This window comes from Lathyrus oleraceus, chromosome 7 (genome assembly GCF_024323335.1).
Source record: "Lathyrus oleraceus cultivar Zhongwan6 chromosome 7, CAAS_Psat_ZW6_1.0, whole genome shotgun sequence".
NCBI classification, from domain to species: domain Eukaryota; kingdom Viridiplantae; phylum Streptophyta; class Magnoliopsida; order Fabales; family Fabaceae; genus Lathyrus; species Lathyrus oleraceus.
The window spans coordinates 545,017,231-545,089,319 of NC_066585.1; the positions used below are offsets into that span (position 1 = coordinate 545,017,231).

At 34.4% G+C, this 72,089-nt stretch overlaps 6 protein-coding genes across 6 annotated transcripts; 5 read left to right on the forward strand and 1 right to left on the reverse strand.

Moving 5' to 3' along the window:
- Nucleotides 1–8,317: 8,317 nt before the first annotated feature.
- On the forward strand, nucleotides 8,318–10,541 carry LOC127105406 (phosphatidylcholine:diacylglycerol cholinephosphotransferase 1). Its single transcript, XM_051042590.1, has 3 exons — nucleotides 8,318–8,914; nucleotides 9,106–9,243; nucleotides 10,034–10,541. Exons 1-3 carry the CDS (start codon nucleotides 8,552–8,554, stop codon nucleotides 10,343–10,345), a joined length of 813 nt encoding a protein of 270 aa, XP_050898547.1. The 5' UTR covers nucleotides 8,318–8,551; the 3' UTR covers nucleotides 10,346–10,541.
- Nucleotides 10,542–19,932: 9,391 nt separating this feature from the next.
- Nucleotides 19,933–20,499, forward strand: LOC127104921 (secreted RxLR effector protein 161-like). Its single transcript, XM_051042060.1, has one exon. The coding sequence runs from the start codon at nucleotides 19,933–19,935 to the stop codon at nucleotides 20,497–20,499; it is 567 nt and encodes a 188-aa protein (XP_050898017.1).
- Nucleotides 20,500–21,595: 1,096 nt separating this feature from the next.
- On the forward strand, nucleotides 21,596–24,717 carry LOC127105407 (probable zinc metallopeptidase EGY3, chloroplastic). Its single transcript, XM_051042591.1, has 6 exons — nucleotides 21,596–22,234; nucleotides 22,312–22,509; nucleotides 22,594–22,818; nucleotides 23,028–23,266; nucleotides 23,828–23,982; nucleotides 24,277–24,717. The coding sequence occupies exons 1-6, from the start codon at nucleotides 21,704–21,706 to the stop codon at nucleotides 24,624–24,626; spliced, it is 1,698 nt and encodes a 565-aa protein (XP_050898548.1). The 5' UTR covers nucleotides 21,596–21,703; the 3' UTR covers nucleotides 24,627–24,717.
- Nucleotides 24,718–25,045: 328 nt separating this feature from the next.
- Nucleotides 25,046–27,146, reverse strand: LOC127105408 (protein POST-ILLUMINATION CHLOROPHYLL FLUORESCENCE INCREASE, chloroplastic). Its single transcript, XM_051042593.1, has 8 exons — nucleotides 26,934–27,146; nucleotides 26,704–26,827; nucleotides 26,326–26,410; nucleotides 26,170–26,248; nucleotides 25,967–26,080; nucleotides 25,726–25,838; nucleotides 25,380–25,490; nucleotides 25,046–25,282 (listed from the first exon to the last, which is right to left on the reverse strand). Exons 1-8 carry the CDS (start codon nucleotides 27,028–27,030, stop codon nucleotides 25,157–25,159), a joined length of 849 nt encoding a protein of 282 aa, XP_050898550.1. The 5' UTR covers nucleotides 27,031–27,146; the 3' UTR covers nucleotides 25,046–25,156.
- Nucleotides 27,147–31,754: 4,608 nt separating this feature from the next.
- On the forward strand, nucleotides 31,755–34,332 carry LOC127105409 (palmitoyl-monogalactosyldiacylglycerol delta-7 desaturase, chloroplastic). Its single transcript, XM_051042594.1, has 5 exons — nucleotides 31,755–32,570; nucleotides 32,914–33,054; nucleotides 33,268–33,408; nucleotides 33,521–33,627; nucleotides 33,864–34,332. Exons 1-5 carry the CDS (start codon nucleotides 31,998–32,000, stop codon nucleotides 34,078–34,080), a joined length of 1,179 nt encoding a protein of 392 aa, XP_050898551.1. The 5' UTR covers nucleotides 31,755–31,997; the 3' UTR covers nucleotides 34,081–34,332.
- A 34,003-nt stretch (nucleotides 34,333–68,335) lies between these two features.
- Nucleotides 68,336–69,184, forward strand: LOC127104923 (uncharacterized). The gene has a single exon (XM_051042061.1). It carries the CDS (start codon nucleotides 68,336–68,338, stop codon nucleotides 69,182–69,184), a length of 849 nt encoding a protein of 282 aa, XP_050898018.1.
- The last annotated feature ends 2,905 nt before the right edge of the window (nucleotides 69,185–72,089 follow it).

The following is a 72,089-nucleotide window of genomic DNA, read 5'->3' on the forward strand; positions in this document are numbered from 1 at the left end:
TGAACCTACTCACCATACCTACATTGTATGCTAAGTCAGGCCTTGTATGACAAATGTATCTAAGTGACCCAATAAGTCTTCTGTATTGGGTTGGGTCGACATCATCTTCATTTGAATCTTTTGACAGTTATAATCTAGGTTCAGCTGGAGTCGAAGTTGGGTTGCAATCTTGCATCTCAAATCTCTTGAGAATTTCGCCTGCATACCTTCTTTGATGCATCATCAAACCTCTACCACTCTTGTAGAATTCGATGCCAAGGAAATATGAAATGTCACCCAGATCTAAAATTTCGAATTCCTTGTTGAGATCACCTTTGAAGTCTTCGATCTCCTTCTTACAATTATCTGTTATCAACAGGTTATCGACATAGAGGCATAGTATAAGCAATTCACTTTTGCTTCTTCTTACATATACTCCATATTCACTTGTGCACTTCACAAATTCCTTCTCCCTTAGAAAGCCATTTGTCTTCTTGTTCCAAGCTCTTGGAGCTTGTTTTAGTCCGTACAGGGCTTTATGCAGCATGTACACCTTTCTTTCTTCGCCATGTTTCACAAATCTAATTGGTTGTGCAACATAAACTTCTTCTTATAAGGGGCTGTTAAGGAATGCACATTTCACATCCATCTGGCACATCTGTCAGTTGTTCATGTTTGTTAGACCAACAACCAACCTAATTCTTTTGATCCTAGCAACAGGTGCAAAAACTTCATTGAAGTCGATTCCTTCTTTCTGAAGAAATCCTTTCGCCACAAGTCTCGCCTTGTGTCGAGTCACTTATCCTTTGGGATTCAACTTCACTTTGTATACCCACTTCACATTGATTGCCTTCTTGTCCTGGGGGCAATTCGACAAGTGACCAAGTGTTGTTGACTTCGATTGACTTTAGCTCTTCGTCTATTGCTTTCATCCACTTCGAATTTTTCAATGCCTCAACTACATTGACAGGTTTGGCATCTGCGTAGAAAACATAATGTACCAGCTTACCTTCATCATTTACCATATTATCTGATGTAATCACACATTCTTGCAACCTTGTAGGCATATGTCTTGTTCTTTGAGGTCTGCTTGTGCTTGCTTCACCTCTGACTTCTTCCTGTCAAACTTCTCTTTCGACTTCACTAGTTGGTTCATCACAAAAGATTCTCACTGAATCTTTCTTGACATTCTTAGTCCAATCCCACTCCTTAAGCTAATTTATGATCACGTCCCTGCTGATCACAACTTGCTTATTCACTGGGTCGAACAACTTGTATCCTCCAGTCGAATGATATCCTATCAGGATCATCTGACTCGACTTGTCATCAAGTTTTCTTCTCAACTGATATGGCACATGTCTATGTGCTATAGATCCAAACACCCTTAAATGACTCAAGCTAGGCTTGACACTGGACCAACATTCTTCTGCGTGATTCCTTCTAGCTTCTTCGTCGGACATTTGTTCAGGATATATGTCGCAGTTGGCACAACTTTTCCCCATAATTTTGTGGGTAGATGCTTGCCTTTCAACATACTTCTAACCATATTCATAATGGTTCTATTCTTCCTTTCCGCGACTCCATTCTGCTGTGGAGTGTAGGGTGGCACCACCTTATGCACAATCCCTTCTTTCACACATAATGCATCGAAGTCTTTCGATACATATTCTCTATCATCATCAGTTCTCAAAATTTTGATCTTTCGACCGCCCTGTCTTTCGACCATAGATTTAAACTTGGCAAATACCTTGATCACTTCACTTTTCTTCTGGATCAGGTAAGACCACAGTTTTCGACTAAAATCATCTACGAACGTAACAAAGTATTTGTTACTTCTAATCGAATCCACCCGGAGAGGACCACGTACATCAGAGTATATGACTTTAAGAATTGCCTTCGACCTGCTTCCTGCATCCTTACTAAAGTTGTTCTTATGTTACTTTTCCTGCACACATTCTTCACACACTTCGTTTGGAATGTCAATTTCTGGTAATCCTGAAACCATATTTCTTCTCTTCGAATCACTGATGTCTTTGAAATTGAGATGACCAAGTCTATAATGCCATATTCATTCATCTCTGTTGGTTGTTGTTGCAAGGCACTTATGCTCCATCAGATTAAGCTAAATCTTGAAGGTTCTATTCTGAGACATTGGAGCCTTCAAGATCAACCTTCCATTTGAGTCGAGAACTCTCATCATCTTGTCTTCGATCGACACCTTGTAGTTCTTTTCGACTATCTGCCCTATGCTGAGCAAATTGATCTTCATGCCTGGTATGTATAACACATTTGAAATTACTGACATCTTCCCATTTTCCCCCCTAATCAGAACATCACCAGATACCTTTAGCGGCTAGAGTGTTGTCATTTGCAAATTTCACCATGTTCTTCATTGAGGGATTTATGTTGATAAACCAATCTTTCCTTCTAGACATGTGTTATGAGCATCCTGAGTCCAAGTACCATTGGTTCTTGAATCTCTCTTCTTCTCTTGTTGTAACCATCAACGTCGTCTATTTTTCTTCATGTTTCGCCAACTTTGCATAAGTTTCTTGATTCTTTTTCTTTTTTGGACAATCACTAGAATAGTGACCATACCTTTGGCAATTGTAATACTGAATGTGACTCTTGTCTGCCTTTTGACCACCACCTTTTCCTCTACCTGCAACACCACCTCTTTGGTTGCTTTGGTTCCAAGGTTTTCTCTGATTCAACCAGTTTCCTTCTTGCTGATTTTGACCAGTCGAATTGTTGTAACCTCCCATGCCTTTGTTGCCATTCCAGCTTCCTTTGCCTTTTCTTTCTTTTGTTGATTGAGCCTGCAAAGCCATATCACTCTTCGACTTTTTTGCAGCTCTTTCAGCCATTATTTGTTCATGAGATTCAAACGTCCCTTGATGCTCTTCCTTTGTCAATTTTGACAAATCTTTCGACTCTTCTATGACTACTACCACGTGGTCGAACTTTGGAGCCAACGACCTCAAGATCTTTCCAACAACAGATCTTGATGTCAACACTTCTCCACATATCTTGATTTGATTCAACAATTTCGTAACCTTGGTGAAGAAATCAGTTATGCTTTCACTGTCTTCCATCTGAAGCAATTCATACATTCTTTTGTGAGTTTGTAACCTCACCTCTGTCACCTTCTCTGCGCCTCCAAACGATTTCGTCAGAATTTCCCATGCTTCTTTCGCTGACTATGCATCACTAACATTTTCAAAGTTATCTGCATCAACACATTGATGGATTATAAAGAGAGCTTAATAATCTTTCTTCTTCAATTCTTTATGTGCAACCTTTCCTTGATCTATCGCGGCTTCTGCAAGCGCTGTTACTCCTTCCTTCACAAGATCCCAGAGATCTTGATAACAGAACACAATCTTTATCTGCTTGCACTAATTCTCATAATTATTGTTCTTGAGAATCGGAATATTTTCTTGAAAATGCCCATTTGGATGATTCGTAGCCATGGTGATTTTCTTCCCACGAATCGATTAAACTGGAGCTCTTGATACCAGATGTTGGAAATCCCCCAAAACCTATGGAGAATTTCAATCAATCTTGATGAACAAGATTGTTATCACCCACACAATAACAACGAAAAGAGAAGAACAATGAAGAAAGAAAGAAATCAAAGAAGGATGAATGAGAAGAGTAATAAAATTCTGCAGAGTTTCTCTCTGCCCACAAACTGTGGAAAACTTCTGATTCACTTTGCAACTGTAAAATACTGTGAATTACAAGTGTTGTGAATACTCTATTCACCTCTATTACAAAATAAGGATCACTCCCTCTATTTATAGATTTAGGTTAACTTGGACCTCAAGTCAAATCGCAAAACTATAAAAACCCCAAATAGTTAACACTATTAAAATAGACATAAGTCAAAATCCTGTGTGAAGCAACATGCTTTAACACTTCGACACTAACACAACTCAACACACTAGGTGATTGAACACTTCCTTACTCTGTCGAGCAACCTGCTTCGACACAAGGAATTACAATTCAATAATAAAGATCTCCATTAACAATACAAATTGACATTCCTGTTTACGAGAACAAATCGTAATTTTATTATAAGAAATATTGTCTTAACATGAATAAACTTTTATCCATAATTATAAAAAAAAAAAACAATAATAATTTTTGAACTATCATCATGAAAAAACTGTGATCCCAAGATTTCTCTAGTTATTATTATAGCAAACAGAAATGATATTTTGACACCCACAATTACACTACAAAGTATATATCATGATCAAATATAGTGGGGTCAGATTTTATTAATAATTTTTCTCTCTCTTACTTTTAGCTGTTACCATTTCTTCTTCATGCATCATTCTTTGACCTTTCTCTTTTACTTTTCACGGTTATCATTTCTTCTTCCTGCACCATTCTTTGACCCTTCTCCCACCATTCTTTTATTTGTATCTCAGACAATTAAATATCATTAACCAAATTCTTGCAATGCATTAATCAACTTTTTTTATATAATTTTTCTGTATTTTGATGTCTGAATCTATATTAACCAAACTTTAAACGCCATTAATCAACTTCTTACACTCATTTAATCAAGTTTTTTTACTCAATTTTATTATGTTTTAATGTCTAAACATATATTAACCAAACTTTAAACGAGATTAACCAACTTCTTACATTGTATTAACTAAATTTGTGTTATAATTTTTATGTATTTTGATGTTTGGATTTATATTAACCAAACTTTAAACATGATTAGCCAATTTCTTGCACTGTATTATTCAACTTTATTTTATCAATTTATATTTTTATAGTAATTATTTTCATAATTTAATTGAGTATGGTTAAAGATACAAATAGAATAATGGTGGGAGAAAATGTCAAATAATATAGAAAAAAGAAAGTGTGTAATAGTGAAAATTAAAAAGAGAGAAAAACTGAATAATAAAATTTGATCTCATATGGCCCCACAAAGATAAAAAAGATTTTATAAATATTTAACATATTTTATAATACAAAATGAAAATAAGATACGATGTTGTGTAATTTTATAGTGTCAAAATAGCAGTATAACAAACTAAGTCAATTATGAATTTTAATTGTTTAACTAATCATCACCCTAAATAAAATAAATACTCAACAAAACCTCTATGAGATATATCTTTCAATCGCATAATATTACTTACAGAATTCTTTCACATGATTTACACAAAAACTTACTCAATGTAGCTATCTAAAAAGAAACCCCAAAATAAAGTTCCAATATATGAGGATTGTACAAGAGATCTTAGAGACAGTCGAAGTTAGTTTGAAATTAAATTATAAAACTCCACCCACTTAGTAGTTGTGATCCATTAAAAGATTTTTGAGAGATGAACTTTATCATAAAAGAAGGGACTTAAAAAACATGTAGAAAAATAAATAATTTGAATGCTTCCTCATGAACTTCAAACTTAGATGATGCTTCTATTTATAGATGGGTTATATTCGCTTGTGTTGTTGGCTTCTTATCGGTCTAAAATAAATACACAATAAATGTGATGGAATTTTGAAGTCTCTTAAGATTTTTTAAAATACTACTACTTCTTAACAATAAAGTACCATAATTGCTTCAAAGCTTCGTGCCTTTGAAAATAATAATTTCATAAAGTATAAAACTTTAAGAATTACTCCCTCGATTCTTTATTATAGATATTTTTTATTTTTCACATGTATTAAAAATTGTAATAATTGTAATATAAAAAATAGAAATTATAATCTTTTTTTACAAAATTGTCATTCATTAATGATATTGAAAAGATAAATTAACATAATTGAAAAGAGAGAGAATAATAAATATTTAAAGGTATAAGAGGAAAAATAACATTAATGATCCATTGATATTATAAAACGACTTATATTGTGATACATAATATTTTTCAAAAGCGACTTATAATAAAAAACGAAGATAGTATTTTGTTGTTGTATTTGGAATAAAAGTATTTGATCTAAGATGATAAACACAAAGATGAGGAATTGGATTTGGTTGCAATCATAAATTCAATTCTACTTTATCTAAGACGATAAACACAAAGATGAGGGATTGGATTTCATCGCAATCACAAATTCTGTACATGGGGTCACATATTGTTAATTGTTTTGATTAAGATTGGACAATTATATATTTTTTTTAAATTGTAAAATAAATTTAAATATGTGTTTTCAATTGTCTGATCAAAATCAGACAATCACAACTATCATGATTGCGTGAAAAATGTAATAAGAAGTAATCCATTTTAAAAAACGAGAACATTCTTAAGACGTTAAAGAGTTCTTGAAAATTCGATTCCTTATAAATATTTGTAAGCTTCTTTTTCATACATGATATCTTGATGATGAGACTATTATAGAAGATTCAGTGACTAAAGCTCCTGACATTGTTCATAAGACATGTTCAAGATTAGATCTCGAATTGAATATTCGTAAGATTGAAATCTTTTGGCATTCGATGATAGTAAATTTTGTGAGGATTTATTCTTGTCGGGTATTGCGAAGCCGATGTTGGAGATGTAGTTGCTTGGAGGGGTTATTAGTCGAGATGACCACTTTATCAAGGGGTGTCCATGAAAAGAGCTTACATGACTATTAAGCTAATGAATCTTTTACCATAATTAAGAGATCCTCATAGTGAAATTCTTTTACTTGAATCCCGCATGGGTATTACCAAATTGGTTTTTGGCCTAAGAACATGTCAACCTAATCATATGGAGGAAGTCGATATTTGGTTTGATAAAGAGTTGTGAAGGGCGGTTGAAGACATCGTGGTTGGCGGAGGTCCTTTTTTCGGGGACCTTCAATGAAAAATGAGTTCTTTTTCCATTAGAGTTTGGGGATTGAGTTTGTACTCGATAGTAGAATTTTTTTCTCATATGCTTTTGTGCATTATAGGGTCCAATCTTGCTAGTAAAACCGCTAAGGTCAAAATCTGGAATCACAACATTAAAACCATCCAAAGCTCTATCGAAATGTGAGTCCATACAATATAGTCCAACCTCTTTATATATATATATATATATATATATATATATATATATATATATATATATATATATATATATATATATATATATATATATATATATATATATATATATATATATATATATATAAAGATGTTGGACTATATTGTATGGACTCACATTTCGATAGAGCTTTGGATGGTTTTAATGTTGTGATTCCAGATTTTGACCTTAGTGGTTTTACTAGCAAGGATACCATCCATCCTAAATCACAACATATTTTGGCGAGTGCCATTTTTAGTAAAACTCTTAAGGACATGTATGTAAAGTTTGATATGACAACAAGACATAAAACAGTTTTTAATTATTTGCAAGCTGCACATAGTCGGGATTTTCTCCTTGCTATTCCTATCGATGGGCTAAGCCAACATATGCCATCAGTGGAGTACCATACTATTATAAGATACCACCATATGATTTCTTTATTTCCTATTGATGAGATTTACCCTGTTTGTCGTAAGGCTTATTTGAATACATTTGGGAAACACATGATTCATTGTAAGAAGCTTTCTAGCTTCAAATATCAACATGATTTTGTTAGTGATGTCTTATTTGATATATTTTGACGGGCCGAAGTATCTGTGAAGAAATAGACGCTTGTGAATTTCTTGACCGACGCACATTAGATGAGATTGACACTTAGACCAACAAATATTCTGTGTATAAGTGAGTTGAAGGGAAACATACTTGTGTGGACTTACTGGAGTTTCCACATTGGTGGGACTGGGGATTGAAGATTTTATTGTGGGACAAGCATCTCTCAGAACTACTTCAAGTAAAGTGGTCAAACATGAGAAAACATGTTCCGACAATCAACCTACTTTCATATCTCATGCATATGATACTTTTGATTTCCTATCACTATAAGCGATTCATCTTTTAAAGAGACTTATAAATAACAATGTTGTATTTCATACGTCTATGAATATTTTTTAAGATGATTAATTTTACATTCCAAAAAGGAATAACGACGTAATTTGTCGTTCGTTTACCAATTTGTTATATTAATCTGAAACAAATTTATATTATTTATTTTAACGATTAAATACTTTTATGTATAGATTTTATTATATTATTCAGATTCAAATTTATATGTTATTTATTTCAAAGATTAAATACTTTCATTTCTAATATATAAGTTACTTAAATCTTATTTTTAGATATTTAAAGAGCCTAAAAAATATTCTTAAAACACACTTATCTCTCCTATCCATCAATTCTTCACTACCTAACCTCCGAATGCTTATAAGTAAGGCACATCACCGACCACAAAACTCAAAATGTCATTAAATCACCCACACATCTTCACCAATCACAATTTTTCCATTTTTGTATTTTATCCACCAAAAGATTATTTTTTTAATAAAAATTTCCTTTTCCCAAAAAATAAAAACGCACAGTTCAACATGAACATCATACAGTAATAACTTCGGAAACTCCGTCAATTACAACCTCAAATTTTCCGATCCATATAAATCCAATTCCCAACCACTCCATAATGTCATCCCCACTTTCATCATTCTCTAACTACCATGAACGGCGGCGCCACCTCTTACTCCGGTGACGTCTCCGCCGTTAAACGTAGACACAGCAGCCAAACCGTTCATTCTAACGGCGTTAACGCGACGGATTCAATGCCGAAGAATTCCTCTCTCTTTTCTCAAGCTTCGTTTCTGAAATGGACATTATCTGATGTTGTGCACGTGGCGACTCATCATTGGATGCCTTGTTTGTTTGCTTGTGGTCTTTTGTTCTTCATGGCCGTGGAGTACACGCTCCTTATGGTTCCTTCTTCGTCTCCACCGTTTGATTTGGGTTTCATCGCCACGCGCTCTCTTCATCGCGTTCTCGAGTCTTCGCCTGAGCTCAACAATGTTCTTGCCGCACTCAATACGGTTTGTCGTTTACTCAATCTCTAGATCTGAACGACAACATGCCTTTTGTCACTCTGTGTTTTTTTGTGTGGGTAATTGGGGAATGGATTTTGTTTGTTAGGAATGAAAATGGGTTTTTGTCAAAATTTGATTTTTTTTGTTTCTATTGGTTTTGTTTGAGTTAAAATTTGATGTTTGTTTTTGCATTGAAGGTGTTTGTGGCAATGCAAACGAGTTATATCTTATGGACTTGGTTGATTGAAGGACGTCCCAGAGCAACAATTTCAGCACTTTTCATGTTTACATGTCGTGGGATTTTGGGGTATTCCACCCAGCTACCATTGCCTCAGGTGATTCATTCATTTCATTGACATAGTTTCATTGTTTTGCATTAGTCATAAGAACAATGTTGAAAGTTAAATTTACCGATTCAAAAGAACAAACTGTATGTTTGGATTCACTTTAGTCAGAAATAGAAGTCATTCTAGACAATGAAATCCAATTATGATAAAAAATGGTGAAGCATAAGTGTCCAAGACATTGACCAACCCAAAACAACTAATTGTATGTTTGATTCCATTTTTGGAGGAGCTAAAAGTGATTCTGAAGGTTTAGAATTGATTTTGACATGTTTGATTCCTCTAAAGTTCTAACTTTTGAGTCTAAAATTTAATGATTAACTCACCTGAATATATCCGAAACATAAAACACCTTCCCTTCAATTCACTCAATAAATTTTCTTCTTCGCAGAATCAAACCGACACTAAGTGCATGATTAGTGTAGAAGTGAATCTATTTCTAGAAGTTTAAAATGTAAGAGATATACTTTTTTGTTTTTAGGATTGATGCTAAATTGAAGATGAGGTTTAGAACTTTTACCTCAAATGTGGTTTTTAACTTTAAGTTTTTTGTCCAAGTAAGCGCAGAACCTAACATACTAATCCTCTGTTTGTTTCCGCGTTTGCATTGTCTTGGACACACATATGATATGAAGCTACAATTTGAAGCTTCTGTTTTTTTTGTAAACATACATTAATTAATTGTATGAAGCTTAGAATGGCAAGACTAAATTGGTGATTAATTGTTATTTTGTTTTGTTGATACAGTTGTTAATAAAGTTTTTGTTTTGATGGTGCATAGGATTTTCTGGGTTCTGGTGTGGACTTTCCTGTCGGAAACGTATCGTTCTTCTTGTTTTTTTCGGGCCATGTGGCGGGTTCGATGATAGCTTCCTTAGACATGAGGAGGATGAAGAGGTGGGAGATGGCATGGACATTTGATTTGTTGAATGTTTTACAAGCTGTGAGGTTGCTTGGTACAAGAGGCCATTACACTATTGATTTGGCTGTTGGATTAGGTGCTGGCTATTTATTTGATTCTTTTGCTGGTAAGTATGTTGAAGATAGCAAGAAGAAAATAGCTAAACATAGTGGCAATGGCAATGGTGTATGAAATAGGCAAGTACTCAATGTGTGAAATTTGTAGTGAAAAGAGGAAGAGTTTGAATTGTAATTGTAAAGCAAATAACAAAAGAAAGAAGGGTTAGAGAGTGATGTTATTGTAATAGTGGTTGGTTTTGCTGTTGAATAATTAATGTGTAATTTCAATAATTGATTTCTTTCACTAGTGTATGATTAGGATTTGCTTACTCTCTCATTTTGTTATGAGATTTATGATTTCATTGAGTTTAGTTACTAGATTCACAAACCTTAAAATTTGGTTTCAAACCTAAAAAAATCTTATTGGTTGATTTTAAGAAATTTGACATTTGCATCCATATAATATTTTGCTATTTAAAATTTGCTCTTGACTTTTCAACATGTTGATCGGTCTACTATCCTTTTTCTACGATTTGACAACAATGATGTTGATGGGCTTGTTAGATGTCTTTTAGTGGGAAGATTAAGACTTTTTAACTTGGTTTACTATCTACTCCTAGCTAGTATCTTCTAAGCTCTTTAATTACTTTTTAATGAGGTATAAATAGTAGTACAACTTTTAATTTTGACATTTGGATCAATGACTTTTGATCGGTATCACTTTGTGCTTTTCTTTAGCCACTTGGTCCGAAATGAAATTTAGTTTTAATGTTCTTATTTACCAAAACACATATAATTTTTTTTATAAGACTCAATGGATTTTGTTTTGAGTCGGCAAGGGTTCCATAATAAAGTAATCTCACGTCTGATTGAAATTATGGACACTTCAATCAACTTTCATAACTAATCCCATAACTAATCCCACGGAAAGAGAAATGTATAATTTCAATTCATTTCCCAGGTTCATTTTACTCTTCACTTTTTTTATTATTGATTTACATGTTGAAGTGTCGGGGAGTTTGGAAAGGACATATTGTACTTATATATTAAATATTTGGGATCCAAGAGATATTGTTACTGTATATCCACTAAAAATTTTAAGGCAATGATGATACTAAATAAACGAACATGTGTTGCACAAACAATTATAGAATCGAATCGAATGATAAATAAATCAAATCGGACCAAAACATAAAATGAAAAATGCTAAAATCAAGTTAAAAATTTGTTATTAAAAAAATTCAACAAAAGTATAACGGTTCGAATTTTTAAGAAATATTCGCTCTGTCCAACAATAAGTGATCCAATTGACCATTTCACACGGATAAGAAAAATGTACTAAAAGAGAAATAATGATGTTTTTATCAAAGTATCAATTATCAAGTACTAAGAGTGTTGAAAGTTGATTAAAGGGTGGAATTGGAAAAAACGAATTAATTTGCATTCTAAATTGAAATGGGTCATTTATTTTGAGATTATTTTTATTCTAAATAGGTCACTCAGTGTGGGATAGAGGTAGTAGTTCGGTTTGAAAAAAATTATTCTAACGAGTTAGTAATAAGAGTCTATCAAAATCCTTTCTAACCGCTCTAGTAATAAGGGTCTGTCAAAATATTGTTTTCTATATGATGCAGGTCGCTCGATGTGGGATTACTTTACAATCACTTGTTTGAGATTAGTTCGCTCGATGTGGGATTACTTTACCATCACTTGTTTGGGATTACTTTACTTGGACGAACCTGATTCAACTTGACCTAATCTCCATGCTTGATGTTACCATCACATTTTTTTTATGTTTTTAATTTTGGGAATTTATTAATACACTCTATGTATTACTAGGGCACCACGTGAAAATATAAAAGTGCCTCCAGAATCTAGAGATGTGTCTCCAGACACACCCTAAGTCAATAGAAATCTGACTTAATTTGAAAAAATTACGGAGATGCATCTTCGTAAACATTACGGAGATGCATCTTCGTGGACGTTGCTTGTACATAACGCCCCAGAACCCTTACTCTCCTTCACTTGTTATATTTGGCACTGTCATTTTTTTGGACAAGAGTGCCACTTATGTGAATGTCTTACATCTATAATACTTCGAGGACTTTGAGCAGATACATGAGTACAACTGGGGGACCGCTTGTTTGGTATATTTGTACTCTAAGTTATCTGATGATTGTAGGTGGAAGACGAAGAAGGTGATCGACAACATCGCATTTTTGACGATAATATTTATTGGTCTTTTAGTGTTTGTGTGTCATTTCATTACATTTTAGCTTACAACTCCCTTACTAATGATTCATGTGTTCCAACACTTTTCAGGCTTGGATCCTCCAACACTTCCCACGCATCTCCGACTAGTCATTTGTACTGACCTATACTGAGGATATGTCACGTGCTTCTGCATTTGCCCCGCTCAAAGGGAACCTGGCGACAAAGCTATTTCAAATGTATCTTGATCTCTTGGTTGCAGATGATATGCACTTTAACACCTATGTTAATCACCGTGAGACGCGGCCATTTGACGACATAGTCTTATACTCATGATGGTTGGCTTGCGGTTCACGCTTAACATTTTCTTTTCTGCCTGAGCGTGTCATGCGACAGTTTGGCTACACCCAAACTATTCACATACACCATATTGTCTCTGTTCCTCCCGCTATGACACGTAGAGATATGAATGACATGTTTGATGATTATCTTAGTCATATGGTAACGAAGGAGACACAAAGTACCATAGTTGAGAGCGAATGAGCTACATAGACGTGTACATCATGTGGTTCTTCAGGGCGTCACATCCATATATGGTGCAAGTTGGTCCTGAAGATGCACCGAGGCCATCTCGTCAGAGATACTAGAGGATGAGCATGTTATGTTAGATCAAGCTCATGATATGTTGCCTTGATGTCACCATATTATGGAGATTGTGCAATCAGGTATTAACATTGGTATCTTTCCTTATGGTTCTAAGGTGAGGTAGGTCTTAGATGCCATTATGACAAAGGCACGAGAGACACATATATACCAGAGACAACGTTGGAGGATGGTGTAACATCCTACTTCTGACTCGACAAATAAGAAATTAAAAACAAATATATCAAAATTAATCAACAAGCACGACGCTACTCGTACAATAAAAAACTATTTCGAACCACATAATTTAAAAAGTTAAACCTTTTGATAAGCAACAAAATTACAAAAACACTTGACATAAAAGCTTTAACAATGATATTAGTTTGAAAAGTAGTTCAACATGAATTAAAATCGAAAGAAAGATACGCAACATAAACAAATAAAAAACAACATGTTCCCCTCGTGTTACATATCAGAGCGACTCCACTATAGATTCGAACGAAAAGTAACTAAATAGGCATAACACCATGCTCAAATATCAAGCTCCAACTCAGCTACCTGATTATCTATACTCCAGAGGAGCAAAGATGCAACAACATAAACAGAGGGTGAGAATACATTCAAAGAATAAACAGTGCATAAACAATAAGGATATATTCACATACTACAAAATCATTCACATATCTGAAATACACATCAACACCATGTATTCACATCTCACCCGCATCACAGTCAATCACAAAATGCACAATCATACAGAAGTATACATCATTATATAAACATCTCGTCATCATGTAATGCAATGCAAAAACTGACTCAACTCTTGTTCGTCTCAGTCCCCACTCTGAACCAGACTCACAACTCAACTCTATATTCATGTGGTACTGACTCAATAATCAGTTCTTCATACAAACCATGTTCCAATCAAATGCGAACCCCAGGCTCCAATCAACTGCGAACCTCGAGCTTCAATCAACTACGAGCTCGAAGCCCCCACTTTGAGCTTGGGAGAATCCATTAGTCCCCACTTTGAACTAGTGAACATGGATCTTTCACAACAATAATGACATAGGATGTATGACCTTAAACAATGCAATACACACCTTCTCTGACTATACATGATCACACAACAATAAAATGATGAATACAACCCCACTATGACTGTAAGCAATCACACAAAAACAATCACATATCAAAGATTACAACCCCACTCTGACCATAATCAATCATCGACAACATGTATAATAATTCACACAATTATTCATACATCCACACATTATTCAAAAAGGTCAATTCATTCTAAAATCAATTCACCTTTGAGTAAACAGAATAATTCACAAGGTTATCCATACATTCCAACAACACAACAATGAATACAACCCCACTCTGGCTGTAATTCATCGTGCACTCAACATAATACGAGTAGTTCTCACTCTTAACCACTCACCTCATCATTCACCAAAAGTGTTTACAATTATCACATAACTATACACACGATACATAATAATTATTCACACAATGATCATACATCTATATAGAAATTACCTCATAATGCACTACCATAAGATAATTCTGCGTGTTAGCTCTCCAACACTTTAAACCGCGTCTCCATTGGAGTCACGTAGCTCAAGTTATGGTCAAAACAACCATCGAAAAAAATCAATTGACACAAAGGACAAATCGATTGACACGGGGGACCAATAAGTTGTCCCAAACTCACTGACTTTATTTTTTTTTTTCAATTTTTGAAATGACCGATCAATTGCACTAAGGACACCAATCGATTGATGTCAGCCATTTTTCTATATTTTAAGCAAGACCAATAGATTGTTTACTATAACCAATAGATTGGTTCAATACAAATTTTAGTTTCTCATCACGTTTAAGTGAAAAGGAACCAATAGATTGTTTACTATAACCAATAGATTGCTTCAATACAAATTCTTGTTTTTCATGGTATTTCTCACATTCTTCATTTGTTATCTCTAACTCCTCAAATCAGTTCCAATTGTAACATTTAAAACACATCAAAATCATATTCTAATAGGACAAACACATCAAGTAATCACTAATCAACACAAATCTATCAACTTCGTCATGGGTTATTCAATCATGTCCATACCCTAATACACCCAATTTTAACCAATTTCATCATTGAATCAATTTCCTCATGAACATAAAACATCATAAAATCAGCAACACAATATCATAGCAATTCAAAACCTCAAAACAGAATTTGAACACATCATCTATCAGATTATCGTCAATCAAATAGAAAAAGGAAAACCCTAATGGAGGTTAAGGGAAACCTCTCAATCCTTTCATGTTTTAGGCACCCTTAATTGAACAATCTCCCACATTTACCTTGTAACTCCAGCAAAATAGCAAAAGCAAGCTCCAAATGTTTCTCCTTCCAAGCCCTAACTCTCCACTATTGTTTCTCTAAGCTCCTTGTTTTCACGTACTGACAAAAAATGTCCTCTAACCTAATTTCTCTAACGTTTAGAATATACATTATTCAAATTAATTCTCCTAATTGCAATTTTTGCCTAACTCAACACAAGTTTCTCTACACTAATCCCCTAACTTTCTAAAATCACAAAGTTGGTCCAATTCCTCATATTTTACCAATTTCTAATGATTTAATTAACTAATTACCATAAAACTAATTAAATTAACATAAAACACCACAAATGCCGACACCGGCCAAACATGTCATAACTCAAATAAATAAATTAAAAACTAAATAAATGACGAATAAAAACCAGGGTGTTACAGACGGGGGAAGAGGAGGCCGAGGAACCCAAGGAGATCTAGTCCGGCATACATAATAGTTGATAGTATTTGTAATTTGAATTTATGTTCGTTTTTTTGTACTTATTTCAACTTTATTGTATATTTCGACTTTATTGTGTATGTCATGATGACTTATTTTGACCCAGGATTTATATATGTCATTTTTTGCATACCGGTTGTATAGTTTATGCTCATCAAATAACATGGGTCTTAACATTTATATATTGTCATTTTCATTTGAGTAACCATAAAACTAACTTAGTTTGCACTATTTTGACTAGTTATCGAGATACATCTCCATAAACCCTAAACGAAGATGCATCTCCGTATCAATAAATGTTAAAAATGGGTCTTTCAGAGAGGGATGTATGAGGTGTATTTTGAAATATTTTAGAGATGCATCTCCGGATCAGTTGTAACGTTTTGACTTAAGAGAGAGATACGTCCGGAGATGCATCTCCAAAATCTGAGGAGCATTTTTTGTTTCTCATAAGATATTTTTCTATCCCATAGCAGGGGATAAGAAATCCCCTTAATTTTTAAGTGGATGGACATGATCCAATGTAATGAGAAGACTTGAATTGTAAAAATGTGATTGTGTTACTATTCATATGTGTTAATGCATTTATACAATATAAGTTTCTAACTAACAAGCAGTTAGTTAGTTACACCAACTAATTAGTTAGTTACACACTAACTAACTCTTACACCAAAAAAATTATTAAATTCTACATTGAATACTATTTTATCACAAAAAATTAAATCACGTGGACCATGTTATGATGTATAGCCCAAGTTATTAGATAGTTAGCTAGTTACTTAGCATGTAAGCAAATTGAAGTGCACGTAACTTACTTGTATGTAAACACGTTAGTGTAATCCAGTTTCATAATTAAATAATACAATTTCTTTCACTCACTCTCTTCTTCCTTCCTCACCCAAGTGCAGTAGCACTAACAAGGTGGTATCTAGAGCTTCTGATTCGATTTCTTGATCATAAATTCAAGAACTGCACATTGATGCTTGTGTTTTCTCATGTTGAATCGGCAAGAGAGGCATGTGATATTCTCATCAAGTATTATGAAGGTGGTGAGAAGGTTAAATGTAACAAGTTAAAGGCAGCGAGGGCAGTATGAATTACTGCAGATAAGAGAAGATGAAAAGATTGAAGGCTATGTCTCGAAGGGGTTGAATCTTGTCCATCTCATGAAAGGCTACGGTGAAACCCTAACTGATAAGATGATAGTTGAGAAAGTAATGAATATATTGACCTCTCACTTTGATCATGTTATTGTAGATATTCACGGATACAACAATCTTGAAACCCTAAAACTGGAAGATTTGGTTGGTTTGTTGGAAGCACGTGAGTTATAGATTTTCGAGAGGAAAGGGGTTCAAGATTCGATACAAGCACTGCAGGCGCAGACATGGAAGAAACATGGTAGTTGCAACAAATTCAAAGGAAAATGAGATAAGACTTGGAGAAAGAAATCTTGGGTAAAATCACAAAAGCATAAGGTCAGTGACAGGGCTTTTGAATCTTTCAAAAAAGGAAAAGGAATCTCATATGATAAAGACAAAGAAGAGGAAAACGGTGTGCATTGCTATAACTGTGAAAAGTGGGGTATTTTTGCCAAGAATTGTTGGTACAATAAAGACAAGGGAGCAACAAAAAGGTAAGGATGAATGAGTAAATCTTACACGTCAAGACTTAGATGATTCTGAAGATATGGTGGTTATGGATGCAGTTGCAGATGAGCATGTCGACTCCAAGATCTGGTTCCTCGACACATGGTGCTCAAATCACATGACTGGTAGAAAAGTGTGGTTAGTAGATTTCGACGAGTCGAAGAAGTGCAAGGTCAAACTTGCAGATAATAGCTCATTCCAAGTAGAAGGTATTGACAACATAGTTATTCAAAGGAGAAACGAAGCAAAAATCTATGATCAAAGATGTACTCTATGTACCTGTAGTAAAGTGCAATCTGCTAAGTGTTAGACACCTGATGGAAGAAGGTATCTTAGTAGTTATGAAATATGGAACTTTGGAACTATTAGCCACTCAGAATAATCTGGTCTTAAAATGTCATATGTCGAAGAATAGAACATTTAAGACCATGATCAATTCGACTAAGGTACAATGCCTAAAAACAGTGACCGACCACAAGAATAGTTGGTTATGGCATTTGAGGATTGTCCATTTGAACTTTAGGTCACTCAATCAACTGATTAACCAAGATATGGTAACTATTATACCAAGTCTTATGATATCCGACAAACTTGGTGAAGGTTGCTTATCAGGGAATTAATCCATAAAGTCTTTCGTTACGACTATTCAAATGAGATCCTCCTGCATACTAGAAGTAGTACATTTATATGTATGTGGCCCATTTGAGGATCATGTCGTTGATGGAAATAAGTATTTTGTCTTAATTTTTTTATGAGTATTTTCAAAAGCTTTGGATCTATGTGATAAGGCGCAAAGACAAACTATTTTAAATCTTTAAGAGATTCAAAATGCTTGTCAAAAACTAGAGTGAGAATAAGATCAAGGTTCTGTGAATAAATAGAGGTGGAGAATACACATCCAAGATATTTGAAGAGTTCTATGAACACCATGGAATTGATCACGAGGTAACTTCTCCTTACATGCCTCAACATAATGGAATAGCATAAAGAAGAAACCGAACCGTATTGGATATGAGGAGATGCATGCCGAAGAAAAAGAATATGTCGGAATCCTTATATGGTGAAGAAGTCACCACAACTGTTTATATTCTGAACAAGTGCCCTACCAAGAAATTGAAGAACAAGGTTCCTGAAGAAATATGGAGTGGAAAACGACCATCAGTGAGTCATCCGAAGGTGTTTGTATCTATTTGTTATAAACATGTTCCCGAAGTAAGGAGAAGAAAACTTAATGATAAAAGTGAACTAGTAGGATATCATAAGACTGAAGCATACAAGTTATTCAATCCAATGAATGATAAGACCGTACTGAGTCGATACATTGTGATTGATGAGAACTCTGATTGAAATTGGAATTTAGGTGATGCAATTAACAAGCCATTAATGAGATATGACATTGATGAAGAAAGTAGTGGGTACAAAAAAATTCAGTTATTGACATTCCAGTCATAGTCGAAGTTGAAGCAGACAATAGAGAGGGTGTGGCTAGCAGAAGCCAAAGACCTCAAAGAACCAAAGTTCTCTCAGCAAGGCTTCAAGAATGTGAGTGGTTGGTGATGATGAAGTCAGGCCAGATGGAGAATCGATTCATTTTGCTTAACTTGCAGGTGCTAAATCAATCAACTATTATGAGGCCTTAAAGAAGAAACTCTGGAAGGAAACTATGTTCGAAGATTTACAAGCGATTGAAAGAAACAATACATGGGATCTAGTTGAATTGCCAACACATAAAAAAGTTATCAAAGTAAAATGAGTGTTCAAGATGAAGCACAATCCTGATGGGTCGATTGTAAGACAAAAGGCAAGAGTACTAGCTCGAGGATTTCTTCAGAGAGCGGGACTCGACTAATCTGATGTATATGCATCAGTATGGAGACTTTCATACTGGTGGTTGCCTTGGCATGCAAGCAAGTCTAATCGATATATTACTTAGATATGAAATCATCAATTTTTAGTGGTATTCTAGATGAAGTTATGTATGTCAGACAACCTCCTGAATTTGTGATACAGGAGGAAGCGAGGAAACTGTACAAGTTGCACAAATACCTTTATGGTCTCAAACAGGCACCTAAGGCATGGAACAAGAAGATCGACTCATACTTAGTCGAATTGGGGTTCATCAAATGTAGGTCTGAGTATGATGTCTATGTATAGGTCATGTCACAAGATATAAACATCATCTGCTTATATGTCGATAACTTTCTAGTAAGTGGAAATAGCATGGAGAACTCGTCGAAGTTCAAGGAGATGATGAAGAGAGAATTTGAAATGTCAGATCGAGGAAACTTGTCGTATTTCTTAGGCATGGAATTTTAAATTACCAAACAAGGTATGATGTTGCATGAAAGGAAGTATGTAAAGTAAATACTCAAGAGATTCAGGATGGATGATTTGAATCCTGTATTATCACCTGTCAAACCTAATCTGAAATTAGAGAAACATGGAGAGGAGGAAAAAGTCGATGCCACTTTGTTCAAACTAATTGTAGGATCCCTGAGGTATCTGTGCAATAGCATACCTGATATACGTTTCTCAATCGGATTAGTAAGTAGATACATGGATGTACCAAAGGTGTTACACATGAAGGTTGCAAGAAGAATCCCGAGATACCTAGAAGGATCAATAAATTGTGGAATTTTGTTTCCACGAGATTATGAAAGCAAAGAAGTTGTGATTAATTGGTATTCATATACTGATTGGTGTGAAGATAAGGAAGATCGAAGAAGCACAAATGATTATTATTTTCAAGTATTTGGTGCCCTAACCTCATGGTGCTCGAGAAAGAAACTTGTGGTCGCATTATCATTGTGTGAGGCTGAATATATAACAGGATTCTATGCTTCTTGTAAAGAAATCTGGATCAGATCTGTGCTGGATGAGATGAGGGTCAAAGTGAAGAATTCTTTGGCGCCGCTGATCGATAACAAGTCAGTCATCAATCTTGCATAGAATACAATTATGCATGGAAGAAGTAAGCACATTGAAGCTAGATTTCACTTCCTAAGGGATGAAGTAAATCAAGGTGAACATGAAGGGAGATATTGCTCGAGTGAAGCACAATTGACCGATATTTTCACCAAAGGATTGAAGATCGACATACTCCTGACTTTGAGAAAGAAATTAGAAATAGTTCAGATCGATTATGATTAGCTTGTGTTTGAGAATTTGAATTATAATGAGTTATATTGTGATATATAACCCAAGTTATTAGGTAATTAATTAGTTACTTAACATGTAAGTTACTTTAAGCGCAAATAACTTACTTTTATATATACACATTAGTGTAATTCAATTTCATAATTCAATAACACAATTCCATTAACTCTCTCACTTTCTCGTTCCTTCCCCACCAAAGTGCATTCTCACTAACAAAGTATATTATTTTTTTATTCTAGTATCTTTAAAATTTTTATTTGATTTTGATACTTACAAATATTTTTATTCACTCTTTAATCATTTTTTTGTTTTGTTTTTTTGTTTTGTTTTGATAATATATGTAGTGAACATCAAATTCAACCTCAAAATCTAAAAGTACATAGAAGAGAAGCAAGCAAAAGATAACATTTGAGGAACATGAACCTTCCTTAAACTTTCCCAACCTTCTTGACTTAAACCATGCTCACTCCACAAATACTTCTTCAATTGAATTCATTATCATTCCGAAAATGACAACACTTTCACCATTTTCTTATAGTTACTCTCCCTTTAACATCATAAACTCCAAAACAATATCTTATTTTCTTCCTTTACACTCAAAAAAATAAAAAATTCTTAGTTTTAAAATCATGTTCAAACTTTCTCTTTTCTTCCGAAGAAAATCATATTTATCTATTACTCCACTATTAATATAATGAGTAGGAATAATTAGACCATTGATTATTATTTCTCATAATTCAAGATTAATATTTTGAATGATAGTTTTAATTATACCTTGCCATGATTCAAAACTATCACTATTATATTACTATATTGGAGTTTTAAGTGAACATCAACTTCAACTTAAAAATCAAACTATTATAGAAGAGAAGCTAAGAAAAAGACAAGTTTTGATGTACTTGAAGCTTCCTTAAACTTCTCCAACCTTCTTGACTTCAACCATGCACACTCCACAAATACTTCCTTCAATTCAATTCAATTCATCATCATTCCAAAAATGGCAACACTTTCTCCATTTTCTTACACCCCCTCTCCCTTCAACACCACCAACTTCAAACCAATCCTTTCACCACTTCATCTCTCTTCTTTTCTTTCTTCACACTCCAAAAAACTCAAAACCACTTCCTTCAAATTCAAATCATTCTCATCCCTTAAAGACGAAAACGAAACCAATTCATCACCCGTATCAGTTGCTCCTAACAAACAAGACAACATAGACAACAACAGCGATAATAATAACAACGATGATGTTGGAAGAGAAACAAACGAGGATGAGAAAGAACAACAGGAAATGGATTGGAAAACGGATCAAGAGTTTAAGAACTTTATGGGAAATCCATCAATTGAAGCAGCAATCAAGCTGGAGAAGAAGAGAACTGACAGAAAGTTAAAGGAGCTTGATGATGAAAGAACTAAGAATAATCCAATTGTTGGTGTTTTTAACAGCTTGGTTCGTCGTAATTTGGTTATGGAAAAAGAAAGGCTAGAAAAAGTTGAGGAAACTTTCAAAGCTCTTGATCTCAATAAGGTGAAGTTCATGCTAATCTGTACTCTTTGTTGTTGTTGAATTTGAATGGCACTGAAGGTGTTTGTTTGTTTGTGCAGTTGAAGAGTTGTTTTGGTTTTGACACATTTTTTGCCACGGATGTTCGAAGATTTGGCGACGGAGGGATTTTCATTGGGAATTTAAGGAGACCGATTGATGAAGTGATTCCCAAGTTAGAGAAGAAACTCTCTGATGCAGCAGGTAGAGAAGTTGTTTTATGGTTTATGGAAGAACAAAAAGATGACATTACCAAACAGGTATAATTTGCTATGAATTCGAAGAGATCTTGCTCACTTTATTACAATTAAGGCTTTGGTTAATTGTGGGATTTATACATTCAGGTTTGTATGGTTCAACCAAAAGCAGAAATGGATCTCCAATTTGAGTTAACTAATTTGAGCAATCCCTTTGGCTATCTAAGTTCAATTGCATTAGCAGTAACTACTTTTGGAACAGTTGCTTTGATGAGTGGTTTCTTCCTTAAACCTGATGCTACATTTGATGATTATCTTGCTAATGTTGTGCCTCTATTTGGTGGTTTCTTGTTTATTCTAGGAGTTTCTGAGGTAAGTTCTTTTCAAGTTTTCTACCAAACCCGAAAGTTTTATCTCAGATTATGAAACTGTTACACAGGCATGGACACAGACACACACATACATCACACTGATATTATAATAATTTGAAAAATGGTTGAAGTTGAATGTATCTACATGTGTCGGTATCTTCGTCTTTGAGGTTTAAATTGTCCTGTGGTTGTATTCTTTTCATTGTGCAGATAGCCGCCAGAGTAACTGCAGCTCGTTATGGTGTTAAACTCAGTCCTTCGTTCTTGGTGCCGTCAAATTGGACAGGTTGCTTAGGAGTGATGAATAACTATGAATCTCTTCTCCCAAACAAGAAAGCTCTTTTTGATATTCCTGTTGCGCGTACCGCTAGTGCATATTTGACTTCATTGGTGCTTGCTGTTGCTGCCTTTGTAGCTGATGGAAGCTTTAACGGTGGAGATAATGCATTGTGAGTTGTGTGTCTTGTATCTTTTTCTAAAGAACTTCTGCTTCTTAATTAGTACTTCTATAGTGAAAAAGAATCGAAAATGAAACTAAACTTGATAAGTTTGTAAATGAATTTTGTTTACCAAAACCATAATCTTTTGATAAGGAAATAGCTCGCCTCAAGCGATGATGCATATGCATTGTTTGGATAAACAACTTACTAAGTGCTTATAGACCACAATATTATAAGTTGTTTTCATAAACTATGCTGAATAGTTTATAGAAACAAGTTGAAAACAACTTATAGACATGTCATAAGATGTTTTTCTAAGCTCTCTCAAACAGTCTCATAAACTCAAATAAGTAAATCCAAGCAGCTTCTTGTTCACGAAATACATGGCTATGTATGAAGCGGGTCGATCCTATTTTTGCAGTATAGTATTGGCCATATGACTTCCATGCATTGCAGTCAAAATATAAAATGGCTAGCTTGCCTAATGAACATTGTTTCCTCATATCGACTATATAAGTAATATGCGGTAGCATTTCTGTTGATTATAACCTTCTACCATTTTATTTTCAGGTACATAAGGCCTCAATTTTTCTATAACAACCCTTTGCTTTCTTTTATTCAGTTAGTTATCGGGCCATACACGGACGACCTAGGAAATGTGTTGCCCTATGCTGTCGAAGGTGTTGGAGTTCCTGTTGATCCACTTGCTTTTGCCGGACTTTTAGGTGCGTATTTTGCTGTTTCTGTCTCGTCTTTTCTTTTTTAATAAGAATGACACAATATGCAAATCTAAATGTTTTGTAACCTAAGATATAAATTAGTAAATCTTGATACATCCAGTTTATTAAGTTGAACAGTTGAAATTTCTTTCTGATTTGTAAAAATCACATTGTGAGCCGACGACAGTTTAAATGAACTGATTGTAGTTACAATAGGTAAATTTTGTTCTATATTCTATTTACTAGTTGGAAAACATAGTTGTCGATATAATATCCGCGAACAATTTGATACTTGTGCAGGGATGGTGGTGACTTCTTTGAACTTGTTGCCATGTGGAAGACTCGAAGGAGGGCGAATCGCGCAAGCCATGTTCGGAAGAAGCACTGCCACATTGTTATCTTTTGGTACATCATTATTGCTTGGTATTGGTGGCCTAAGTGGAAGTGTTTTATGCTTGGCATGGGGATTGTTTGCAACTTTCTTTAGGGGAGGAGAAGAAATTCCTGCAAAAGATGAGATCACACCACTGGGGGAAAGTAGATATACTTGGGGCATTGTTCTTGGTCTAATCTGTTTTCTCACCCTTTTCCCTAATATTGGAGGAACTTTCTCCAATTCATTTCTAAGTGATCCATTTTTTAGGGGATGAAATGTAAATGTGTTGTATATTTGTAGATGTATGTAACTATATGTATATATTTTTACACTTTTTATAACTAGATAGAATTGTGTTCCTTGTACTATAACCTCAATGACATCCAACCATAATCACATAATTTCTAGGTACCGGTTCGCCGTACTTTTGCAAATTAGTTTTTTCATTGATGCGATGTCGGATTCTTCGAAACCAGCTTTAAATTGCATTTGGAGAGCTAATGTTTCATCTAGGCGTCTTCTTTTTAAAAGGCTTCAAACCAGAGACGAGTTAGGGAAGCGGGTTTCGGTCCCCAAGAATCCCATCAACACCTATTTATTGATTGTCCTATTGCTTTAGAGGTTTGGTTAGATATCTTAGATTGTATTGGCTTGCCTAGTTTTTTCCTTTCTTGATGGTGATATTTCGGATCATTGGTTTTGAAACACATTTTTACTAACTGCTAAGTGTGCAATTTACATTTTATATTATACAATATACTTTACAACAATATGCATGATGCAAGTGAGTTTTTGTAATGCTTGTTATTCCTCAGAGTCAGAATCCACTTCAATTGGACATGATCCATCATCTACATTGGCTAGTGGATCGTACATTGGCGAGGTAGGATCGATGCACCCCATAACAAGATTCAGATCACAGCGATCACCCTGCATAGATGTTTTCACTCATCGTTTAGAAAACTCGATTCGACATTTCGAATTCTGACTAGTAATAACTTCTAATGAAAAAAAGAGTAACGCTCACCCCTTCTTTTGACAAATTACCAACCATAGCACATTTAGATATAACTGTAGTTGTGTCTGGAAATATTGCTTTTTCACATGCTCCTTCTTTACCTAGTTCTTCTGCCAAACCCTACCATAAGAATAATGCACATCAACAGTTGCTCTAAAATGTTCCCTTTTTATATATATTCAAGAGGGACACGTATTCCCTCAGTCACGAAACGAAAAAGTTACTGGATATCAGTAGTTTGATGGAGATCAGACGACTGGTCAAGAAATGTTTAGAAAATTTTATTCGAGTTTATCTAATGACATTAAACATACATATAACTATAACTTTTTATGATATTTTATAAAAATTGTACCTCATTAAAGAACTCAATTGGCTTGTTCTGTAAATCTTTAGGAACTCGAAACTGCAATCTATATGGACCATCCCAGTCTTCTCCATTTGTAAATGAGAAGATCAAGTTCAATGCTACACCAAGAAAAGAAATGTTCAGAATATGACACTAAATAATGTTGTTAACGGAATAATTGTATATTTTGATTGACGACGAATTTGACAGAATCCCGCGCATTTAGAAACAAAAAGTAGCATATTACCATGTTTAGGAACACATATTTGAATGGAATATATAGGAGAATCAGCTTTGCCTCTATCCTTTCTTAGCATAGCTCTTGGTTCACCACCACACATAATTGGTTGATTAAAACCTCCTAAACATATGAAACACCAAAACTCAAATGAAGAAAAATAAAATGAATCAAAATATTTTCCATGCAAAAAAGTAACATCAACAAATTACCATTAAAAGCAATTCCAAATTCTTCACTAGGAGCAAGTTTTGCTGCAGCTGGATTATAGAAAAGTTTAAGATTTTCACCCTGCAATAATTTATAAATATTTAGAAAAGTTGATTGAGTAACTCAAAATAACTTAACTTAATAGTTTTAGTACTTACTGAAGTAGGATGGACACCACTCATGGTTTTCCAATAAACTGCAGCCTTCCCAAATTCAAACATAGCCCATGAAGGAAGCTTGTACCTGTAAACATCAATCGCATTGAAGCACAGACGCACTAACACCAGACATGATACTGACAGGTTAATACCAATAATAGTTTGAAAAATTAGAATAACCGAATGTAACATTAGACATGATACTGACACGTTAATACCAATAATAGTTTGAAAAATTAGAATAATCGCATGTAACATTCAAATTTAAGTGTCGATATTAGACACCAGACATACGTCGGATACGATTAGGTTTCAGGCACCAGAGACACCTTCAAATTTAAGTATATGCATACATTAGTATTAAGTGGGAATTCATACTCTTGAGTTTCTTCGGTAGGACTTGTTGCAACAGAAGCAGCAGCCTTTATTACATGCCTAACTTTCACATGTCTTGTCTTCATAAGGTAACATCTTGGCAATGAAACATTCAGAAAATTACTACCTGCATCAGAAATTATGAAGTCTTACACATGAAAAACCTTGCACTTTATTATTAAAATTAAATACTTTAAAAAACTGTCCATAAATAATTGCTAAAAATAACTAACCAAACGTGTTTGTTATGGTATGAGTAGGAAGAGAAGTTGTGAGAGAGAAGCAAGGTTTTGTTGAAGCAGCAAAAATTGAAGCATTAGTTGCAGCCATGAATCACACTTTTTTGGTGATTCCTTAATATTGGATTAGAATATGAAAAGGAGTTAAGAGAATAGAGAAATAATGGTGGCTCAATCTAACAACTCATAGATATTTTTTTGGTAAATATATGATGACCATAGATTAAATAAATAGTATATTAGAAAACAGACAAAAGGATATTTTTTTGAGGGACAAGTGGCAAATGGTTAGAACAGAAAAAATATCACCCCATGACCATAGATTAAATAAATATTTAAGAAAATAAATGTATGACTACTATTAAATTCTTTTACAAAATGATTCCACTATGAGATACCAGTTTTTTCATAGAGTGTAACACCATTTCAAAGCATTGAATTTAGGTTGCAATTCAATTTGATATAAACAATCTTTAATAATAAATATTTAAATTAAAACCATTTTGAATTTATTTTTTAAAATAATTTATATAAAGTTACTGAATGTCAATATTAAATTTTACATTTATAAATATGAGTTAGAATTCTTTTTTACTATTTATAATTTGTATAAAAATAAAATTTGAAAATACAAAAGATGAATAATATATGTTTTTACTAACTTAATATGTATTTGTTTTCTTAATGATTTAACTTAAAATTTCAATTATTTTCATCCATTAAAAGAAAAGATGAATAATTGAAATAAAAAGTAAAAAAATTGGACAAATAAAAAGGGGGAAAATGAATACACGGGTATAATAACATCAATTATCTTTTAAATTGTTACTTATTTTTAATCATATATAATGTAGTTCAACAACAAATATAAAAATTTGTAATATTGAACTCTAAAAACAGCAGGAATTTAGGCGCAACTTATGGACAACATAATATCATGACCTCATATTAAGTGGTATGGAGAAAATTGTATCACCATTTAATTACTTTAATATCTTTTATAGTGTACTATAGCAATTGATTATTATTTTGTTGTAAAATAGACAAATTATACTTTCATTTTAATTATAGTTATTGATTAAAAGAAACAAATAAATATTATTTATTAGATTTTATATAATAAACATAAGACTATTTATCAATTTACTGTGCAAATTATTCCTTCTATTTTTATCTCAAATAAATAGTTCACATCACAACTTTTAAATCATCACTTAATATATAATATCTAATTTTAATCAACAAATAAATATTTAATAATATTACAAAGATAAATTCGTATATAAATAAAATTTGATAAAACAAAACTGTTAAAAATATTTTTTTTCTCTAATTAAAGTGCTGAAATCAGCTTGCAAAGACGAAGATCGCTTTGGAAGCTCATTTCAGCAAGAAGGACAAGAGATCGAAAGGAAAATGACCCATGAAGGGTAAAGAGAATTTTCAAAATTTTGGTGGAAAAAAGTCTCAAAATTCCAAGAATTTGACTATCAAATCGGTGAGAGCAGCTGCAACAAAAATGGTGGTTAAGGTAACTTTAGAGGTGAAAATAAGATGTTTGACAAAAACATAGAGTAGTGCTTTAAGTGTCAAATGTTTGATCATTTTGCAAGAGAGTGCAATGCAAACAAGAAGGAACCTCAAGGAGATGAAGCCAATGTTGTAAGACAAGAGTTTGATGAAGAGAATAAACTCTTGATCATGATCACTGAAGAAGAATACAATAGTAGCAGGCTATGGGACAACAGTAGCAGTAATTTTGGGAATGCTGCAAAAACAGGTTGTAACCGGTTACATGAAAAAATTAACCTGTTACATGCAAAAGAGAATGTCATGATGATTGTGAGAGAAAGAGTCTAGTGCATTGAAGAATGGTATTTGGACTCAGAATTCTCTACTAATATGACAGGGAAGAAGGATTGGTTTGTTAAAATTAGTCGTGCCATGAAGAACAGAGTGAAGTTCGCAGATGACACCACTCTAGCGACAAATGGGATCAGTGATATTTTGATCATGAGAATGGATGATGGACATTCCTTGATCAAATATGTATTATACATTCCAGGAATCAAATATAACCTTTTAAGTATTTTACAATTGATTGAGAAGGGTTATAAGATTCACATGGAAAACAAGGTGCTGCTTGTTATGGATGCAAATAATGTTTTAGTCCTTAAAGCTCATATGGCTGCCAATATAACCTTCAAGTTTGAGCTGAAGGTTATAGAGCTTATATGTCTTGCAACATCGGCAAATCGAGAAGAGTGGATATGGCATTATCATCTTGGGCATCTCAATTTCCGAGATCTCAAAGACTTGCAAAAGAACGGAATGGTAACGAGGTTGCCATTGATCAACATACCAGCTGGAATTTATGAAGAATGTGTGCAAACGAAGCAACATAAGGGTAAGTTTAGCAAGGATGCAAGTTGTAGAACCAAGAATCACCTTTAGATGGTGTATTCAGATGTGTGTGGATCGATGCAAGTAGATCATTGGTGGCAATAGATATTTTTTCACATTCATCGATGATCATAGTAGAGAGCTATATGTATACCTAATCAAGAGAAAGGATGAGGTAATTGAATTGCTTAAGAAGTTCAAGTCCATACTTGAGAGGCAAAAGGGTCACAGACTCAAAGTGATCAAACCGGATGGTGGAGACGAATATGTCTCAAAAGATTTTGAGAGGTTTTGAGATCAAGAATGGATTGTACCACCTTATACACCGCATCAAAACGGTGTTGCTGAAAGAAGGATTCGATCGATCATGAACATAGTAAGAAGCATGTTAAAGGGGAAGAACTTTTCGAGAGTTTTGGGGAATAACGGTATCCATAATTTTCTATATGTTGAATATGTGTCCAACAAATAAGCTTGAGAAGGTAAAACCGGTGGTTACAAGTTTTGGGGTAGCTTAGAAAGAAAGTGGATAATAAGGGAGAAAAGATGATACTTGTAGGGTACCACTCTACCGATGATTACAAGTTGTTTGATGCAGCAAAAAGGAGGATTGTGATAAGCCAATACGTCATTGTTGATGAAATCAATGAGCTACACTAGCCTGTAACCGGTTACGTAAAAGTTGTAACTAGTTACAACTTTGAAAATTCAGATTATGCAGAAACAGGAAGTGCAAAAACGCCTATTATCGAAGCCCAAATTGAAGAAAATGTGAGAATATCAACAAGGAAAAAAAGGTTGCCTCAAAGACTCCAAGATTGTGAGTTGTTCCAATACAACAAAGTTAATGATGGTGGTGATTTTGTCCATTTTTCACTTGTTGCCGAATTTGAACCAGTTAAAACGGAAGATATTTTAAGTGATCCAAAATGGACTTGTGCTATGAATGAGGAGTTGCAATCTATTAAGAAGAACAATACTTGGGAGCTGGTTGATTTATCAGACGAAAAGAAGCCAATTGGTGTGAGATAGGTGTTCAAAGTGAGGCAAATCCCAAGGGTGAAATAATCAAGCATAAGGCTCGATTAGTTGCAAAGAGATTCTCACAAAGAGAAAACATAGAATTTGAAGAGGTATCCGCATCAGTTGCTAGGATTTAAACCATAAGGCTAGTTATTAATCTATCTACAAAATGGACATCAAATATGTGTTTTTGAATAGGCCGCTAGAATAAGAGATGTATGTGGAATAACCCGCGGATTTTGTTGTGAGAAACCAAGAGCTGAAGTTCTACAAGTTAAAGAAAGTGTTGTATGGTTTGAAGCAAACTCCAATAACTTGGAACAAAAGAATTGATGGTTTCCTAAAGGAGGGTTGACTTCAAGAAATGTGTATCCGAGCATGGAGTGTATGTTAAGACAAATATAAGTGAAAGAGTGATTATCCTTTTTTTATATGTAGACGACTTGTTGATAACAGACGGCAACTGAAAGTGAATTTTTAAGTTTAAGAGTGAACTTATGAAAGAACTTGAGATGAACGACCTTATCCTAATGACATACTTCATTGGCATTGAGTTCTCCAACGCATTTCTACCGGTATTACAAAGTGATTGAGGCTTAAAAACATAAGTCAAATAACAAAAAATTGAAAAATCTGTGCCCGTAATCGGTTACACTAAACCTGTAACCGATTACAACAACTACAAAAATTAAATCACTTTCAATGGTAATCGGTTACGTGCAGACGTTAATCGATTACAACTGCGATATTTTCTCTATTTCTTCAGCTCATAAGTGACTTTGACCTTCCTGTAACCGATTACACCTCATGTTAACCGATTACAACACTTGAATTATCAAAAATACTTTTAACAAAAACACCATGTGCCAAAGCTAAAACATAATATATAATACTACATTTTTTATTATAAGTCGTTTTGGACTTTTCAAATGTATTACGAAAAGTAATTATTGTTATATGAAAATGAGAAATTATGAATGCTTTTACAAAATCGTTCTTCATTAATAAAATAAAGAAGATAAATTTAGATAATTGAAAAAAGAGATAATAATAAATAAACTTTTAAGAATATAATAGAAAAAATAATTTTAATTATCTATTGATAATTTAAAATGAATTATATTGTGATACAATTTTTTTATTATAAAATGGAGAGAGTATATTTGTAAGGACTAAATTTCTATTTTTACTTTCTATAAGGCACATAAAATAGTATATTTGCAAATATTAAAACTTATAATTCATAATTCTTAATAATGACATTTAATTGATTAAAAAATACATATTAAAATTATAATTCTTAATTCCTCATAATGAGAAAGTCAATTGTTATCCCAACATAGAAAATATCCAAACCAATTTTTATGAATCATGTGAATCTCATTCTTCAAAGATCAATGCCCTTCACAAAGCCAAACACCACCTTATCCCTTCATTCAGCCCACAATATTTTTCAAATTCCCATTTTCCCAAACATGTACCACCGTTTAAATTACTTGGCTAATTCCACATCACAATCAATTCCAACACAACACAAACATTAACATAAAACCTCAAAAAACATTCAAACTCTTTCACAAAAGGCTTTGCCATAATCAAAAGTACATAAAAAATTCCTTCTTTTTTCTCTGCATGGCTTTGATAACTTCTCAGCCCAAAAACCCTATTCTCCATAATCACTTCACAACCTTTCATTCTTCAATTCCACAACTCAATAGGTCTATAGTGAATCTCGGGTCATTCTCAAAAAATTCAAAAGCTATTAAAGTTTGTAACTTTAACTCCAAGTCAAGAAATTTTCACTTGAGAAACAACCCCTTTAATTTTAATCCACAAATTGTAGCTAAATCCAATGCTGCAATTGGAGAAGTTGCTTCTTTGGAGCCAGAGGAATCACCATTGAAACATAGAAAGATTTTCCTATCTGATGTTGAAGTGAAGAGAGAAAAAAATGTGTTTTTTGGAAGGAAATGGAGTTCATTGGATATTGGAACTTTTGGTATTGTTTTGGGAATGCATTTGCTTTGCTTATTTGCTCCATTCAATTTCAATTGGCCAGCTTTTTGGGTTGCTGTTTCACTTTATGTTGTTACTGGACTTTTTGGTATCACTCTCTCTTTTCATAGGAATCTTTCTCATAAAAGCTTTAAGCTTCCTAAATGGCTTGAATATTTCTGTGCTTATTGTGGAGTTCTTGCTCTTCAGGTTGAATTTTTCTTCTTGAAAGTTTTCATTTTTTGGTGTTTTTTTGCATTTAATTTTGTGTTTCTTGTTAGAATTGGTTGGAGATTATTAAGTGTTGTTAAAGTTGGTTAGGATTAGGTGCAAGTTGGTTAGAATTAATTAGAATTGCCTCCATTCGTGAGTTTCCCGCATTCATGCGTTAGTGACATATGTTAGTCCTCTACATTTTGTTAGACTATTTGATCTTGATTGAACGATCATTAATCTCTGGATGCGTGAATGTGAAGAAACTAGAGTTCGTAGTTAGTATAAGATACAATTTATATTGTGATCTTAAGATCTCTTTTATGGTTTTTGTGTGCAGGGAAATCCAATTGATTGGGTGAGTACTCATAGGTATCACCACCAATTTTGTGATTCTGATAAAGACCCTCATAGCCCAATTGAAGGATTTTGGTTTAGTCATATGAGTTGGCTATTTGATACCAATTCTATTGTAGAAAGAGTATGAAAGTTCCCTCTCTCTCTATATATATATCTAAAGATACATACAATAGTTTTGTGCATGATTGAATTGACAGCGAGTTTGACAAAATTAAATAATACTATTATTTTGTTAAAATTATGGTGACACATTATCGTTGTGTTGAACTCGACGTCAATTTAAATATGTACTGAATTTACTTGTGAAATGATTGTGTGATATGTATGTGTGCAGTGCGGAGAACCAACCAATGTTGGTGATTTAGAGAAACAATCTTTTTATAGATTTATAAGAAACACTTACATTGTGCATCCACTTGCTTTGGGAGCTCTTCTATATGCAATTGGTGGATTTCCTTTCCTTGTTTGGGGGATGGTATGAAAATTTGTTAATTTCATAGATTAAGTTGACAATATCTTTCAATTTCAGAAATTAAACTCGTGATTTAGTTCTTAATAGAATTGAATTCAAATTTAAATGCGTGTAGGGTGTGAGAAGTGTTTGGGTTTACCACATTACTTGGTTTGTAAACTCGGCTTGCCATGTTTGGGGGAGTCAGTCTTGGAATACAAGGGACCTATCTAGAAATAATTGGTATGTTAACTTTTTCTTTGTTTAATAATTGATTGGTTCACAAGTTATTGTTAAGAGATTACTTTTGATGCGACGACTTTTAAGGTTGTATAGTAGCAACCAATCATCGATCATCTTTTATATGAATATTTTTAATAATTTATTGATTACGATTGATCCACCTATTAAAAAAAATTGATTTTGTCAAGGCATATAAGTGAAATCTTATTCTCTTTATTGTTATCTAAAATTCTTAGGTGGGTGGCTTTGCTTGCATTTGGTGAAGGTTGGCACAATAACCACCATGCATTTGAGTACTCAGCTAGACATGGTTTAGAGTGGTGGGAAATAGACATGACTTGGTACTTGGTGAAATTTCTTCAAGCTATTGGTTTAGCAACAGAGGTTAAAGTACCAAGTGAGAGTCAAAAGCAGAGAATGGCATTGAACAATAATGATGTGGTAGCCACATGAAAAACACTTTTTTTTTTATAAAATTTAAGGTGTGAAAAGAAAGAGTATAATAATAAAAATGAAAGATAAAATACTTTTGAGAGGTTTTTGAAGGCTATTTTTAGGCTATTTTTTTGAACTTTTATTTCATTTGTTTTGGAATTATGGGTTGGATTTGACTATGTATATGGGACTATAATACCAAAAGATAGTGTAGAAGAATTTGTATTTCTTTTTAACACCATCTTCTTCATCTTTTCTGTTTTTATTTTATTCTTCTATTTACTATTCTTTCTGATTCATATTATAAACAAAATTTATCTTTTTACATTCATTAAATAATGAATCTCGTTTATTTATAAATCAAATATATTAGTTATTTAATAAATTTACAAAATTAAAATTTATTTATAATATAAAACAAATGAAGTATATAGTTGGATTATGCTCAGCTTGACCCAAACCTTGACCTTGGATAAAAAACTTTCATTAAACGAATTTTAATGCATGGATAGAGCATTCATGACATATTAAAGGCTTTAATGCATAAGATTAATTGTCATCATCAAAAGCATATTCAAGAGAGTTTCGTTGATCAATAACCTGTACAATATAGTTTCATATTTTTCCTCGTTTTGATGATAACAATACATCTCTCAGGGAGGTGGGAAAAGAAATAATAGATATATGTTTGGAGTAATTAAACCGTCTCTCAATTAAATAGAGAATATACTCTACTCCCCTTGAGAGTATATTTATCTCCTTTTGTGAAAATAAAAAATGTGGATAAAAATGCATTGTGATAATTTAGATATGCAAACATATTGCCAAATAGACTTTTAGGAAATGGAAATCATCATTTTATTTAATTCAAGGGAAAGTGCAAAAGAGAAATTGCAAGCAATAAAAGCACATAAGAAACAATTAGTTCATCTCATCATCATTCTCACTTGATATTATTGGAGATATGATGTTTTGTTTTCTCCATTTTCTTTATAAGCTTGTTGACCTTTGAGTACATTGCTCTTTGATAATCACATATATCATGCTTGAAAAGGAAGAAAAGAGGTCATTATTTCTTCGTTGTCTTGCTCTTCTTGGAGGTAGTGGAACAACGTGTCTTCCTTGAATAGTATATTCCATAGTATATCCCATTTTCCTCGAGATGCCTTTACCTATTTTTGAGTGCATAATTCTTTGTTGTTCTTCTTCAAAATCAAAGTCGATGTATGCAAGGATTTTCGTGATTAATTCACCATAGTGTAGAATGATGTTCTTCTTTTTGTCATTCAACATGCGATGAAGCATAACATCTACCCAATTTTCTCAATTTGATTTTCCAAAATCCAGACTGCAAGAACAACTGATTTTTAGATGGTGCTAAAGTTTCTTTTTCTTGGGAAAGGAACATGATTCATTGCATAGTGAATCAATCTACTATTCGGGTATACAATGTCGACATTTAATGGATATGGAATTCCAGAAGATGGATCAATTAGAAGGGGTTGAGCATAGAGATCAAAGTTGAATTTATCACCTTCATCGTCATTTTGATCGTAGTCTTGTTGGATGAAGGGTAGGTTGCAAGCTCGTGTAAAGTCTTCAAGTGATGGAGAAATGGGATGTTTCTTGACTTTTGAGCTAATAACTCCATTTGAGTATTGCAAGTTTGAGTAGAACATTCTCACTAATTCGGGATACATTTCTTGAGGTTTTTCAAAGATGGAGTTTCTTAGGCCGTCAAAGTTGAAGACTTTTACAAAGAGGAAATACTTGAAGAGCTCTTCATCTAAATAATGAGATATGTAGACTTCTCTATTGGCAAAGTGGCGATTGAAATTGTTCTCTTGCTCTTAAGTGGAGAAATCTTCAGAGAAGTAAAATGGTTATGATTGAGAGGACCATGTTCTCTTTTGTGCCATTTGAGATGATGATGAATGATTGAGAGAGATAAAATATTTCTAATGCAATGCTCAAGAGATGTAATGATGAGATGAGTAAAGAAGAGAGAGTTACCTCTATTTATAGCCTTTGTCCAATCAGTTGGATGAATGTGTCAATTGATTGGAAGATTCAATTATTGAGAGTTAGTCGTTGCAAATATCCATTAATGCGTGTACCAAATTTCAAAATTTTAAGTTTTGAGATGATCCATTCGATTAGGTCGTAGTGTCAATCAATTGGTTGGCCCATTTTCAACATTTTTGGTGTTTGGCCTTGTGTTGGATTTTCTTTTAACTATTACTATTATGCACCCCCGTTTATCTTTATTTGCGCCTCATTTATATAAAATACTTGAAAACTAATCTATTTGTTAATGAACTGATTTTATTTGATGAGCATAATTAACTCCAATATTTTAAAGTATTAATCAGAGCTTTCTTATCATTCCATAAAATAGTGTACTACCTCAGAAATCAAGACGTCTTGATAAACCTTCCCTTAAAATGAATCACTAACACATTGTGGTGTGTCATTCTCTATGAACCTTTGGATACGAGAGTTGGTTTAAACGACGAGTTGGATATGTCCATTACAGACATATCCACTCAACCTACAATGAGGTTAACTGATCAGTAAGGATCAGAAATATTGATATATCCTTAATGTAAAAACATGTTTTGATCACCATCATTGATATCCACCATCATTGATTATTCTTATATCAGAGACTTAAACTACCGTATTCTTGAAAGTATAATCGTTGCACAACTCCATTTCATATCCATTGAAGCTTTGAGCTGCAAAGTATTCTTGCAAAACAGACTACGGTTTAACCTTTGGTACCCAAATTTCCTTGGATCCATATGCGTTAGGTTTTCCAGAGGGTCTAGAGTTATTACTTATAAACCTTTTCAATTTGTAAAAACATAAGGGCTATAAATGGCCAAATCTCTTGTAGTGTATGCATTTATGAACTTGACATTTATTTTTCTTATGCTTTAAACATTTATTAGGTGTTCAAACTATTTTGAATCCTAATCCATTTTTATTTAAAGAATGCCTTTGACTAATAGGATCAAGTCAAAGTTTTCTTTCCCTTTGGTAAATTTACCTAGGGTTTCATGCAGGTCTATTACTTCTCTTGAGTTTCAAAGTGACACAACTCTCACATATTTCTCTTGAGCTTCTAATATTAGTTATTTCTAATTTAAGTGGTTTATTACTTTCTTCCAGAAACCCCAAATACTTCTTAAGTTCTAAGGTGTATTTTATAAGTTTATCATTTTCTTCAACTAACTTAGCACTAATTTGAAATAATTACATATATGATGGTTTAGTTATCTCATTATCGTCTTCCTCGTAGGATACATTTAAGCAGACTTCATCTTCTTTGTTTAAAGAGGATTTTTTATAGTTCTCCCCGAGGTTGGTTATACTTTATTTTTAAGTGATTCATCTTCTTTTTTTTCTTTAGAAGATTCCACTAGACGATATTTCTTTTTCACAACCTCTTACGAATGAGGTTCCTTCATTTGATGTTGAATCTTCCGGAGATCGTTCAACAACTGAGTACAGTCAACTAGTTGTTGAGATAATGTAGAATTATGAGAGTGAGAGAGATCTAACTCCTTGTGAGAAACCCATAAAGTGTTTTGAATAGTAGATAGAGCTTGATCCTTCATCTCCATAGTCCTCACCATCTAGGCTACTTGGTTGGAAGAATGACCATCAAACTTTAAGGGAAGAAAAACACTCTTCACCCTGGAAAGAGAATTGGAAGCTTCATGCAGGTACCTATCCCGATGAAGCTTTAAGTCACATATGTTGTCCTTCATCCATTGCTTTTTACTATGGTGCCAATCAGACCAAATAGCCTCCTAATTACCGGATGCACCAAGGGCCAGAGCAGCTAAAGCACGCCGAGCATGCTTGGCTAGATTACCCATTTCTTCCTCCAGAACAGGTCAAGAAAGGTCATCCAGGTAAGCACAGTTATCTCATGGAAAAGGAAGTTGACGAAGTTCGATAGAGCGAGAGCCAGATCCCGTCAATAAGGGGCGAGCTATTCGACCTGGGGCATTCGATGAAACATGTAGGTTTTCTGCAATAACGTTATTTCTAGTCGGCCATACTCATTGCCTTAGAAGTTTGAACTGTTCTTCATTTCCCATACACTCTGCACAAAAAATGAGTAAAAAGTATATGTCATAGGCATTTAGGGAAAAGTACCACAAAAATAAAAAAAGTTTGAAAAATTTACCAAAAATGGTTCTTCTCTCTTCCCGAGAACGGACTTTTACCACTAGTGGAATATCGATGAGACACTTTAAACATTTATTGTCATCTTGTGTCACCGAGATAGCTCCCCCTATATATGCCATATTATTGATGAATTTACTAACCGACCTTTTAAACATTGGGACTCTTGAAACTTCTTTCTCGCTATATGTAAACATGTTATCTTCTAGAAGAAAGTAACCCCCATTCCAATACTTGGGGTACAAGTAATTACATCGGCCTTCCACTCTGTTGTGAACATCATAAATTGAAGCGTGATCTCCAGGGCTGACGGGGGTCACTAGAAAGAATCAATCCAAAAATGACGAGAACTCTAGAAGAGGTTTGGAACCATGAATGGACGAATTGTAACTGGTTAATCCCTTACCCCTAGCCGGATAATCCGGTTCATAGAGACATTTGAAAAGGCGAAGAAAAAGATACATGTGGTGTCTCCAATTCACATGCTCACACTAATGCTGGTAGAACCTCATATATGCCCAGTATGAAGGATGGAGTTGTGAGGGATCCACGACCAGATGGTTCAACATCTCTACCTCAAAATCATCAAAAGGAAGACGAAAGCCTATGATGGAGAAAATGAATTCATAAAAAGGATTTACGGAAGCACCGTATTTCTAACATACTCTTTCGTCTTTAGAAGGAATCCCAATTCCTCAGTCAGAAGACAAGCATAGCTCTGCTGAGACACCTTCAAATCCTCTTAGTTTGGAAAAAGCAGAAATAGTGAAAGAATAAGTAGGAACCATCCAAAAAGATAGAGTATCCTTTTGAGATTTATCAATATTTTTCTGTGATTTCTTGGTCATGATGCACTAACTTTGCAGTTACAGGAAATGAGATACAGAAGAAGGAAACCTTGAAACCTTGAAACTAGATAAAGAAGACTCAGAAAAGGGAAAAAAATATGTATCCCTTGAAAATAATCTATGTTTTAGAAGGGAGAAAGACTTCACCAAACACATCTAAAAACGTTCACACATAACCCTCAAGAGTTTAGGTTCCCAAGAACCATCACAATGATATCGGCGAAAAGATGTTTGAAGTATGGTGCATTTAATACATGGTTCCGTAAGGAACTATAGCAAGCCTCATTCGCCCTTCTTAGATAACCAGGAGATGATCGTCATTTGGAGCTTAAAAAAACATACCTCCGCCTACTTATTTTGGGGAAATTGTTTTGGGCCGACCTTAGAGACCTCATATGACCTAAGCCGACCATGTCAATAATGGTCTGCAAGGCAATAAAGTCCACCTCTTTCTGGAGTCTTCCCCGTCAGCAAATATTATTCTACGTGCAATACCAGAAGACCTCAACCGTAGAGCACATCCAACGACTACCCGCAAAGCGCGATAAGCAAATAACTGTTTCGTTATTTTCATATATAATATCATTTCACTCTTTTCCTTCATATACTCAATTGAATATTTGAGTGCTAACCTTGCAATTCCCCCACTCCATCACATCAGAGGTTACAATCAACCGTCACCTCCGTTCCACTTCTCATTTCTGATTCTAGAACAGAACAAAAGGTAAACCAAATACTGCAATTTAAGCGACTAGAAACAGATCACAATAAATAGGGAAATTCCAATATATATATATATATATATATATATATATATATATATATAATATATATATATATATATATATATATATATATATATATATATATATATATATATATATATATATATATATTTCCATATTATTTCAAACCCATATTCTTTTCTTCAAAAATTGTGTTTTGTGTTATCATCTAACTATGTGTGCGAGATAGTTTTTAAAATCTAATTCTAACAATTTTTCTCTTACTCTCTAAAGTTTTAACCTTATGTTCAAAAAATGTGTTATGTATAAGATTTTAAAAAAAAATTCAATATTAAAATTATGTTCCACAATGGATAGATGTTGGATCAGATGTTAGGACAATTTGTCTAACTTCTTACACCAGATCAAAAACAGTTTGACAACAATAATAGCAGAAAGTTGTAAAAACACAAGAGATTGGTACCCCAGTTCAGTGAAACCACACTTACGTTTGAGAGACACTTTATATAAGAAATGAAATTCACTTCTTTGAATTAGTACACTTAGTCTTACAAGAACCAACAAATCTTATATTGTTCAAAGCCTCTTCCTAATCCCAATGTCTTGATATTCAAAGGCTCACCCTAAATATGAGAACATACTCACCTTTTTCTCAATCACACTACAACTCAAGTAAAACAATGTTGAGTGTTACAACTCAACTAAGACAAACCTTCTATGTCAAGTTACTAAAACATAGAGGTGTAGAACAGTAGATTCCTCGCTAATCTTATTAGGGAATTAACTTTGAATACAAGAAACAAAATACTCAAACCCTAGCACAAAAAACCTAGTTCTTGTGCACAAAAACTCTTGACAAACAATAAGAATTGAGTCTCTTTATATAGCAATGTCTTCTCTGCACTTAATTCATCTAGAAAATAGCTGAATTAATTCGATATGATTTGCTCCTAAATATCTCTAAAAGGATATGATTTGTTTATATTTTAAATTCAAATTTAAATCACATTTAAATCTGATTTGAACATCTCCAACTGTCAAACAAAGCAACCAAAAACATTGCTAAAAATACTACATCAAATTTGATTAGAAAACCAATAAGAAAACACGCAATAAACAATATCCAACATGGACTACTGAAAAGGCTAGACGTTGAACAACACATGTTGGAGCATCGAGTTCAGCATGTTGCACCATTACATCCAAATCAACTCTTCTCCTAGATTTGCAGATCTTCTATTATGGAGAAAATCTCGGATAGACAAAATCTGAACCAATTGCAATTTTCATCTGTCTGTTTCCAAAAGAGCAGATGTTGCATCCCACATGTTGGAACATCTTGTTTAACATGTATCTCTTTTGCACTAGAATCAACTTGAGTTGCACCAGAGCCAGTTTGAGCAAACTCCATATTATTTTACATAATGCAGCCAATCCAAAGAGACGAACAAATATTTTTTTTCAAACTTTCTTAAAAATCTACTTTTATTTTTAAAAATTGTGTTGGTCATTTAAATGTTAAAAAGAATAAAATTATTGTTGATGTGACAATGAACATGAGTTTTTTCCAAAAACATTTTCAATACTTTAAAAAGAAAAAGTCCTAATAATGTAATATTTAAGGTAATTTATATTGTTCGGCTTAGAAACAAAATGATTATTAGGGGTTCGAGAACCGAAGTGTATCATTTATTAAAAATGATTGATGAAAATGAATATGTTTTTATATCTAGAATGTTTGGTGATGGTAAAACTATCTATTTTTTTTGGATGTATCCACATTCTATTGAGTTGTTTAACATTTTCGATGAATTCAATGTACAAGACATATACAAATAAAGTTTATTTGAATTTTTAATTACCTCTTTGAAAATAACAAGTCAACGAGATTTATTTTTATGGATTATGAAATGAAAATATGATAATAATATTTGAGATTTACAAATGTGTCGCAATTTTGTTCAATAATCTAGATAATACACCACAAAGTAATTGTCATCAACAAGGTTTTAAAAGAAGCATGATTATCGCGAAAACGATAACGATATAATTGTATTGGAAGATATTGATAACAATTCCTTTAATCATTATTTCTACGATAAAGAATAAATTAGGGTTAATTCACATTGTGACTGTCGTAGTTAATATTACAACATTTGTATTAATCGAAATTGCAATTTTTTTACGCGATCACAACCGTTATTTAAAAGCTTATCATCGATAATGATACCCATATTGATGAGTGTTTTTGCAACCAAAAAAGAAATATCCCATGCAAACCATGGTGTACATATTTCACCACCTACACCCGTGAGTAACGAGAGCCTGCCTTATTCAACGGTTACATTACGTCTGCTCTCAACCCTAACTTCTATGCACCAACACATTTATCACTAGAGGGCTTACAATTATTTCCCTTGGGAAAGTAAAATAGTATGAGAAAGGTGAATTATGTTCATGGGGATGAAACTTAAGTTTCTCACCCCAAATACAAGAGAAGTCCTAAAGGGAAATGCAATCTTTTGCAGAGTGGTTTTAATTTGAATAGAGAATTGCATGTATAATGACAAATACTTCATTGAGAAATGTTATTTATCTTTACTTACATTAATGATATAGATTTTTTATTTTTTTATTGGGGAGATAGGGTAGTGACTGACAGGTTACCGACTGCATGAGACTGTTGGATGGTGGTGGGAATGTAACGTGGCACGAGCCTGCAAAGAACAAGCATATGCTAAGTGACCTGAGACTTGAACAATATGTGCACATCATACACTTTCATTTCACCTATGTGCGGTCATGTAGAATGGCCCGGTAAATAACACACAACTCATAATCTTGATAGCCCAAAACTCTGCATGCTTTATGCTAAATTTTTGGCTAGGATAATATTTTATCTCACTAATAGAATGTGACAATGACAAACACGAACAGGAATCAAAATGAGGAAGTATAAATCTTAGTTAATGAGTTGTAGGAGTGGAAAAAGTGTAAAACATAAGAATGTCATTATCAGTCAAACAACAATGAGAATTATAAATAGTTGTTAGTAAGTTGTAAGATTGAAAAAAGTGTAAAAAAAGTAACAAGGTCATAATCAGTCAAACAACAATGAGGTGTTGAGGAATGGTCATGAGTTGGGTCTTACTTGTTAGACTATGGCACGAATCTAGAAGGGGGGGGGGGGGGGGGGGGGGGTTGAATAGATCCCAATTAAAAATTGAGTCGGCGCTACCAATTAAAAATTGGTTTTGAAAATTTGTTTTAAGTGCGGAAGCGGCCGAGGAAAATATAGTCTAAAACGAACGGTTATTGGAAAACCGGATATGCGTCTAGCCTATGGATTAGTGATAATGTAGAATAAGAATCACTACACTAGTCACACTATCAATGATTTATTTCACTTGCTAGGATTCCTAGTTCCAATGATTCAAAGAGCAAACCAAACTAGATACACAACTAAGATAATTTTGGTTTAGGCAAATTATCAAACACTTGGTGTGCAAAAACACTCCAAGTGATATTTATATTGAGTAAGCGATTCCAATTAGTCTAGTACAATATCTTATTGTACTTTGGATTCAAAAATAGAGTTTTAACTTCTTACTCAATTAATATCAAGGTTTGATAAAAGTGCTTATACAAAAATCACTTATTTTTAAGCCAAAAACAAATATGCTGAAGAATAGAGAAGACAAAGATTTGATGAGGCAGTTCCCCCGTCGTCCTCGCTTCGGGGTACGTCTGCCCTCAATTCTAAAACTAGAATTGAGATTGCTTTAATAGATATCACCTGTTGAGTATAACAGTTTATACAAGGATTGAAAAGCAATTATACAACAGAATTCTCAAGACGTTGAATGTTGCTTCCACTCCTTGTTACTTGATTCGAGGTGAATCAAGTCCTTCGATTTTTGTTGATAGACCTCCGATTCCAGCCCCTTTGTTGAATAACTCTCAGTTCTTCAAACCCTCGGCCCGGCTGATCTCAACTACAACAAATCGAACCCGAAATCTTCCCTTCAATATCACTGAATCCGCTACTAGATTGATGAAGACTTCCTCTTCTCAATCACCTTCGCTCAGCTGAAAATTGATGAAGAAATCGTCCAAAAACCCCCAAAAATCAAACCAATCTTGGAGGACAAAACCCTAAAGGTTTTATTCAAGAAAAAACCTGTCGCAAGCTTCAACCCGAACCGGATTCCCAATCTCGGATTCGAACGTTATCACCTTTAACCAATCACAAAGCACTTCAAAAATGGTTGTGTGTAATTGATGTGTTGTGAGATGTTGAAGATGAAGATGAAGAATCTTGGACACCTATTTCACTTTTTCTTGTTCTTTGTACACTTGAATCAATTTTGTCAAATGTTGGTTGATACAAGTAACTGAACTTGTATTTATAGTAACAAACCAACCAACCTACTTAACAACTTTTCAAACAGAGTGGGAGTTACTTAAAAACTGAATTTGCGTGCGAACGGTCGACCATAGCAGGTCTATGCGTTGACGCATAGCCTGCTGTTTTGGACAATTTGAAAAACACATCAGTATGCGTCGACCATAGGTCGGCATGCGCTGACCCATGGGAAAGTGCACTATGTTATGCGCCGACCCTACGGTCGACTCAAACCCTACAAATCTGCAAAAATTCAGATTTTTGTGGTTTTCATGCATTTTGTCATGACCATATTTTATCCACATATGTTGTATGAAATATAACAGTTTAGATGAACATAGAAAAGGATATGATAGGTAATGTGTTGTATTTATTTTGTAGAGGTGGAATCGACAATGCCGATTCATCCATGATGGTAATTTGTCATCATCGAAACCTATGATCGTATGTTGTATGACAGTTTGCCCTTACATACTCCCCCTTTTTTATGATGACAACCTGTGTGAAACCAAAGAAAAACAACATGCAATATTTACACACACTCCCCCTTTCTTTTGTAATCTAAGGCTGGCTGCAAAACAAACTGTTAATTGTTGTGAATATCTTGGCTTGGCTTTGGTACATGCTCTTCTCCCCCTTTGACAACATCAAAAAGAGAAAGAGAACTATTATTCAACATAACATGATATTCAACAGGAGATAGCGAATCATTTAACAATACCACACCAAATATTATTACTAAACAAATTGAAAAGGAGATAGCATTAAACTAGATTAACAAACAAGCATAACAGATAATAAGTTCAGTCAAACAACAAAAGTACAGATGCACATGCAGTTTTATGCCCTAATGGCCTCGTCCTCGATGGTAACAAATATTCGGGTTTCTGTAAGGATCTGCCAGAGAAGATATTTGGTCAGCAACACTACTTAGATACTTGAGGCCCACATCGACGGACCGCTCCTGTCGTTCAAATGTTTCGGTGAATGCTGCATACCGTTTATTCATGCTGGTTGAGAGGCTATCGAGCCTCTCATTTTGTGCTTGAAGCTGGCTGCTTATATGAGCATAGCGCTCATCCTGAGTTTGTATGAATGATTGTTGAGCCAGCTGCATATCTCACATCATATCTAAAAGTTCAGAAGAATTTTCTTGCTGCGGAGGAGACGGTGGAGATTCTTCAGCACCATATTGATACGGCTGATAGAATTGGCGTTGTGTTGAGCAACCCATATGTTGCCATTCACCCCAGCCACCACGGTTGGGGGCATCTTCTTCAGTCGAATAGGTATTCTGAACCCAAGCGGTGTTTGTGTAGTCGTGTATGTCTGCTTGTGGAGGACTATCATGCTGCTCTGCTCCTTCTTCTTCGTTTTCCTCTTGGTCTTCTTCTTCACTTTCATCACTTTCATCATTTTCTTCAACAGTCGTAGGAATATACCCCCTGGGAACAAATTTGTATGTTCTCCGCTCATCACACCAAAAGTATCCCATCATAGAGAAAGTTTTTGGGCTGAATTCTTTATCTGAGGAAATGGAGGTATACGGAAAGGACGGATAATCAACGTCGGCTGCAGTAAGAACCTCTTGAATAAAAGATCCATAGGCAAGAGCAGTGCCTCGTCCGGAGTCTCGTAAACTGAACATCCTACTAGTAATGTAGTAGGGCCAGTTTATTTTGCGCTGATTTTTCAGGATATATATGAGATGAACCTCAGCCTGTTCAACTCGGGAAAGGCCACCCTTCTTAGGCCGCAGGATGCGCGCCACAATCCACTGAAGAATGCACTCACCTGTTTTCAGCTTACCGGCAGTGACCGTTCGTGGGAACGCATCACTGTTCACAATGTGTTCTGGGTAGGGTCGTTTCAGCATAACGTTCAAAGCGCTCTTAAACTCATATCCTTCTATTGTGTGAGAATCAGTTACCTCAGCAGGAGGATTTTCATCAGCAGCCAATGTCAGATCAAAATATTTATTCCAAACAACAGACTTGAAAGATACCTTTCTTGTGCAGATCCTGGAGTGAAACTTTTGACCACGAAATTTGTCATGAAGGCAAGTGTAGAACACACGGACTAGGTCTTCGCTATATTTGGCATTGCATTCCAGGAATTTAACAATACCGTGATACTGTAGCAGAGTCATGATGTCTACGAGATGCATGCGTTCTGCTGTGAGACGGGGTTTGGGTTTGAAGGTTCTATGGTTGCGATGTAATAGTCGCTCACATCAGTGGTTGTTGATTATTGATGGGTATTTGAGTAATCAAAGTTAGGTGGTGGGATGGGTGTGTATTTTTGTGGGGGACGGAGGTATGGTTGTTGTTGGGTTTGAGAATGGTAGCTTGTAGGGTTTTGTGGTGTTTGATATGGGTAATTAGTTGGTGTATGTTGTGTTTGTGTCTGGTAGTTTGGTTGTTGGTTTGAGGTGTGTTGTATTTGGGTTTGGTAGTTTGGTTGATGGTATTGAGTGTATTGTGTTTGTTGTTAGAAGGGATGGGTATATTGAGTTGTGGTTCATATTGGGTGGAAGTCGATGTTTGGGTATAATGTTGGTTGGGAGTGATTTTTGTTTGGGGGTTTGTTAATTGTGGTCATGGCGGAGTCGACATCTGTGATGCGAAACAATGCTGACGGGGGTCAATTAGTAGTTGTTCTATTGATGTGTATTATAATGGAAGATTTCAAAGCCAATTAAAACATTCTTAGGTTGACTTCAATTCTCCCTGAAATACTACCCCAGTCAAACATAGTTGGCGTATGTTTTCCCAAAGTTGTTGTTCATTTCTGTTCAAAGTTGTGTACCTATAATTCCATAACTCTTGCATAGTCATAGTATGTTGTTCTTTGAGACATTTATGAGGGTTGGATATGTCTTCATAGTACCCAAATTTCAATTTAACCCTATCTGATTAATGCATTTCAATGATCCAAAAGCACAAGATAGGTGTCGTTGCACTCCAAATGCAATTGTCATCATTCTCTAAAGATGGGTAACCAAGATATGACCTCCATATAAACTATTAATGTATAAATAATATACGTTAGTGTAACATTTATAGTTTAGGTAATTTAAAAAAAAAGTACAGACACTTATATTACGTTGGTTGGTAACATGTGATCAAACATGACACGGTAATCGTCAAGGTAATGACGAGGATTTTAAGAGCAATTCTTCTTCTTGTTGGTCGAAGCCCATCTAAAAAAAATGAGAATACATTGAAAAATTAACATATTGAAACACGTAAATTTAAAATAATATATTTACACGAATACATTCAAACTTACAATGATGCATATGGGTGAGTTGGTATGGCTAAACTAATTGGTGCTATAAATGGGAATCGTGTAAATCCCCATGTTTGGAGTAGAATAACATATGCCTTCATTCCATCAATATAAATGTTAAATGCTTTACACATTTCCCTATATAGAAATGCTAACACAACTGATCCCTAACTATATTCACCACATGTTTGCAAATCCCGAAGAAAGGGTATCCACATACTATGTACATCTTTGGCCGATTCGTCAGGGAACAAGGTAAGTGCAATGCATAATATATTGTATATTCTTGTATATATAATGATTTCTTCATGGGAGGAATTTTCATATATTTCTATTTCTTCTAAGATTTATTTTAACCAAGAGATACACACACGTCTACCTTTAATGTGATTTTCTGGTGGTTGACGACCCAGAAACGCGGTCCAAGAATTTGTACTAATCTCGGAAGGTCCTACCAGAACTCTACCATTCACGCATAGAACCAAAAGCATACTTACATCTTCTAATGTTATGGTACACTCACCGGTTGGAAAGTGAAAAGTATGTGTTTCGGGTCTCCATCGTTCAAGTAGAGCATAGATAAAACTTGTATCAATTACAATATCCTTCAATTTTGCCACGTTTGCAAAACCGGAAGTTTACAAAAAAGGACGCAAAATATGTGGGGGCATCAACTAACTTATGGTTTCGGGTTCTAAAGGCTCTTTCAGATTCCACCTGATACATGCATAGAAAATAATAAACAAAATAATAAATACATACATATATATATATATATATATATATATATATATATATATATATATATATATATATATATATATATATATATATATATATATATATATATATATATATATATATATATATATATATGTATATAAATGAACAAAGAATATGTTATACATGATAAATAAATAAAACCATAAATATGTATCACTTACTAATGCTTTAATGTTATCATTAGCTCCCCTATGTTTATCACCCATAGAAAAATGAATTTGAGACATGCTGAAAAAAGTTTGATGAGTTGCAAGAGATAGAAATGTGAGGTGTGGTAAAAATGAAAGGATGATTGAGTATTTATAGATATAATTTCATGTACTGTTCTAGTTAGGTTTTTTATACAATGATACAATTTCATCTACTGTTCTACGAAATCTAACATACAACTCTAAGTTTAGATGTCATCGAAACCGAAGTTTTCCATTAGTCTGAGTTATATTGGATCCGAAATAGTATTGCAAGAATCAATTTTTTCATATGATATTGGCTTAATAATGTACACTAGGTCAATTAGGAGAGCCGTGTAGATAGCTTATGCGTTTAGTAATGTTCAGGCTTGGGTTTTATACTGTGTTTGACAAGACTAAACGTGCAGTATATGTATGAATTCCAAGATGGCAGACCCATGTTACTTTTTCAGAATCATCCAAGATGGCGCATCTCAACTATACTTTTTTCACGTGCATGGGTCCTTCATCCCAGACGACACACCCCAAGTAAAATGTTTTCGCGTGCAGGATTCCTTCATCCCAGATGGCGCACCCCAAGTAAAATATTTTCACGTGCATGGCCCTCCATCTCAGATGGCGAACATCTTCTACTTTTTCAGAAGCAAGTTCAACCCTGGTATGTAATTATATATATATATATATATATATATATATATATATATATATATATATATATACACACACACACACACACACACACACATAAGCAAACAATATTTATTTTATTTAAAAACAAAAAAAATCGGGACTCCATCTTAGATGGCGAACCCCAACTGGGCTTCTGGGACGTCCGCCATTCAAGATGGAGGGTGCAAAAAAATTAATTAAAAAGCCCACTACATGACAAAAAAAGTGGCATTTGGGATTTTTTTTTCAGGAGATGACATTTTGGGATTTTAATATCACGAAGGTGGCACTATGGTCAAATACTCTCAACTATGTATTGCTAATCCCCAAATAAGGCAATGAGATGTGAAGTATAAGTGTATTAGTCAAAGACTACATGTGTGCGTGGTATTATTACAAGAGTATGAGATACTCAGATGCCTTAATAGGTTTATAACAATTTATGATGGTCAGGGTTTGCCTACGTTGGTGAGTGACCCTATATGGTGGTGTTACAACATTTACGATTGTTTCAAAAGGTCCGCTCACATGAAGTGAAAGGCTCTGTGATAAGAGCAATGTTGGTTATGTTATGATTTGTCTTTATCACGTTAGGGGAGAAGTATTTATAGAGGCTCATGAGGGCTAAGACTTAGGACACCCTAAGAGGTGGTAACTGCTCCCCCTTGACTTAGGGAGATTGTTGGCTACCTATTCTTCAAGAAGTCAAGGTATGACCCAGTCTGCATAGTTGTTGGAGGGATATTGGCATTGTACACATGTCTCTTTAGGAGGGTGAGCCCTCATACTACAAAGGTAGCACTCTGGCATCACCTTATGGGCCGAGAACCCTTATGTTGCCTTTATTTGAGGACTCTCACAAATATAAAACTACATAGTCCCTCAAGCACAAATGCTTGTAAAGGGAGAAACATTTTAAGACTTCATTCCGATTCTGTCCCGTGATCCAAGGTGAAACTTTTGATAATGGGAAGATTCAATATTTTGGGGTGTGGCTGTGACACCCTAAATTCCCGTAAAAAATTCTTTTCTTTTTCTAAATATAAAACATGAATTGCAGAATAATTATTCCATGTAAACAAACAAGGCATCACATTAACATAAATAAAATAAACATTCTCATAATGAGTACTTGATTAAAACATAAAATCAAACATAATGATTTGAATGATATAAATCTCGATCCCGGTGTTACAAATCAAATAAACTAGTTGAATTGACATTTCAGCAAACATAAACATGAAGGATTTAATTGAAGTGGTCCTTTACACCATCTTCTATAATGTACTGCATCACAATTACTCCTTAGTCTCAAACTAAGAATACTCTGCATATAGAGTCACATTGGAGAAATATAGAAATAGAGGAACGAGAATACATTCTACAAAATACATGGTATAATAATATCAAAGGGTGATATAATCAAATACATACAACATTTACACGTCTAGGATGACATTTGAGCCAAATACGCATTACAACACCATTCGTTAAACTCTACTTCTAGGAGTACATGCGAGCTATGCTAGTACTATGACACTCTCCTACACATCCATAGACGTGAACCATCATTTTGTAGGGGAAATTCACATGGAAACTCAGATAGTTTGTGGTTCAAGGGAAACCCCACTACCCAAAATGCTAAAATACCAAAGTTATATAACTCTCTCTCCCACTTACCTTGTTAGTGAAGACTTTCTTCGCGAAGTTGTTAACAATGATGGAATTCTTCCCTAGCATAATTTATACTGTGATTTTCTTGGTGAATTGAGATCTTTCTTTCAGATTTTGGAGAAGGAGAAGAGCCCTTTGGAGAACTAGGGTTTTTATCCTTAAACATATATATTTTCTTTTTGTTCTCTGATTTTCTTTCTCCCTTTATTTTCTATTTTCCTCTTTTTCTCTCCATCCATTCACTTTCTCTATTTAAATATTCAAAATTTAATTTAATTTCTTTTGACTCTCCTTATTCCCCACTAACTCTACCTTTCAAACTTTTTTTTCTCATTAATTCTACAATTTCCTATTTTCATAATTAGTTCCCACTAATGCATAATAATAACAAGGGTTAAATATATGACACCCTCTGCAATGTAAGTAGGGATAACAATGGATAAGGTATGGGTAGGGTACTATAATACTCGTTCCCATACCCACAGTTTGAAAAAATCCATGTACTCGAGCCCATACTCACGTGGGCACCAATATTTGCACGCGTACCCTATGGGTACCTAACTACTCGTACTCATACCTGTTTACCCACATTCATAATAAAATAATTGATCAATTTTCATTTATCGTGTAATTTTAAGTTTTTAATAACACTAAATATAATTCAAGGATGCTATTGTTGAGTCAAGAAATAAACAAATATTTATATAAAATTGCATACAAGTTTAATAATGATTTATTTAACGAAATTGATAAATTAACGTACACATAATAATAAAAATAAAAACACATAAATATATATTATGCGGGTATAGGGCGGGATGAGTACTAAGGTACCCGTACTCGCGCCCATACCCGCTTATTTTAATGGATAATTGCCTGTGCTCGTTCCTGTATCCATTTTGCGGGGTTTTACCCTACCCATTCTAGGTAAATTTTGCAAGTATCCACTGGGGATGAGTCTAATTGTCATCCCTAAATGTAAGTGAGATTTAGTTTATACCACTGTAAAATATTTTTTTTATTCCCTATTATAATGTGAAGATTCTCTGTCTATGATCTCTAGGTGTACTATTTGCTGATGTGACTTGTCTATGTGTCATTTAATTTATTTTTTAAAAATCCACATGGATTTTATTTTAATTTATTTATAAAAAAAAAATATTTTTTATTATGAGGGGGGTAAATCAAAATTCCCTCGCATTGCAAGGGGTAAATATTTTTTTTTCATGATAAATAAGTTGTCAATGTAATAGAAAATCACTGCATCCATTCAAGCAAATATTTTTATAGAATATCAAACATTCTCCAATGTCTTCTAATTGGCCTAATAGACTCCCTACAAATAGTGACACATGGTACCAAGAACAATCACATGATTTGCCTAATAGATTCACAACACTATTGTCACATATGCACTCCCTGTTACCTTATCAATTTCATAACACTAGTGTCCAAAATTGAAATATTAAGAAAAATAATATTCAAATAAATTATGCAGTGTTATAGTTCTCCCCTACTTATTTAATTTTCATCCTCGAAAATTTACCTGAATCGAACAAGTTTGGATACAACTGCTTCATTTGGCTTTCCAGCTCCCAAGTCACGCTACTGTCAATAGTTCTGCCACATACAACCTTAAAAAAGGAATTTCCTTTCCTCTCAAGTGTTTTACCTATCAATCTCCAATTCTCAAGGTTCATGTTTCATAAGTTAAGTTATCTCTTATTTGCATATCATTCGACTAAAGCACATGCAACAAATCAAGAATATACTTACGAAGTTAAGTGACATGAAAGAAACAATAGAGATTTGAAAGAGATTAGGGTAATTCAATTTGGTAGGTTGCTGACTCTTATAATAATTTGATAAGGACCCATGAAATGAGGAGTATGCTTTTGCAACTTCAATGCACAACTAACCCCAGTCCTTGGAGTGACTCTCAAGAACACATGATCTTTTTCATAAAATTCTAGGGCTTTTCTTTGCTTACCATGATAGCTTTTCTGCCTACTCTGCGACGTCATCATATTTTCCCGAATCATCTTAACATTCTCAGTAGTTTGTTGAACTACTTCAGGTCCTAACATAACTCTTTCACCATATTCATACCAACACAAGGGCATCCTACATCTTCTACCGTACAACCCTTCAAAAGGTGTCGTTCCAATACTAGAATGAAAAATATTTTTATAGGTAAATTCAATCAACGGTAAATAACTATCACAATTACCTCCTTGTTCCAAAACACACACTCTTAAAAGATCTTCTAAAGATTGGATAGTTCTTTCTGTATCATTGTCCATCTGCGGATGACAGGAAGAACTTAATCTTAACTTGGTTCCTAGTTCTTTATGCAAACTTTCCCAAAACCTATATGTGAATCTAGGATCTCTATCCGAAACTATACTAGATGGAATCCCATGCAATCTTACTATTTCGCTTATATAAATCCAACTAACTTCTTTAATGGGTAAGTGAGATTGTTAGGGATAAAATGAGTTGATTTAGTCAACCTATCCATTATAACCCAGATTAAATCATACCATTTAATGGTTTAGGCAAATTCGTCACAAAATCCATAGAGATATTATCCCACATCCACTCGGGGATACTTAAAGGTTGCATCAATCGAGATGGCTTCTGATGTTCTATCTTTGACTTCTGACAAACTAAGTAAGCATATACAACTCAACAACATCTTTTTTCATGCTTGACCACCAAAATATTCTCTTAAGCTATTGATACATCTTTGTAGCTCCTGAATGAACACTCAAATTACTCCTATGACATTCTTTCAAAATAATCTTCTTAATTATTAATATATATGGCTTACAAGTTCTATCCTGAAATCTCATAATCTCATCATCCCCTACCTTAAAATCCACTTATTTTCCTTTACTTATTAGTGCCAAAAGATCCAATAAATGTAAATCCAACTTATGAACTTCTTTAATCTCTTCTAACATATTGTTAGTTACCCCCAATATACCAAATTTTACACTTTCCAGTGTTAGATCACACACCAAACTTAGATCTCTAAATTGCTTATTCAAATCCATTTCCTTGACCATTAAGGCAGATTTATGCAACAAATTCCTACTCGAGGTATCTACTACTATATTATCTTTACATGGATGATAACTCAATTCGAAATCATAATCTTTTAAAAATTCCAGCCATCTCCTCTACCCCATGTTCAATTCCTTCTGATCAAACAAATAGTTTAAACTCTCGTGATCACTAAAAACTTCAAATCTTGATCCATAAAGATAGTTCCTCCAATTCTTAAGCACAAAAGCACTCCCACTAATTCTGAATTGTGGGTAGAATAATTCCTTTCATGAGTCTTAAGTTGTACAGAAGCAGAAGCTACAACTTGACCTTTTTGTATAAGCACACCACCTAGAAAATTAAGACAGACGCTGATGTCAATTTCTTCTTAAGATTTTGAAAAATCTCTTTACACTGAGCATATCACACAAAAGCTTAGCCCTTTCGGGTTAACTTGGTTAAAGGCATTGCTAACCTTGAGAAACCTTAGATGAATCTTCTATAATAACCGAACAATCCTAAAAAGCTTATGATATTGGTTAAAACCTTAGGCATTTCCCATTGCAATACGACCTCTACCTTAGATGGATCCACTGCTATTCCACAACTAAAAAATACATGTCCAAGGAGTTTAACTTCTTTAAAAAAAACTCGCACTTTGACAAATTAACATACAACTTTTTGTCTTTCGTTGTTAGCAATAACATCCTCAAATAATTTGCACGTTCTTCCTCTAACTTAGAATATACCAGGATGTCGTATATAACACTAGTACAAACTCATCCAAATAGGGTTTGAAAATTCAGTCCATATACTCCATGAACACTTCTGGTGCATTAGTCACACTGAAAGGCATGACTAAATACTCATAATGACCATAATGAAACTTGAACTTGGTCTTAGAAATATCTTCTGACTTCACTCAAATCTGGTGGTAACCTGATCTCAAATTTATCTTACTAAACATGCGAGCTTCCACCAACTAATCCATAAAATCATCAATTCTAGGAACTTGATACCTATTCTTAATAGTAATCTTATTCAAATGTCGATAATCCATGCACAACCTCATAGTTCCATCTTTATTCTAAACTAACAACAAAGGTGCACCCCATAGTGATATGCTAGGTCTTATAAATTGCTTCTCTGATAGCTCTTATAGTTGTTTCTTCAGCTCACTCAATTCTGATGCGGGCATCTTTTGGAAAATAATTCTCTAAAAACTCTTTCTTGAAATTATCCCAGGTAATGGTAGTACCTCATGTTTCCAGTCTCTATTAAGCATTATCCCACCAGTACTCAGCCTCTTCAGCTAGCATATAAGTTCTAAATGATGCCTTCTACTCATCCATGCATATAATTACCCTAAAAAAATTCTCAATATCTTGGATCTAAATCTAATAACCTCAATGATCATACTTTAACTTAAATGTAGATGGGTTATTCTTCTGAAATTTTTACAACCGACAGAATTCAACAGTTCCTTCATTTTGAGCACCCTGAAAAGCTTGAGTAGCTTGAGAGCAACCGTTTCTTCATGCACAACCATACATAAAAATTGGATGTAAATAGTAAAGTAAATAACACCTAAGAGAATAAAGTACTAACATTGTTAACATACATTTCGTACACAAAGGGCATAATAGACTAATAACACACAAGACTTGATGGAAAAACATGGCTCTGATACCAACTACGTGACACCCTAAATTCCCATAATTTTTTTCTTTTTATAAATATAAAACATGAATAGTGGAATAATTATTTCATTTATTCAAACATGACATCATATTAACATAAATAACATAAATTTATCATAAATGAGTACTTGATTGAAACATAACATGAAACATAATGATTCGAATAATATAAACCCCTATGTCACAGTATCATAGCCTTATTACAAAATAAACAAACTGGATGACTTAAGAGTTCAACAAACATAAACATGAAGCAAACAATTGAAGTGATCTTTTACACCATCTCCTACAAAGTATTGTAACGCAACTACTCCCCAGTCTCAATCTGAGAATATTCTGCATAAAGAATCAAATTGGAGAAACATAGAAAAAGAGGGGTGAGAATATATTCTACAAAATAAATGGTATAATAATAACAAATGGCAGTATAATCATAGACATATAACATTCACATGATCTTACGATATTACATAAAATCATATAACATTATGCAACATACACATGAATGTTTATGCAATGCACTTGTCCTCTACTGTAATGCATGTCGTACCATCACTAAACTCAGAGCCTAATTTTTTGAGCTCAATAGTTTAGGAGAGCATATGAGCTACGTCCCTAACTACGACACTCTTCTAGACGTCTGTAGACTCTGCAATGTCTATGAGGACATGTCATCTATGTACGCACTACAACACATTTCACTAAACTCTACTTCTAAGAGTAAATTCAAGCCATGCCCTTACTAAGACTGTAACACCCTAAACCCTGTAACTTATTTAAAAATATTTACATAAAAAATTAAGGTGTCAACAACGACAACCCTTCGAAAACATATCAAATCATTTGAAACTACACAACGAAAAACATTTAATAGCATCTTCATAAACAGAGTATCAAACTCTAAACAACAAAATCAACATCAACATAAAACATAATAAACTCATGTCCCCGATGTTACACGATCAGAGAACTAAAATCCACTAATGAATGATAAAACAGATAAATAAAAGTGAAGAGTAGCTCCAACAAGCCACCTTGCACACACAAGAAAAATGCTTACTCATGAGTATCTGTAAGGTGTTCATGGTGGAAAACATGAGCAAAGCGCATGAGAAACAAAATTCAAAATGAATAGTGTAAAGAATGCTAAGATAGAGAACATAAAACAACACACAAATCCAATACACAATCAACAACACCATGGTCTCACACCCATTCATAACAACATGCACCTATGTCAAGTATACACACTATTTACAACAATTCACTAACTATGTCAAGTATTCTCAACCAATCAACACCATCATGAACAATCAATTACATATGCAAACATGTATACAATGTACTCCATAACTGACTTATTATGCATGTGGTACCATTCATGGACAATACAGGTCCATCTCGCTCCTGAATCCCCATCATAGGACCATAGCACACCAAATCGCTACTAATAACCATATAGTAACGCTTCACTAATTCCTCACTGGAATTAGCTACTCGCCCCTAAATCCACACCATCAAACTAGAGCACACCAAATCGTTACTATCACCATAAGCAACGCTTCACCGATTCCAATATGGAATCAGCTACTCGCTCCTGAATCCATACCACTGGATCATACCACACCAAAAATATACTGAAGCCCGCATACCATGATGCATGGTTTACAATAACATGCAACATCACCAACATTATCATCATGATTTATCACCATTATGCATAACATCATTATTAATACGCAACAATCAATCCATGTTACAATAATGAACAAACAACACCAAACAACAACACCTCATCAAATGCATATTCACACGATATTCGATCATGTTAAATCATTATAAAATCAACTCATCATTAAGTAAATATAACAATTCAAAAAATTAATCATACATGTCATAACATACATTCATACAGTAAAAATACAACTACACGTAAATTATCTCACCAAGCATTACCATGAGGTAGCTCTGCATGTTAGCTCTCCAACACTTCAAACGACACCTGACTTGGACCTACGGAACTAAAGTTATAGCCAAAATCGTCGGACAATGCAACATAAATCAAAACAGAAATTTTAAACATTTGGCCTATAACAATCGATTGTCATCAAGAATATTTTGATTCTGACTTTTCCAAAAATCATGTTTTAAATGAATACAATCAATAAATTGAATATGACAATTGCTTGTCATGTTAATTTTTTCAAAATATGAACGCGTGCAATCGATTGTCATGGGGTGATAATCAGTTGTCACTGGTAAATTTTCCAAAAAAAACTCAATTTTTACGTATGATCTTCATCTCATTCATCCCTTATCATTCATACATCATCCCAGTCCAAAATTTCCATATTCAATTAACATATGACACAAATTTAATAGTGCACTATATTATCACAACAACCAAAAATCTTATAACACCTATATCAATCATGATTCATAGCCATTTCTCAACAATCATATTCATGATCAAAGCTTCAAACATTCATCAATGGCCGAATTTTATATATTCATAAATAGGATGGTTCAAGCATGTTTTGAGTCACAAAATCATATATACAAATGCAACCAATAATCAATTTCCAGGTTTCTAACACTATAGTAATTCATCAAAAACAAAATCATACAACTCTAATGAGAGCAAGAACCTATATTATCTACCCTATCATGTAATACATCCACAGTAAAAGCCCTTTCTCCCCCTACCTTAGAATTCCAGCAAGCAAGCTCTTCTCCGATGGTTTTCCTCTTCTCTGCACACTCTAAAGTTCTCCTCTTGCCTCTTTCTTAAGTTCTCTAAGAATTGGATGAAACCTAACTCTCCCTCATCTTTTAGAATATATATCTAGGATTTTCTACACAATCTCTTTTAATTGCCTCATTAACTCCCAACACTTTTAATTCACACAATCACCCCAAACTCTTATTATTCTATTTGTCTAATTTAACTATTAAACTCATACTAATAATAAATTTAATTTTCCATCCAATCTCCAATTTTCTCATTATATAATTATTATCCTATTATTTAAATCAAATAGAATTACTCTAAATCCCAATAAACTCAATAAATCCAAATTTATTCCAATAATTCACATATTCATCAATAATCACATAATTTTAATTTAAAGGCGCCAAATTCTTATTTTTATTTCTAATATTAATTATAAATACTAATTATTCTAGTTTCTAGTTATTATCAAATATTTTACCAAGCATCCATATTCTCACCACACCCTACCACTACCATTACACCTCAATAACATATATAATCACCAAAAAATTATATTGATTAAAACACCTAATCACCAAATAAATATATAAATAATTTAATTAAATCAATTAATTGAATTTGGGGTGTTACAATTCTCCCCCACATAGAAAAGATTTTCCCTAAAAAATTACTTGAAGGAAACAAAGTCTGATACGACTCTCTCATTTGGCTCTCCAGCTCCCAAGTCACGTTTCCATATGCCAATCCTCCCCACACTACCTTTACCAAAGTTATCTCCTTACCACACCACTGCTTCACTTCATGATCCTCTATCCATATGGGTGATGCCTCAATAATCAGGTTCTCTCTCAATTATACATCATCCACTTGGATCACATGAGACAGATCCGAAATGTATCTCCTCAACTCAGACACATGAAACATGTCATGAATATTAGTAAGCGGCGATGGAAAGATAATCTGATAGGTTACCTCTCATATCCTCTGTAAGATATGAGATGGACCAATAAAATGTGACGTAAGATTTCGAGACTACAAAGCTCAAACAACACCAGTTACCGAACTAAATCTTAAAAACACATGATCCCCCTCTTGTAACTCAAGTGCTTTCCTCCTCTTATCATGGTAACTCTTCTAGATACTCTATGAAGCTTTCATCTTTTATCTGATCATCTTGATCTTCTCAAAGGTCTGTTGAACGATCTCAGGTCCAAGCACAATACTCTCACCAGATTCATACCAACACAGAGGTGTCATACACCTCCTACCATACGAGGCCTCGAAGGGTGCCATTCCAATACTATAATGGAAACCGTTATTATAAGTGAACTCAGTCAAGACAAATAGATATCCTAATAACCTTCTTGTTCTAGCACATAAGCCCTCAAAAGATCCTCCAACGATTGAATAATCCTCTCCATATGACCATCCATTCGCCGATGATAACCAAGACTCAACTTCAACTTAGTACCCAATGCTTCTTGAAAAATCTGCCAAAACCTCGACGTAAATCTCATATCTCTATCCAATACAATGCTCAATAGAATACCACGCATGCTAACAATCTTCTCAATATACAATTAAGCTAGCTTCTGCAAAGGATAATTAATCTTAATTTGTACCAAATGAGCTGATTTAGTCAGTATATCAACAACAACCCAAATTGAATCACATCCTTTCGCCGTCTTCGAAAAAATTATTATAAAATCCATGGAAATATTGTCCCATTTCCACTCAGGAATACTCAACGGTTGTATAACACCCAACGACTTCTGATGTTCAATCTTTAACTTCTGACAAGTCAAACAAGCATAAACAAACTCGGTTACTTCCTTCTTCATTCCTGGCCACCAAAACATTTTCTTCAAGTCTTGATACATCTTAGTGGCACCAGGATGAATACTCATACAACTTCTATGACCTTCCACAAGAATACTCTTCTCGAGCTCTGGAACATCTAGTACACAAACCCTGTCTCTGAACCTCATCACACCATTCTCATAAATTATGAAATCTCCTCCTTTACCTTGATTGAACAATACAAGTCGGTCAACCAAACCCAAATCGGTCTTATGACCTTCTCTGATTTCTTCAAGAATACCACTAGTCAGCTTCAACATACCCAACTTCACACTGTTATGAGTTTCTTCACATACCAAACCCATATCTCTAAATTGCTCGATCAATTTTAATTCTTGAACCATCAACATCGACATATGCAATGACTTCCTACTCAAAGCATCAACTACAACATTGGCTTTACCGAGATGGTAACTCACGCCAAAATCATAACCCTTCAGAAATTAGATCCATCTCCTCTATTTCATATTCAATTCCTTTTGATTGAACAAATACTTCAAACTCTTGTAATCACTGAACACTTCAAATCTGAAGTGAAACAAATAATGCCTCCAAATTTGTAACACAAATACCACTGCTACCAACTCTAGATCATGCATAAGATAATTACTTTTATGAACCCTCAACTGTCTAGAAGCATAAGCCATAACCTGACCATTCTGCATTAGCACACCACCTAAACCCATATTCTAAGCATCACAATACACAACAAAGGACTCCATTGGATTCAGAAAAATCAAAACTAGCTCAGACGTTAACTTCTTATTGAGTTCTTGAAAACTCTATTCACAATGCGCATCCCAAACATAGGGTTGACCCTTTCAAGTCAACTGAGCTACATGTAATTCTAAATTTGAAAGTCCTTCAATAAACTTCTTATAGTAACCAACAAACCTAAGAAAACTTATAATCTCCGTAACAAACTTTAGAGTCTCTTATTGCAACACAACATCTATCTTCGATGGATCAACAACATACCACCACTAGAAATCACGTGACTAAGGAAACTCACTTCTCACAACCAGAACTCACACTTGGACAGCTTTACATACAACTCTTTATCTTGCAAAGCCTACAACACAACTCTCAGATGTTCCGCATGTTCTTCATCACTAGAATATATCAAAATGTCATCGATAAACACAATCACAAACTGATTTAAGTACGGATGGAATTTTTTATTCGTGTATTCCATGAACACTCCAAGTGCATTAGACACTTCAAAAGAAATCACTGAATACTCATAGTGACCATATCTCGTTCTTTACGCATACTTTGGAATATTGTATGTCTTCACCCAAATCTGATGATAACCAAATGTAAATCAATATTGTTAAACACATAAGCACCTACCAATTGATCCATGAAATCATCAATCATTGGAAGTGGATACTTGTTCTTGATAGTCACCTTATTCAGTTATCGATAATCAACACACAACCTCATGCTACCATCTTTCTTCTTCACCAACAACATCGGTGCTCCCTACGGTGAAACACTCGTACGAACAAACTTTTTCTCATGAAACTCCTACAACCGTCTCTTCATCTCACTCAGCTCTATTAAGTCTGGTGTGTAGTGATTGGCTTCATTTTGGAAAAATAAGTATTCAAGTAAGATGTTGGACAAGATGTCCTGACATATTGGTTCAACAATGGAGTGTGACCAGTTTCGTTTCTAGAAATATTTGTTTCTATTTGTAAGATATCTGAAGATCCTCTGAAGATTTCTTTCACGGGATATATGGGTCTAGAAACGCATTTTCTAAAAACAAAATTTTGTTTTGCTTTGCCTTGTTTTCGAAGTAAAGATGTCAAAACATTTAAGGAAACATTTGATATGATTGGAATCAAATATGCAGAAGATTGTACAGAGTCCATGGATCTATTGTCAATCAAGCCCGAAGCCTATTCCTTTCTATTGCTATTTATGGATCATTTCTAAACCTAAGAAGGCATTGAAGCAAAATTAAATATTGTATGTATTAGGGTTTAGTTGTCCTTTATTTTTTGTGAGCCATTGGAGTATCTCTTTGATACTATGTTTGGACTTGTTTTATTGAGTTGTAATTGTGAATTACTCATGAGCTTTTAAGAAAGAGTGCATTCTGTTTCATTGGAAGCATGTCTTATGTTCATTGATTGTTTCTCAGTTGTTATCACTGTTGTGTGGTTTAAGAGAAGTGAGAGGGGTCTCATATATAGAAGAGTCTTAGATAGAAACTTCCACGGGTAAAGATTAGGTGAGAAGTTTGTAAAATATGAGGTTGTTTAAAACTTCAAACTAATTTTATGATAGTGGATTTCCTTCCTGGCTTGGTAGCCCCCAGATGTAGGTGACTTTGCACCGAACTGGATTAACAACTATTTGTGTTATTTACTTAAGTGCTGCTTATTCTAATCCTGATATTTTTTATGGTGTGACTATATGCTGACCTTGGTGTCGCGACATCAGGTACGACATTCGGGATCTGCATACCAAAATTTCAATTGGTATCAAATCAAGAATCCTGCTCTATTTCTGGGTGAGATCTGAGGAAGATACTTTCTTGTGCCATGGATAAGGAATGAGGATTTATTAACAGGCCCCCCATCTTAGATGGCTCCAACTATGACTATTGGAAGGCACGAATGGTGGCATTCCTAAAATCTATGGATATCATGACCTGGAAAGTTGTCATCAAGGGTTGGGAACATCCTGTCGTGAATGACAAAGATGGGAAGGCTACCGTTGACCTAAAGCCTGAAGAGGACTGGTCTAAGGAAGAAGATGAATTGACTCTTGTAAAATCTAAAGCTTTGAATGCTCGATTCAATAGAGTCGGCAGAAACATATTCAGGTTAATAAACACTTGTATTATGGCCAAAGATGCATGGGAGATCCTCAGAACTACTCATGAAGGCACATCTAAAGTGAATATGTCTAGGCTTCAGCTCCTCACTACTAAATTTTAGAATCTAAAGATGAAATATGATGAGAATATTCATGATTTTCACATGAATATTATTGAAATAGCAAATTCATCTAGTGGCTTAGGAGAAAAAATGTTAAAAGAAAAGCTGGTTAAAAAAATTCTCAGGTCTCTACCTAAGAAATTTGACACGAAGGTCACAACCATTGAATAAGCTTAAGATATCAACAACATGAGAGCAGATGAACTTGTTGGGCCACTCCAAACTTTTGAATTGGGTATTAGTGATAGATCTGAAAAGAAGAACAAAAGCATAACTTTTGTATCCAACACTGAAGATGAAGAATACCAATGTGACTTGGACATTGATGAAGGAATGACTAATGTTATTGTACTACTTGGAAGATAATTTAACAAGGTGCTAAAGAGAATGGACAAAAAGTCAAGACCAAATGTCGAGAACATCCTATATGACATCAGGAATAACAATGACTTTCAAAAAAGAACAAGAACAGAAGAAAGATCCAATTAAGGTAAAGGAATTCAATGTTATGGGTGTGAAGGATTTGGACACATTAGAGCAAAATGACCTACATATCTGAAGAAACAAAAAAAAGGGTTGTATGTTTCTTGGTCTGATGATGATAACTCTGAAAGTGAATTTGAGGATAAAGCTGCAAAACATGTAACTGATTTAATTGGAAGATATGAAACTAATGAAGATTCATGTGATGAATAAGTATCTTATGAGGAATTGGTTGAGTCCTATAGAGAACTATGCATCAGAAGTGAAGAAGTTTGTCAGCTGGGAGAAAAACATAGGAAAATTATATCTCAGTTGCAGGTTGAAAAAGAAAAATATCTATCTACCATCTCTGATCTTCAAGATGAGGTGATGTTGTTGACTTTAAAACTTAATAACATGACAAAGTTTGTAAGAATGTTGAATAAGGGCTTTGATGTGTTAGATGAAGTTATGCATGTTCGGAAAGTGGTTGGAGATATGAGGGGGATAAGCTTTAAGTATAAATCTCTGGACAATTAAGGAGAAAGTCATATGAAAAACTTTATTCTACCTAAAAGGGATCTGGAGCCTATATGTCTAATCATCTGACTCAACATCATGCCAGACATTAGAGTACTCAAATCGGAGGCAATTTATTGCATTGGAGATGTCATTAATATGGAAAATATGGTCATATAAATCCTTTCTGCCTCAAACTGTATGGCTATCCCAGGTATCTAACACAACCTCGGGCTAATCAAGTGGTCACTAACCCTAGAAGGGAGTGGATACCCAGTCTTGTCAACACTAGTCTCATAGCTCACCTCTCTCTTAGAGCTTCACCTAAAGAAGACTCGTATTTTGACAGTGGATGTTCTACACACATAACAAGTGTCAAAAAGTTCTTGTAGAACATCAAGTCCTACTCCACCGGTTATGTCACCTTTGGGGATGGGGATAAAGGTGAAATTAAAGGAGTTGTTAGACTAGCCTGTACAGGAATCCTGAGTCTTGATGATGTTATGTTGGTAAAAGGTCTGACTGCTAATCTGATTAGTATCAGTCAACTATGTGATGAAGGTCTTAAAGTTAATTTCATAAAATCTGAGTGTTTGGTCATTAATAAGAAAAATGAAGTTCTGATGAGGGGAGTCAGGTCTAAGGACAATTGTTACTTGTAGACATCTCAAGAAATTAATTTCCCTTCCACATGCTTGCTATCCAAAGAAGATGACGTCAACCTGTGGCACCAAAAACTTGGACATTTACATCTGAAAGGCATGCAAAAGATTGTGTCTAAAGAAACCACCAGAGGTATTCCTAAGCTCAAGATTGAAGAAGGTAAAATATGTGGTGAGTGTCAAATTGGGAAGCAAACCAAGATGTCACATCCAAAGTTGCAACATCAGACCACCTCAAAGGTTCTGGAACTTCTTCATATGGACTTAATGGGGCCCATGTAGGTTGAGAGCCTTGGTGGGAAAAGGTATGCCTATGTTGTTGTTGATGACTTTTCAAGATTCACGTGGTTAAACGTCATCAAGGAAAAAAATCAGATGTCTTTGAGATCTTCAAAGATTTATGTCAAAGTCTTCAAAGAGAGAAGGAAAGTGTAATTGTCAAGATTAGAAGTGACCATGGCAAGGAATTCGAAAATAACAAATTTGCTGAATTTTGCTCCTATGAAGGTATTGGTCATGAGTTCTCTTCTCCCACCACCCCTCAGCAAAACGGAGTTATTGAATGCAAGAATAAGACTCTACAAAAATCAGCTAGAGTCATGCTTCATGTTAAGCATCTGCCCTACCATTTTTGGGCTGAAGCAATGAATATTGCTTGTTATATTCATAATAGGGTCACTCTAAGAACTGGTACTTCAGCTTATCTCTATGAACTATGGAAAGGAAGGAAGCCTACTATCAAATACTTTCATGTGTTTAGAAGCAAATGTTACATTTTGGTTGATCGTGAACAAAGAATAAAGATGGATCCCAAGAGCGATAAAGGAATATTTCTGGGCTACTCTACAAACAACAGATCCTATAGATTTTTTTAATTCTAGAACCAAAGTCATGATGGAATCCATCATTGTTGTTGTAGATGATAATATCATAGAGAAAGGAACCGATGTTGAAGAAGATGTTGGCACATCAATTCAGCAGACTGATACTTATGAAAATGAGAGAGTTATTGAGTCAAATAGTGAACCAGTATGCACTGAACTAGACGACGATCAAGTCAACCAAGGTCCTTCTATTAGAATTCAGAAATATCATCCAACGTAACTTATTATTGGAAATCTTGATGAAGGGATCACCACTGGATCTGGAGATGTGATATCAAATGCTTGCTTTGTCTTAAAGTTTGAACCTAAAAATGTGAAGGAAGCCTTGATTGATGAACTCTGGATCAATGCTATACAAGAAGAACTAGGGCATTTTATAAGAAATGAAGTATGGGATCTAGTTCCTAGACCTAAAGGAATGAATGTTATTGGGACAAAATGGATCTACAATAACAAATATGATGAAAAAGGAATTGTGACCAGAAACAAGGCTAGGCTTGTTGCTCAAGGATACACTCAAATTGAAAGGGTTGATTTTGATGAGACTTTTGCTCCTCTTGCATATCTTGAATCCATAAGACTACTTTTATGAATGAATTGTTTGCTTAAATTTAAGTTATTTCATATGGATATGAAAAGTTCCTTCTTAAATGGGTACTTGAATAAAGAAGTGTATGTTGAACAACCTAAGGGGTTCACAGATCCTAACTTTCTAGAACATGTTTACAAACTAAGGAAAGCTCTCTATGGATTAAAGCAAGCACCCAAGGTTTGGTATGAAAGGCTCACTGAGTTCCTTGTCAATAATGGTTACAAGAACGGAGGGACAAACAATACCTTGTTCGTTAAAGAAGAGCATGGTAAACTCATGATAGCTCAAATATATGTTGATGACATTGTGTTTGGAGGGATGTCGAACCAGATGGTTCAACATTTTTTTAGGCAGATGCAATCTGAATTTGAAATGAGTCTTGTAGGTGAGTTGACTTACTTCCTTGGCCTCCAAGTCAAACAAATGGATGATACTACCTTTATATCTTAAAGAAAGTATGCTAAGACACAAGTCATAAAAGGACAACTGCACCAACCCACTTGAAGTTGACTAAAGATGAAAAAGGTGTAAATATGGATCAAAGTCTATACAGGAGTGTGATTGATAGTTTGTTGTATCTTACAGCTAGCAGACCTGACATTACATTTGTTGTAGGAGTGTGTTCTAGATATCAGTATGAACTCAAAATGAGTCATATTACTCAAGTGAAAAGGATCCTGAAATACATCAATGGAACTAGTGACTATAGAACATTATATTCTCACAATGTAAATTTGTTGCTTATAGGATAGTGTGATGCAAATTGGGCAGGCAATGCTGATGATAGGAAGAGCACTTCTGGAGGATGTTTCTTCTTGGGAAATAATCTAATATCTTAGTTCAGCAAGAAGCAAAATTGTGTGTCATTGTTTACAGATGAGGCTGAATATTTTGTAGCAGGAAGCAACTGCTCTCAATTAATTTGGATGAAACAAATGTTAGAGGAATATATTGTCCAACAAGATGTCATGACATTATATTGTAACAACCTAAGTGCTATAAACATATCTAAGAATCATATTCAACACAACAAAACTAAGCATATTGATATTCATCATCATTTTATCAGGAATCTTGTTGAAGGCAAAATTGTTACTCTTGAGCATGTAGCCACTGAGAAGCAATTGGCAGATATTTTCACTAAAGCTTTAGATGCAAATCAGTTTGAAAAGTTAAGAGGTGAATTGGGCATTTGCATGCTTGAAGAATTATAGCAATTACTGATATGGAGACATGGAAATCAAATTTTATCTTCCCTCCATTTAATGGTTCATAAAACTCAAGGAAAATCATTGCAAACCTTCCTTATTTTCCCAACACGCCATCGTACATACTCCATCAATATCATTCACGCTACCCTCATTACTCTCTCTACTCTCTCTCTCTCTCTAAACTTTACTCTCGATCACCCTCATCTCTCTATCTTCTCTTTGAAGTTCATACCTCAAAATCAAAACTCCAAAATGTCTCAACCTTCTATCTTAACTCCTGGTAAGCACACCAAAGAGCAATCGAACCCTAAGAATGTCAGTACTGATATAGATCTCTCTGAAGTTATTACTGATGTCGTTCCTCTTTTTATGCTTCATGGCCATGCAAACCCTATAAGGAAGCCTATAACATCTGCTTCGAGGAAGGGCAAGCCCTCTAAAGTAAATACCTCTTCTTCTCCATCTATGGATGCTAGTAATGAAAAAATTATTAAACCCCATTCTATTATTAAGAAACCTCATTCGATGACTAACATGTACCTGAAACCTATTAATGTCGAACCTAATGTTAATGCTTCTGCAAAATGTCATATTGTCCAAAATGTTGTGGAAAATGTTGAAACCTATGAAAACACTAGCAAACATAGATCTGTTACTACTCTGAGTAAATCTAGCATGATTGTTGATGATATAGACGACGTAGATAAGAATATTTGTGTGCTAATCTCTCAAGTTTTGGGTATTGAACCTAAGACTAGTGTTGTGCCGGATGTCTCCACATCCTTGGCCTAACCTAATAATACTAATGAGACCCCTCTAGATAAATCTGATGTCAATATGTTTACTCAGTCTCCTGAAAAATTAAAAGACAAAGAGGATTCTGAGGGCATGTCTGGTGATTTAGTTGACAAAGAAGAAAACTCTATAGAGAAGAAGGATCAATCTACATACATAATAAATATAGATGATATGAACTCTGATGATGAGCCGATTGGTAAAAGACTGACTCCAGGAATAACTAAAAGGTTAAAGAATAGAAAAGGTAAAGTTGTTGAATCCTCCATCATGCCCTCAAAATCTCTCAGGAGAAGGACGAGTGTTGGCCTTACAAAAGGTTGGAGCAAGGTATTTACTCTTGTTTACAAGAAAAAATATCTTAAGAGGAAGGAAGTCCCTTTTGAGTCTAATGAATATGATCATGATGTCGAACACAATGTCCAAGACATTGTCTCTTCTACAAGAAAGAAAGCTTCTGAGGAGAAGATTCCAGGAAATACTCCTGAAGTCCCAATCGACAACATCTCCTTTCACTATGTGGAAAATGTAGAGAAATGTAAATTTGTTTACCAAAGAAGACTGATGCTGGAAAGAGAACTTGGAAAATATGCTTTTGAATGCAAAGAAGTGATGAGTCTGATTCAAGAAGCTGGATTAATGAAAAATGTGACTGGCTTTGGAAAGTGTTATGAAATGCTTGTTAAAGAATTCATTGTGAATATCTCTAAGGATTGTGATAACAAAAGGAGAAAGGAGCTTATGAAAGTGTATGTAAGAGGAAGGTGTGTGGATTTCTCTCCTAAAATCATAAATAGGTTTCTGGGCAGAAATGAAGAAGAACAAGCTGAAGTGGTTGTTTCTGACAATGTCATTTGCAGAGAGATTAGTGCTAAACAAGTGAAGGAATGACCAAGGAAAAGGAAGTTGTCAGCAAGTTATTTGAGTGTGAAGTATGTAGTACTTCACAGAATCAAAGCTGCTAATTGGGTGCCAATGAATCACACTTCCAACATTGCTACTGGATTGGGTAATTTCATTTATATTGTAGGGACCAAGACATAATTTGACATTGGATCATATGTCTTTGATCAAACAATGAAGCATGATGCCTCATTTGCTGCGAAGATGCCAATAGCCATTCCTTCATTAATTTGTGGTGTTATACTGAGTCAACACCCAAGTTTTTTGCTCAGTTCTAATAGTGTAGGCAAAAGAGATCCCCCTTTGTCATTACATTATATTCTTTTTACTGGAAAACATGTTGTAGATATTGTCATGACATATGGGCAGAAACCTTCCAGGTATACTACTAGAGCAGGAATCCTTGTTGACCTATAAGATACCTGTAAGACCTTGGATGAAACCATCAAAATCTGTATTGAGAGGAAGAGTAACCTTAGGATCCTGATAAAGGCCTTATCTGAAAAAGAAGGAAATTTGAAAGGTGATGAAATAGGTGAAGAAAATGCCAATGAAGGATGGACTAATGCAAGTGATGATGAAGAGACAACAAACAGTGATGAGGACTGGAGTTTTTTGGTTCCTCTGTATTTTGTTTTGCGCTTCTAGTTGTTTTTTGTGGGCTACGCCCTAAATATTTATGCACTTTAAAGTGCTATAGGTCTGTAACTTAACTTTTGATTACTCTGCTACATCTAAAGCTTGTTTGTATTTGTCAACTTTTTGGCTTAAAATGGGGAGTAATTATGTGATAGATAATTTGTTACCCTTGACATGGCTCTTGCCCCTTGAGGGGGACTACTTAAGGAGGGGGAGTAGCTCTTGCCCCTGTTCTGCTACTCAGGGGGAGTTTTTGTTTTTCAAGCCTGTGATAGGCTAGTTTCGTGTGGGCTGCCTGTTTTATTAAAGTCGATCAAATATCTTGACATCCTGACTAAGAGAAATTGTTTTTCTCTTAAGCAGGTTCTTCGTGTGAGAGTGTACTTCTCTTAGATGTGAGGCTATGTTCTTTTTTGTTATGCCTGCCTCTGTTGTTCTTGGTTTGTAAAAGATCATATTTTTTGTATGTTGGTTTTATTGATGTGATATTTTCCTTCTTTCTAGTTGGTCTATACAAAGGTTATTTTAGCCAAAATTTTCTAAAGGGGAGATTGTTAAGTCTGATGTGTAGTGATTGGATGCATTTTGGAAAAACAAGTATTCAAGCAGGATGTTGGACAAGATGTCCTGACGTGTTGGTTTAACATTCGAGTGTCATCTTTTTTGCTTCTAGAAAGATTTGTTTCTATTTGTAAGATATCTGACGATCCTCTGAAGATTTATTTCACGAGATATATGGGTCTAGAAACGCGTTTTCTAAAAAGCAAAAGTATTTTTTGCTTTGCCTTGTTTTCGAAGTAAAGATGTCAAAACATTTTAGCAAACATCTGATATGATTGGAATCAAATCTGCAGAAGATTGTAGAGGGTTCATGGATCTGCTGTCAATCAAGCCCGAATCCCATGTCTTTCTATTGCTATTTATGGATCGTTTCTAAACCTAAGAAGGCATCGAAGCAACGCTGAATATTGTTTGTGTTAGGGTTTAGTTGTCCTTGCTTTTTTGTGAGCCATTCGAGTATCTCTTTGATACTAGGATTGGGCTTGTTTTATTGAGTTGTAGTTGTGAATCACTCATGATATTTTAAGCAAGAGTGCATTTTGTTTCATTGGAAGTGTGTCTTATGTTCTCTGATTATTTTTCAGTTGTTATCACTGTTGTGTGATTGAAGGGAAGTGAAAGGGGTCTCATATCTAGGAGAGTCTTAGATAGAAACTTCCACAGGTAGAGAATAAGTGAGAAGTTTGTAAAACCTAAGGTTTTTTATAACTTCGAACTAATTATGTGATAGTGGATTTCCTTCCTGGCTTGGTAGCCCCAAGATGTAGGTGACGTTAAACCGAACTAGGTTAACAACTATTTGTGTTATTTACTTAAGTGATGCTTATTTTAATCTGATATTGTTTGTGGTGTGACTATGTGATGACCCTGGTGTCGTGACATCTGGTACGACATCCAGGATCTGCATAACAGAATTTCAAGCTCTGAAGCAGACATTCTATAAGGATCTATCGACACATGACTAGTACCAGGTACTAAGTCTATAAAAAACTCAACTTTGCACTCCGGGGGAAAATCAATGATATCGTATGGAAACACTTTTAGAAATTCACAAATTAATGGAAACTCATCAATCACAACTTTGCTTTCGGCCTTCGTAGAAGCTAATATCATAAACACTTCAACTTTATACTTCACGAACTCATCCACCTTCTTAGCAGAGAAACACAACTCATCATTTGCCTCAAACTCTTGAAATAACGTTGACTTGTCCAAAAACCCGCACTCTTGCAATCAGTGACACAATGAACAAATACTCCACACCTGAAGCACCTCAGAAAAGCATAAGCTTATCCCCCACTTCTTTCAATTTCACTTCTACATGCAAGCGGTTAGAAAAACAAATGAGTATCAATAGTGTTTCACACACATGTCGTGCACCAGGGAACAAATTGAATTACACAACCTGGTCGGATGGACCAACCTGCTCTTATACCACTAGGTAACACCCTAAACCCAAAAACTTATTTAAAAAGATTTACACGACAATTTAAGGTGTCACCAACCACAACCCTTCAAAAACATATCAAATCGTTTGAAACTACGCAATGAAAAATATTTCATAGCAACTTCATAAGCAGAGTATCAAACTCCAAAACGACAAAATCAACATCAACATAAAACATAATAAACTCCCGTCGGTGATGTTACACGATCAAAGCACTAAAATCCACGAATGAACGAATAAATAAAT

Bases quoted from the DNA above. Each gene is read 5' to 3' on its own strand.
- LOC127105409 (XM_051042594.1), top strand. From the start codon at position 31,998: ATGGCTTTGATAACTTCTCAGCCCAAAAACCCTATTCTCCATAATCAC. The intron at 32,571-32,913 runs GTTGAATTTTTC...TTTTGTGTGCAG, and splicing joins GTGGAGTTCTTGCTCTTCAG to GGAAATCCAATTGATTGGGT. The intron at 33,628-33,863 runs GTATGTTAACTT...TAAAATTCTTAG, and splicing joins GACCTATCTAGAAATAATTG to GTGGGTGGCTTTGCTTGCAT.
- LOC127105408 (XM_051042593.1), bottom strand. From the start codon at position 27,030: ATGGCTGCAACTAATGCTTCAATTTTTGCTGCTTCAACAAAACCTTGC. The intron at 26,081-26,169 runs GTAATTTGTTGA...TCATATGTTTAG, and splicing joins ATTTGGAATTGCTTTTAATG to GAGGTTTTAATCAACCAATT. The intron at 25,283-25,379 runs GTGAGCGTTACT...ACATCTATGCAG, and splicing joins GTAATTTGTCAAAAGAAGGG to GGTGATCGCTGTGATCTGAA.
- LOC127104921 (XM_051042060.1), top strand. From the start codon at position 19,933: ATGGATGATTTGAATCCTGTATTATCACCTGTCAAACCTAATCTGAAA.
- LOC127105406 (XM_051042590.1), top strand. From the start codon at position 8,552: ATGAACGGCGGCGCCACCTCTTACTCCGGTGACGTCTCCGCCGTTAAA. The intron at 8,915-9,105 runs GTTTGTCGTTTA...TTTGCATTGAAG, and splicing joins TTCTTGCCGCACTCAATACG to GTGTTTGTGGCAATGCAAAC. The intron at 9,244-10,033 runs GTGATTCATTCA...GATGGTGCATAG, and splicing joins CCCAGCTACCATTGCCTCAG to GATTTTCTGGGTTCTGGTGT.
- LOC127104923 (XM_051042061.1), top strand. From the start codon at position 68,336: ATGTTTACTCAGTCTCCTGAAAAATTAAAAGACAAAGAGGATTCTGAG.
- LOC127105407 (XM_051042591.1), top strand. From the start codon at position 21,704: ATGGCAACACTTTCTCCATTTTCTTACACCCCCTCTCCCTTCAACACC. The intron at 22,510-22,593 runs GTATAATTTGCT...TTATACATTCAG, and splicing joins AAGATGACATTACCAAACAG to GTTTGTATGGTTCAACCAAA. The intron at 23,267-23,827 runs GTGAGTTGTGTG...TTTTATTTTCAG, and splicing joins AACGGTGGAGATAATGCATT to GTACATAAGGCCTCAATTTT.